Source organism: Falco biarmicus, chromosome 4 (genome assembly GCF_023638135.1).
Source record: "Falco biarmicus isolate bFalBia1 chromosome 4, bFalBia1.pri, whole genome shotgun sequence".
NCBI classification, from domain to species: domain Eukaryota; kingdom Metazoa; phylum Chordata; class Aves; order Falconiformes; family Falconidae; genus Falco; species Falco biarmicus.
The window spans coordinates 76,061,089-76,131,130 of record NC_079291.1 but is presented as its reverse complement, the minus strand read 5'-3'; the positions used below and the strand labels follow the sequence as shown (position 1 = coordinate 76,131,130).

At 56.6% G+C, this 70,042-nt stretch overlaps 1 protein-coding gene across 1 annotated transcript; it reads right to left on the bottom strand.

Annotated features, from left to right (window-relative positions):
- Window positions 1–24,398: 24,398 nt before the first annotated feature.
- On the bottom strand, window positions 24,399–56,345 carry NTN3 (netrin 3). The gene is made up of 7 exons (XM_056336512.1): window positions 56,240–56,345; window positions 46,191–47,186; window positions 38,986–39,174; window positions 33,598–33,747; window positions 32,562–32,615; window positions 26,440–26,514; window positions 24,399–26,165 (listed from the first exon to the last, which is right to left on the bottom strand). The coding sequence occupies exons 2-7, from the start codon at window positions 47,155–47,157 to the stop codon at window positions 25,837–25,839; spliced, it is 1,764 nt and encodes a 587-aa protein (XP_056192487.1). The 5' UTR covers window positions 47,158–47,186; window positions 56,240–56,345; the 3' UTR covers window positions 24,399–25,836.
- Window positions 56,346–70,042: the final 13,697 nt, after the last annotated feature.

Genomic DNA, 70,042 nt, shown 5'->3' with positions numbered 1-70,042 from the left:
ATCACACAGCCGATGTCTGGTGTCAGCAGGGAATCGCACAAAAAGCACATTCAATTCAATGCCTGTTATTAAGCAAACCCAGCTCTGTGGCACGAACAGTCTGTCCTGAAACTGCGGGTCACCGCAGCCAGGCCAGTCCCCCCCCCCGAGGGGTCTACTTGCTGGATTGGGGAGGTTGTGCACCCTCCCCATCACCACCCTCACCCCTGCCATGAGCTCACTGTGAGCTCCTGCCTCCCGCCTGCCTTGTGGGGGTGATTTGGCCAAGGCAGCATTTCCCCTGGGATTCTCCTGCAATAAGCCCACTCCTCTGCTCCAGCAGCATCCCCGCCTCCTGGACCCACCCAGGGGCCAGGGGTCCCAGGAGTGGCTGGGGCTCCCACCATCCCATCAGCTGGCTGCTTGTGGCTCACTGCAGCTGGGCGCTGCCTCGGAGAGGGTAGCTTTGGGGTCTCTGTTGGCACGTGGGATCTGGGAGGATGTGCTAAGGGTCTGTTAGGAAGGAAGATGGGATTCCCCCAGCAGTGTGCACAAACCTTTAAGGTTTTGGGACTCCTCTCCACCATCTGAGTGCTGGGATCCAGGCTTTTAGTGCAGGTGTGGCTCTGATCCAGACCAAAACCCCGAGGGACTGCGGTCCCTTTGGCTTGTTGCAAAGCATCGCCAGAGTCCTAGGTAGGGCAGTTCCTCCCACCAGCTAAGGCTGGGCAACAGCCTGAGGTCTGCAGGGCAGGAAAGCTGCCCCGGAGTCACTTGGGGGTCAGCACTGGCCGGGGCGAGTCATACCCAGCCGTGGGCATAGATGCATTGGCTGCATCCTCCTTGTGATCTGCTCCCCAGTCTCCTTTCTCTGTGATGTAATTTAATGCAGAGTAAGGATGCAAGGCACCTACTGGCTTGAAGCCCACCTGAAAAACCATAAAAAGGAGATAAAAGCCTTTAAATGCTAAGCCTGTCTGAAGAGACAATAAAAGGCAAATGTCTTCCCAGCTTTATGTCTATGCCTTTTTTCTTGATTTATGGAGGTTTTGCTATACTCCGTCATGGCTTGTGACTCTTCAAGCTGTTCAGTCATTGTAAAAGGCCTATGGAAGCAAACTGCATCATCCAGGGGCTTGTCTGGTCTCCAAATACATCCCTCAGCCCTGGCTGGTCCTGCTGCAGGGTCCAGCATGGAGTCTACAATGGTCTTTGCCCAGTGTCCCATGGAGGAGAGCAGCTTGGGGTGAGCCCTGATGCCCCGGGGTCGCATCCACGCCACTGCAGAAGGCACAGGGAGGATTTCATGGCCATGAAGAGGAAGAGGCGAGCAAAGAGAAAGGGCCCAAATGTTTCCATTCAGCCTCTGGGTGAGCGGCAAAACATTTGGGAGCTGGATCTGCAAAGAGGATCCAGATGGGGGGAACCACAGCTGCTCCCTGCGAGCGGAGCCTGGATGGCTTTGGGGACATGGGGTGGAAGGTTGGTGGGGGGCAGCCCCGGGGCTAGGGGGGCTGCGGGAGTGAGGAGCGGGAGGCAGCCACCCTCACACAGCCAGTGTGTGCATATCTGGAGCTAATCAGCCCTGAGACAGGATGCATGCGTGTCTGTTGGGGCAGGGCTATGAAAGCAATTGCTCTCAATAAAACAATGCTTCCCTCCGCCGTTTCGTTTGGAAGTGAAGCTGTGAGCCTGAACGTCCTCAGCTGACTCCCCTGGTCCTCCTGCCTCTGCTGAGAGGGAGGAATTGATCGAAACGTGGGGCTCGGTGCAGCTGAGCGGGAGCCTGTGTGCTTTCACATCACCCGGTGCCAGTGCCCCCAGGCCAAGCTCTGCGGCTCTGCCCACTGTGCCAGTTGCTGGCTGTTGTACTGGGCAGCCGAGCAGGTCTACAGCCAGGGACTCTCAGGAGCCATCATCCCTCTGAGGTGGGGCGGTGAAGACATACCTGCCTTCCTGCATCCCTTCAGTCTTCCCAGACCAGCTCTTGTCGCATGAGGAGCAGCAATAGTGCTTGTGTTGCGGCAAGGGGGAGGGGGTTGCTCTTAGCCGGTGGAAATGTGGGGATGCAGGGATGGGATTGTACCAGGGCCAGATGGGCAGCGCCTCTTGGCTGGGGCATGGCAGTGGTGGGGCACAGCCCCTCCACGTGCCTGCTTCCCTCCCAGAGGTGGGAGTTGTGCCAGTTGGACTGGGAAGGTCTTAGGTGCCCAGTCAGAGGGGAGCAGCTGACTGTGGCTGTCCTGAGGGCAGCTGGGGACGTCCCCACTCTCTCCCTGTAGCCTGTGGCCCTGCTGTCCCCTGCCCTCACTCCTGATGGGCAGCAGCAGCCCTGAGAGCAGGATGTGACTCCTGTGCAGGGACAGCCTGGCCTTGCCCTGCAGCACCCAGGGAAGGGCACACGTGTCACAGCAGGTCCCCCCACCCTGCAGCCTGGACCGCCACCAGCGATGCCCCCAGCCCATCCCCTCCCCAGTGCCACCCTGTGCTGTTGCACCCCAGCCACATTTAATTTTTTTTTCTGCAGTGAGAGAGCAGCAGTGCTTTTTTTGTGCCCATTCCTGAAACCTGCGGGCTCCAGGTCCAACTTCTGCAGCTTCAACTGGTGACTTCGGGTCTCCCCTCCCAATCCAGGTCCACGGCTAGGCTCCCCTGAGACCCCCAGTTTGCCGAGCCCTCCATCACCTCTCATGCTTAGTGCCAGTTTGCAACAAACCCAATGTGGGGGGAGATCTGGGGGTGCTGGGGGGGAGTGGTGAGGGGGAGCAGAATTTGGCCTGTCCTTAAAGATCTTCAAAAATATATATATTCTCGCCTGTAAAAAAATTAGTAATTTTAAACCGCAGGCAAATGCTTCACATTCCTGAGCAATGCTGCCCTCTGTTTACTGCCCTTATTGTTCTCAATGAGCTGGAACCGTGGAAATGAATATTCGCTCCGACCCCATCCTTGCCCTGAGAAAGAAAGGAAGAAAGAAAGAAAAGAGGAAAAAGAACCAAAACTGCCGAAGGAAAACAGAGTCATTCTCCCCATGATTGAGTGAAAGAATAACATGGAACCGTGGAAATAGAGCTGCCAGGGCGCAGCAATTGATTTAAAGCGGGATCTGAATGCCGTCACTGCTGTGGTGTGCAGGGCTCATGCTGCTGGGGGCTGCCGTGGGGGTCCCTGAGCCGTCTCTCCGGTACAGAGAGGGGATGTTGGTCATGGGACAGGGGGGCTCAGGCACTTGGGGGCTTCTGGCAAAGGGCAGCAAGATTTAAAGCTCAGCCTGGGGCTTCCTCTGCTTTGGTTATCCCAGGCTGGGGCATTGCTGCGGACCACACAGGCACATGCCGAAATAATTTTTACTGGTTCCGCAATATAACGGGCAGCACATGGGGCCGGGAGCCGTGCTGTGCTGACAGGCTGCCTCAGCACGCTGGCGCGCCATGGGGCCTGCTGATCTGGGCTGCAGGGGGGACCTGCATCGCGCTGCAGGACATGCATCGGGCTGCAGGGGGGACATGCATCAGGGAGATGTGCCTCGGGCTGCAGGAGGATGTGCATTGGGCTTTGCAACCTTGTCCTCCACCTGGCTGAGGGCTGCCAGGGTGCTGAGGACCAGGGAGCAGGGAGCCAGCCCAGGAGAGGACTCCAAGCCCCCTGCCTGGCTTTCACCTCCCAAGTCATGAACCTGCTGCCCGAGGGCTGGGAGGAGCGGAGAAACCACCTGAGCTTTGGGTTTGGCAGCAAACAGCCCTCTGCCCCGCAGCACCAGGTTTCTGAGCCAGATACGGGGATGCCAGGGAGGGGACATTTATGCTGAGACCCGGGTGCCCCCAACACCCACCTGCAGCCCTGGCTTTGGGGTTTGCTCCAGAGGCAGTGCTGGGTGCTGCAGTACCCAGGGTGGGGGCACCCAGCCGCCCCACATCAGAGGCAAAGGCAGTCGCTGCTGGCAAGGTGAAGTCCTCATCCCTCCTGCGCTCCCTCAGTTAATCATCACGTTGGGTAATTGCACGAGTGGCCGAGCAGGCAGCCCGCGAGGATTTGCCTGCAGGTGTGGGGCGAGCCAGAGGCCCGGCGGCCATGGACGGGTGCAGAAAGCTTTTAACCGGAATAGGGTTACAGCCAGGCAGCCCAGCAATGCCAGGGATGTGAGGAATCCCCTACCTGCTTCAAAAGGACGCTTTCTTTATCAACTAATTAAAAAAGGGCAGCAGTAGGGGGGGACTGGTGTGCACCTGTGCCGTCAAACACCCAGCCAAGAAAGGGGAGAGTGAGGGACCAAGCTGGGAGTGGAGCCCCAGCGAGGAGAGGGTGAAGGGACTGCAGTGGAGGGCAGTGGCAGAAGAGCAAGGACTGGGATCGGTCAGTGCCTCTGGGACCCCATGGCATTGCTGCTGCCAGCTGGTTGTGCCAGGCAGCCCTTGCCTGACGCCCACCGTGGTGATGCAGGGTGCACTGTGCATGCACGTGGCAATGCACCATCACAGCTCCCTGGCAGTGCCCAGCCCAAGTTTCACATTGCTTGGTTCTTGCTCTTCTTTTCATCTTCCTCAGTTATTATTATTAAATGGGAAGAATGTTTTAAAACTGGGGGGTTGGTCAAAATGGCTCCTGCAGTGAATCAACCTCTGCAGCATTGGTGCAGGCAAAATTTCCAGTAGGAAAGAGCAAAGTTTTCTTGGTGCTGGTGGGGGCAAGCACTGACTTGGCAATTTGTGTCTCAAGGCCGTTTTCCCACCTGGCTCCTCTGGTGTCCAGTGAAAGCAGAGCTGGGGATGCAGCATCTCCAACCCTTCCCACAGGCCATGTGGGGATGGAGCATCTCCGAACTCCATCCCTGCATCGACTCCAGTTGAAATTGGCTGGTGCTTTGAAGGTTACAAAGCTGGACAGCGAGACATACCTGCACATACCACGACTGCAGAAACCTTGTTTGCTTTGGAAACAAAGCCAAAAAAAAAAAAAAAAGAGAAAAAAAAAAAAAAAGAATGAAACATAGTGGAAGAAAGCCATTCAAAAGCTGTATGAGCAGTTTGGACAAAGAGCCCAGCACTGATTTAATGAGATCATTTCACACCTTTAATTAAATAGGTGCAACTCTGTGCAGGGAGGAGGCTGTGGGCACTGGGACACCCCAGGGGTTTGCAGGATGGAGGAACAGAGTTGTTGGTGAGGCCACGCTGGCCAGCTCCAGCGCTGGGGAAAGGGATGGAGCCATCACTGAACACATGGAAGAAACCTGGAGGAGTTGTTCATGTGTATGGGACCATTGCATCCCACCTCCACACTGGCATGCCACAGGGATGGACACCCCGCAGTGAGAGCAGGGGACTCCCAGGTCCCAGGGGACGCTGGTGGCACCTGGCTGAGGCCAGGCTGGGATGTATTCCTACCTGTTGAGCCTCAGTTCACCCAGCTGTGAAGCTCAGGCTGTGGCCCCCATGGAGTGCTGGGACGTAGCAGATGGAGGAGCTGAAATCCAGCTGGATGGGAGGTCTGACTCTTCTTATAACCTGCCCTCCCCGCTCCCCCCCCCCCCAAAAAAAAAAAAAAAAAGGAGCTTGGGTTTCCCAGGGGTCCCTAAAGGTTCTGCGGCTCCCCACCCTGCAAGAATGTTGGCAGAGGTGATGGGTGCCACCTTGCTGACATCAGCAGTGGTGAGGGACACGTCCCGCCAGCCACGGTGCCCAGGACAGGTACTCAGGGGGGGTTACCCCCATGGGCCGCATCCTGCAGCATGGCCCATCCCCAGCCTGTGCCCATCCCTTGCAGGGCCAGGGCTGGATCAGGGCAGGAGACACAGGCTGGATGCTGAGACAGCAACGCTTGTTGGGGAGTGCCTGGGCTTGGGAAGGCTCCCGAAGCTCCCAGAAGACTCCCCCTCCTTCCCCCCCAGAACAGAGGGGCTTCGGCACAGCTCCCAAGCCTGAGGCTGCTGCAGCTGGGTGCATCCGCTGCTCTGCCCTGGCCCTGCTCCTAGCCAGCCTGGCCCTGCCAGCATATGGGAAAGGCACAGTCCTCTGGGGACAAGCGGGTGGGAGGAGTAGGACAGGGACGAGGACAGCTAAACCTTGAGCTTCACATGCCTTGCTCTATAGCTTTTGGCTTAGCCTCGCCTCCCCTCCCTGCCTGGCAGCCGGGCTCCGTGTGGACCTGTGCCAGTGGAAAACAAATGCCCTTCCAGCCCCTCACAGGGGGCAGTGGGACGGAGGAGCAGGGCTTGGGGGGCTGTGGGGCTGTGCGGGAGAGGAAGACCTCCTAAAGCCCCCTGCCATGGAGCAGGAGAGGACTCCTCCATCCTTGCTGCAGCAGGTCCTGGGGCAGGGTAGAAGTGCAACCCCGGCCATGGGGGGGCTAAAGGCACCCTAAGGATGTGCAGCAAGGCCCCCTTTCCCTCCATTCCCCTTTCACAGGAGCGGGAGTGGTGGGAAGCGATGCTCAGCCTTGGCAGCAGCATCACAGCGGCATTGCAGGGACATATGGTCCCAGCAGCTCAGTGGGGAGCTGCGGCACAGCCAGGGCCGGAGCTGTGCAGCGAGGGGGGAGCCAGCACAGAGCCCCAGCCTTGCTGGGCCAGGACCGTAGTGACGACAGGCCTTTGCAGGGCTGAACCCTGCACCCTGGTCTGGTTCACAGAGCTGTGCTGTGCTGGCTGTTTCCAGCCCAGGCCCCCAGGGCCAGCAAGGGGACGAGTAGCCTCAGAACTCCCAGCCCTCTTCCCAGAGCAGGGGATGTCCAGGTTGTGTAATGCAGCCTGGGTCGGTGCCGCCTCCAGCCACACTCCCTGTGCTCCTCGGATGTCCAAGAAAGAGCTTGCAAGGACTGTCCCCATGGTGCGATGGACCTGTGCCAGTGGGAGCTGCAGGCAGCTGGGCATCTGCCCGCACAGCCTCCCGCCGGGTAAAATCTGGGATGTGTTTCCAACCTGGAAGATGGAAGTTATTTTAATACCCTAGTTGCTTGGTGAGGCAGTGCATCTCCCAGTTTTCCAGCACATCTTCCCTGGCCAGGGGCCTTGGCATGTCCCTGTCCCCTGACCCTTGTCCCTGCAGTGGGAGGAAAGCCAGTTCCCTGTCCCCTGCCAGCTCTCCCGTGGGACAGCATACTGCTGCTGCCCTGTGCCAGGAATGACACGGTCCTGCCATGAGCCCCCACCTCTCATGGGCAAACACATGCAAATCTGTCCCCAAAGCCGATGTGCCAGCTCCATCCTAAAAACACCTGCTCAGATCCTGCAAACACAGCACATGTGCGAGCTGGCCCCTCAGAACCTCCTGGGACCTGGCTGGTGGCTGCTGGCAGGCAGAGCTGGTGGCAAGGCTGGTACTGCCCTTCCTAAAGCTGTCCCTTTCTGTCCCTCTGCCTCAGGTCATAAATTTTAAAGGAAAAATTCAGGGAGAGGGTGTGGAGCCCAGCAGCTGCTTGAGCAGTTTGAAGCAGAGTACAGAATTTGGCTGGATTTTCCAGTGTGTGTGATGGTTTGCTCAGCAGCTTGCATCTCCTTGCCCTGCAGTGAGGGCCTGTGGCTCAGCACGATGAAGACTAGGGTGAAAATGCCAGATTTGGTTAAAACATCCCTCTGGAACCTCAGCATCGGTAGCAGCTTGGCACAGCTGGTGGTGCCATCGGCTGCTCCTCGCAGCTCCTGCTTGGGTCCCATTGATGAGTTGTGTCCCTGCTCAGCACAGTGGGACTTTCCCCCTGGTCACCGCCTTGAGATGCTGCACCCATCCCTGCTCTGCCGCTGTTAGTGCTGGCCACCACGGTCTCCGCCCTGCCATTCCTGCTCCTGTTACTGCCAGCAACGTGGCCTGCCTGCCTGCAACCCAGCACAGCTGCCTGCCTGCAACCTGCCTCAGCTCCCTGCCTGCAACCCGGCATGGATGCCTGCCTGCAACCCAGCACAGCTGCCTGCCTGCAACCTGCCTCAGCTCCCTGCCTGCAACCCGGCATGGATGCCTGCCTGCAACCTGCCTCCACTGCCTGCCTGCAACCTGCCTCAGCTCCCTGCCTGCAACCCAGCACAGCTGCCTGCCTGCAACCTGCCTCCGCTGCCTGCCTGCAACCCAGCTCAGCTGCCTTCAGCCCAGGCCTCTGATGCAGCGGTGCAGGCGCAGCCCTGCTGCCTGTCACAGCATGGAGAGGAACTCCCCGGCCCGAGATGCAGCTCCATGACATCTTCAGCTTTTCCAGAAGAGCTGAGAAGCTGAGCTGCCCCAGAGGAGAACCCGGGGGTGGGGGGAGCAGTAGAAAGGAGGAGGGGGAGTTTCCCCTCCTAATTTCAATAAACTAAATATAAGGGGTGGAAAATTGGTATTTCATGCAAAACTTGGCGAAGATTAAACCACTTCCAGATGCTGTCTCAGAAGGTTTTGCTCCAACCTGATCTGTTGCAGATAAAGTCGTAGACGCCCCTGCCAGATATTGTATTACATGCCAGCGGAGTTTCCAAATAGTGTCGTGATCCAGGTGGCATTTTGTGCTGTGCTGTCCCACAAAGGGAACAGAAAGGGCTTAGAAATGTCCCTACAGCTGCAAGCCCAGTCTGGGACTGCACTGGGCACTCCTTGGTGTGGACAAGGTGGGGCAGGTCGTTGGGGTGGCCATGCAGTGGTGGCCCCGTGGGGGACCAGGCAGTGGGCAGATGACAACATAAGGGACGCCCTGCCCCTGGCCACCACTGTGGTCATACCCCCTCCCACCAGCCCTGTCCAGCAGGACCACCCTGTGGGCTTCTCCCTCTGCTCCTGGTCTGACTCACTCCCACCCTGTGGGCTCTGCTCCACAGTCCATCGCCCCTGCGGCACCTGGTGTGCAGGTGGACAGGACCTGGCAGGGTGACCAGTGGTGACACAGGGGTTGCCTTCTCCATAATCATGGAGATATCATGGGGGATCCCACAGCATGGGAGACCAGAAGTTCCCTTGGTCACGGCTCTGAGCAAGGTCCAGGGCCGTGCACAGCAAAGCCCTGAAGCTCTCCCCGCCGGCAGCTCGTGCCTGCCCTGGCATCCCCAGGATGGGGCTTGCCACCATGTGTGGCTGATGCGCAGGGTGATTTGAAGTTTGGGGAAACTGAGGCAGGGCCAGGCCAAGACTAGAAAAGGAGTTGCCTGCAGCCCTTGGGCTGCCACGCTCCACGCCTGCCAGTCTGTGCAGAGGAAACAGGGCTCCCATGGCCAAGCTGCAGCTTTGGCATGGGTCGGCAGCGGGTCCGGCACACCTGCCTGGAGCGGGAACATAGCCGGCATTCCTGCCCCCGGAGCCCCCTTCCTGCCCCCCCGCCGGGCGCTGCGCCCCCGCTGCCTTTCGGCCTCCGCTTGTTTTCTTAGCAGGCGGGTCCCGAGCTCGCCGAGCCCAACAATTTCCTGCCCCGGCGAACACATTCCTCTCCCCCATCGCAGGTCCCTCCTGCCACCTTCCCACCTTGCTGCTCCATGCTGCCACTGTCCGCACCACGTACTCCCTCTCCCCTCCTGCCTCCCTGCCTCAGTTTCCCCAGCTGTGACCCCCACACTGCTTCTGGGAAGCAGAGCAAAGCCTAGGGGTGTGGGAAGCTGAGGTTTGCGTGACCCTTCTGCAGTTTTTGGGTGCTAAAGGAGGTGATGTCTGTCCCCATTTGCAGTGTTGGGGGGGCTGGCCAAGCACCTGTGAGGAGGTGGTGATCAGAAGTGGGAGCCAAGGGCACCTAGTCCAGCCTCAGTCTGGGCACCAGCTCAGAAACACCGCTGGCAGCGCGGCTGGCACTGGGAATGTCCCCGGGCTCATTGATGGGAGGTGGTCCAAGGGTCCCCCTGCCCCCCCAGGAGAGTGAGCCTGCGAGCAGGGCAGGCGGAGTGAGGCAATGCTGAGCACTCTTCTGCCCCTCCTCGGGGGCACTGCTCGGGGGGCATTGCCACCACCTTTACAAGCTGGGAAAACCAAAAAGGCAGCAGAGCAGCGGTGAGACAGTGGCCTGGGATGGCCCGGGACAGCCAGGGTGGCACGGGGTGGATGGCAGCATCACCTCAGGGTGCTGAGCCCTGCACTGAGGGAGCTGCTGGGACCGGGGGCGAGCGGGAAGGGAAGCGGTGGGTAGAGTCCATCAGGTCCACCCACCTTGCAGACCACCAGCTCTTGGGGACTGCAGTGCAGGGGCCAGCTGCAGGGGACTGCGGCCTGCGTGACATGGTGGGGTGCGGGCTCTGTGCCAGAGGGAACCCCTTTGCTGGGGCTGGGGCTGCTGGCAGAGGTGGGGGGGCAGCAGGCAGGTGGGCAGGGGCATCGAGCCCGGTGTGGGCAAGGCTGCGGGACGTGCCCTTCCCACGGCCCCCCGCGCTGCCAGCACTCCTACCCACCCGTGGGCCGAAAAGAAAGAAAAAAAAAAAAAAACGGCCCGCCCGTCAGGAAACCTCAAATCAGGGCCAATGTTTTTGAAAGGTTTTTTTCTCATCTCTCCTTTAACACATCTGCCAATATAATCTGACCTTTTCCAAATAAATAAAGCCCGCGCTCTCCGGCTTTGATCCCGCGCTCCAAATTTTCTATTTACTTAATTGGCCCATCCAAGGTCTGAACGAGCCGCGGGCCGGCAGCTGCCGCCGCATTCCTGGGGGCTTATCACCGCCTGCTCACCTGGTTGTCATTACCGCGGCCGCTCCCCGCCCCACGCCCCCGCTGCGGCCACCTGAGCCTGCGCCGCCCCTGCCCCAGGCTGCCGGTGCTCTGGGCCCCGCTCCCACCGGGTACCCCTGGACCGGGGCGGGGGGACGCCCCGTGGGGGTTTCACGGACGATCCTGCTCAGCCGGTGCCCGTCCCCAGGCAGTGTGGGGAGGGATGCTCCTCTCCAAAGGGGACCAGAGCTTGATGCGCTGCTCAGAGATGCTGTCTCCATACAGATCCATCCCGGTAACCCTTCCTGGGATTAAGGGGTGTAAATGTCCCCCCTTGTAGCTGGAGGGAGCATAGAGCTTTGATGCTACATGGGGATGAAGGCTCTGGGCACCCAGAGAAGGGCACCCCCTTCTCCCCTAGACATTCCCTGCTGATGCACCAGGTCAGGGTGAGGACCAAGCCCTCCTGCTGCAGACCTCCAGCAACCGGGACAGCTGAGCCCTCCTCGGCCGGTCCCGCCTCTCCTGGCTGTGGGGAGCCCAGCTGGGACACACAGGGCTCGGACTGGCAGAGGCAGCAAGACCGTGTGTCCACCAGCAGCAGAGCCCGTGCCGGGGCAGTGGGGGCTGTTGGGCCATGGGGAGATGGAAAGCCCCCAAGGCTGGGTGGCTCCTGTGCTCTCGACAGATGCCTTTCAGCTGTTGTATTTTGGTCCAGGAAAAGGAAAGAAGTCCAAGGAAGGCTGCAGACAGACCCACATACACACCTTGAACCTGAATCTTTACTCCACATGCCAGCTAAGGTGATCCCTGTCCCTGTCCTGAAGAGGTAGAAGATGCTCCTTCTGGCTGTGGTTCCTCAGCTTCTTCAGGCGAAACCCAAAGGGTGTGAGTGGGCTTTGGGACCCTGCAGCTAGTGTGGAGAGCAGCACCCAAAGGGACCCCTTGACGAGAAGGAGGGTTTGCCTGGGCGAGGGCACTGCTGGTGGACTTGGAACCTCTGGCAGGCAGGTCCCAGCTGTGGCAGCCTTGTGACACCCACCCCTTGGAGATAACCACATGCAGGCAGGGTTTGGCAATGGGAGGGATAGCTCAGCTGTCCTTTACTTCTCCACCCTTCGTTTTCCAGTTTCGCTGGGGAGGGAGGCAGGTCTCTGCTTAACCTCATCCAGCTCAGTGGCGTGGGAAGACAACGATGGTGCTTTGTGCACCCAGAGTAATCTCTGATGTGTGGGAAGCCCTGGATGAGCCCTGGCCAGCTTGTTCTGGTACTTGGATACTGCTGAGGCATGAGGATAGTTTCCAGCTCCCAAAAAACCCATATAGACCATAAAACCTGTGTTCCTGGCACTCATAATGAAATGGGGGAGCTGAAAGTCACCTACAAAGCCCTAGATGGTGCTTGGGTTTGACTGGCAGCAGGACCGGTTCTTTTTTTTTTTTATCCTCAGGTCGTGTGAACGAAGGGAGGCAGACGGTCCTGGCCATGGTTACTTCCCTGGATGAGCCAAGCCCACGCCCTGGGTTGCAGGAAGCTGAAGAACAGCAGGTTAGAGGCTTGGCCCTAGGGTAACAGCACTGGAAGCTGAGGCCAGAGGTGTAGAAGGGGTGCTCAGGCTCAAGTGGGTGGAACTCAGCCTCTGCAGGGCATCCAGCATGGGGAAGGAGCTGGCCTGGCGTGGTGGGTGCCACCCCGCACAACTCTTGTCCTGGGATGCCAGTCCTCCTCCTGAGGAGCCTATTGGGCTTTTCCTCTGATTAACTCCCAGTTCTGCTTTTTCACATAATGATTTATAATTTATAAACCACTGGTGGGAAGAAGGAGTATTTCACTCCTGAGCGTCCCTGGGAGGTGCTGCTGGATGCGCCGCTGCGATGGATGGGCACCACAGGCTGGCGGGTGATGGATTGTATCTGGCGTGCTGCGGAAGGGCAGCCCCCAAGAGCAGAGGGCTCCGTGGTGCTGGCCCAGGCAGCTGGCAGATGTGCCACATCCAGCCCATGAGGGGTGGCACCTCCAGCGGCTGCTGCTCACTGCTGCTTGCTGCTGCTTCAGGGTGTCAGTACAGTGTGTCTGGTTCAGGATGGATGTCACCCCCTCGGCTTTCGCTGACGTGCACTCCCCGCTCGCCCAGACAGCTCTGAATCCTCAAAGTCCATTTATCCTGACAACAATGACTCAGTATGACTGCTCTGTCCAAGAGCTCCTTTCTCTGGGGGAGTGGCCTCAAGACTGCCAGCGTGCCCGTGCCCTTGCTGGCAGCTGTCTGCTCAGCTGTGTTCACCCAGGGACTGAGAAAGGTCTTGTCTTTGCCTTGCTGGGTAAGCCTTGCTGCCAGAGATGTGAGATGGCTTCACCACCCACACGGTCCTGCTGCAGCCCCATTTCCAGCTCTCTGAAACTGCTTGTAGATGTCTCCTCAGTTGCCTGGCTCTGCGTCATCCAATGCAGGCAGCACCACTGTGAGCTCACCCAGCCTCTCCATATCCCTCTGCTCGGTGAACCAGTTGTTTCCAAGTGACAAGCTCGGCCTGTTGATGCCTCTTGGTGACACTCATCAAGGGCTCAGACAAACCGCCCCTTCCTCTCACTGCCATCCCAAGGGGATGACGCAGGCAGCACAACGAAAGCGGGATGAGGAGAAGGCGAAGAGGGGCAGGGAGGGAGGGGAAGGTGGTGTCGGGTGGGATTTTGACGTCTGACATGTTGACATTTCCCAAATAGAAGCCAGTCACTCAACATCTGGATGAGAATATTGCGTCTTGCTTAAGAGCAACTCCAGATGTTCCCAAGACCTTTTTTTCATTATTTTATTTCTTTCTTTCATTCTTTTATTCTCCCCCCTCCCTCCCAGCCACTCTTGACTCACTAAATCAAGGGAGACAGGCTTTTAACTCTTGGGAAAGAAATAAACGGCTCAATGGTGATATGAAATGAATTCTCTGGAACTGTGCGAGCAGATGTGTGTTGGGGGAGGGATAAGGGGGAGCAAGGTAAGAGAGATCAAGAGAAAAAGGCACATGTGTACCTGGCCATCTCTTTAGCATGAGGTGCCCCAGCTGGATGCACAGCATGATGGCTAGAGGGATGTGCAGTCTGCACCAAACACGCAGGACTGACAAGGGCAGGACTTGTGACTGGAGGGAGAAAGGGGAATGGCCCAGTTCCTGTTTCATGAGGTCAACTGGTGATCTCCTTTCCAGTGTAATTGGGTCCAGTTCTTACCTCCTGGAAGTGGCTCAGAGCCGAGAAGGTCAAAAGAAGGATGAGTCTGGTATGTTGATGACGCTCTTCCGAAGAGGTGATTTATCATCCCTGACGGGAATGGGAGAACAAGCAGCCAAACAGCAAGAAACTTGGGAAAAGAGAAAGTTTGACGGGAGGAAGGGAGAGGTCAAAGGCGAGAGAGATGAATAAGAAGAAGATGGAGGAGGGTGGTGAGAACGTGAAAGGAAAATCCAGAAGTACAGAAATGTGGTGCCTCTGTTGTGTGTCCTTACTACCGCTGAAGATCATCTGTATGCTGGTCAGCCCCACAGTGTCTGTGCCCACTGTGTTCCATACAGACAAAGGCCTCACGTATCTCTGACGCCCTAGAGCTCTCCCATCTGCAATCTCTTCAGGCAGAGAATCTCTAGCACGATGCCTGTCTCCCATTATCTACGCTATCCCCTTCTGAGCCATCACCTCCAGCTCCATCCATTTGTCAGGGCTGCTTCACCTGGGTTTGCATGCTCCCAGCCTCTGGAAATCTCACCCCTTCCCCAGGGGGTTTTGTAGACTCCTTAGATAAAGCTACAGGGCTTAAATCATCTGTTTTCTTCTCTTCTTACATCTGTAATGGTACCCTGAAAAATAGTGCCATGGGGGTAACTCAAGAAAAGCTCTTGTTGCCTTCCCCTTCCTCTTAGAATTAATGAGCCAACAGGACCGCTGCAGTCAGCCTAGAGGAGCAACCTGATGCATCCTGTGGATGACTACCAACAAGCCTGGGAGAGCTTGTCTCAGAGAAGCATGCCATTAAGAGGCAGTTAGGATGACGGAATGGAGCTCTACGTCATTTAACCCATGCCAGAAACCTGTCACTGGCCCCAGAGCACCAAGGAGCCAAGCACCTCCACCAGCACTTCTAACCTGGCTTTCAGTGCGGTGCTGACCTGCTTGTGCCAACACCTCTGCAGGACACGTCCCGTGAGACTTAGCTAAACGCCAGAAATGCAGCAGTAGGTGAGGCTGATTCTTTGGCCTGGTGAAGTCCAAACCTCGAGCATGGGAAGTGGTTCCAGATGCCTGCCTATTAAGCCTCCCTCATGGCAATGACGGAAAGGCTCCTGGCTTTCAAAGACCTGATGCTCAACATCCTCTAATAGCTGGGTCTCCACGAGGTCTGAGGGCTGGAAACGCACACACACACAGCCTCGTTGAGGAATTTTCACTGTACTGTATACACTTGAAACTCACAAGAAACCCTCAGAGACCTTCTGTCTGGCAGTAAGAGCCCTTCAGAAAATGATAGAGGAGGTCTCTTGAGGGCTAGAGAAACCACAAGTACTGTCCAGCTAACCAGTGGCTGCTGACACAACTCTGTAGAGCTGTTCAGATCATTCATGAGCAGGAATTAAGTCCGGAGCTGCGGAGCAGGAGAAGGTCCTGTGGGGTGGCAGCACAGGGTCTGCCACTGATGTGGTTTGTGCAGGGGCTGCTGAGGACAAATAACCCAGTTTCTACACCAGCAGCCAGCGTGCACCAGCCCCCGTGTCTCGTCCCTGGCCAGCACCACGCTTGATGGTCAGGCGGTAGGGCTAGTTAGAAAATTCCCAAATGGTTTTACCTTCTGAAAAAGTGTGTTTTCCTGAACTGAGCCAGCTGATCGGGTCCCTCCTCAGCACCCAGCCCACCCCTGGGATGCTGGACCCCCGCATCCAGAGAGCTCCAGGGAGGCTTGGCTTTGGCTCCAGGTGGGCTCGTGGGGTCCCGCTCCCGGCTCAGCTGCAGGTGGCCTGTGGCTCTGCTGGGCTCCGGTTGAGCTGTGGCTATGAGAGTTTCTAGGCTTCCTGCCCTGGAGCCGGGGTCTTGGCTCTTGGTTCCTGGCTCTGGAGAGCGAGGCCGAGAGGCCATCCTGGCTCTTGGGAGGACCTGTGCTTCAAAATTTTCCAAACAAATCACTTGGATTATTTCTAACTGACATTTTTTGGAGGGCTTTTCTTTCTGCCGGAAGGGAACAACTTGATTTATTAATTTTTCAAAAATTCCTGATCGGAACCCCCTTGATGCTTGGAAGAGGGTGGAGACAGGGCCAGTGAGTTTGGCCAGACCAGGTCCGCCAGCCCCAGCTGAAGCTGACAGGCATGGGGGCTCCAGCTCCTAGCACCTCCTTGCTGCCCCGGGCTTGCATGTGGGCTCCCCCATCCAGCTCTGTGCCTACAGCACCCTGGCACTCATGGGCTAGGGACCAGGGTGCTGCCAGCCCTGCACCCACAGCCCACCAGTGGGATGGAGCCACCAGCTCATCTACGAGCAAAATTTTAATTTTTATGCTTTGGCATCTTTTGCCTTTCCATTTTTGCCTTTCCCTGCAGCTGGGGGAGCCCCAGGAGATTTCCAGGCAGTGGAGGGCACCTGCCCTCAGACAGGGCACAGAGCCATCTCCCTGCCCTAACCATGGGGCCACACCGTCCTCCCACCCTGGGGCTCAGACCCCAGCCTATGCTGGCAGGTCCCCCAGGTCAGGCACTGTGGGAAGGGCATGGGCAAGGCAGGGAGGGGATGCAGCAGGCAAGAACCAGCTGGGCTGCAGCCCCCCTGCCCCCCCTCCACCTACCCAGAGATCCCCTACAGGGGTGAGCACCACAGGGGTATCTCAGCAGCGTGATGAGAAACTGGGACCTCGCAGGGAGGAACAGGGTTCCTGGAGCTGAAAAATCCCCAGCTTTGCTGCACCTGTCTGCCTGCCCTGTCCTGGGGAAGGGTGGCAGAGGGGTGCTTGCACGGGTGATGGGGATGGCCTGGGGGCAGCCTCTGAACATCCCCAGCTCTCCCACCACCCTCCCATTGCCTGGCTGTGGAGCGATGCCCGCCCCCCTGCCAGTGCTGGCTTCAGGGAGGTGGGACCACATCTGACAGGCTTTGCCAAGGCATCTTCTGAAGCGACCTGATGGTGACACCTCTTCCAGGGGCTGCTCTCTGCCTGGAGCAGCTCCTGCCTGTGAGCAGCACCTGGAACTTTGGCTGCTCTTTCCAGCATCAGGGGCTCACCAGCCTCTTCTGCCCCAGGGAAGAGTGCCTGTGGGTAGCAGGTCCTCACTCCCACCCCACACCACAGAGCCCTGGGTGGGTGTGAGGCCATGGAGCAGGAGAAGTTGTGGCACCGTGCTGCCCAGGGACAGGAGCCATGTGGGCTGGGGGACGAGGCGAGCAAAACCCTGAGACACCTGCATCCCTGGGAATACGCACTGTTTGCAGAGGAACAGGGCAGATTTCTCCTCTCCCGAGTGGCTGCGAAATTCAGATGGAAAAAAAAAAAAATTTTCCAACCATTATACTTCACGAAAGGAGCTGCTCATCCACTTAAAATATAGGTGACAAGTACAAAAGGCATTTGGCATTATAAAGCAGGCCAAATCTTCAGGAGATCGAAGATATATGGTACGCAACCAAGTCCCAGCTTCAATCTGCTCCTATACTGTAAATTCCAATTACATCATGCTGCCTTGTTTAAATACCGTGAAACCTGGCTCATGCCCTAAGTATGTTTTATATATTGCCACATCCATTTGAAATAGATGGGCAATGTGTTTTACGGCACATGTGCAAATATCTCTGTATTTTTCCATCTGGGGGTTTATGGGATCTTTCAGAAAATTAATAATGGGGCTCGGAGGAAATGTTCGACTCGGAGGCAGTAGCAGAGATTTATGGCCGTCCCACTGGATGCCAGGGAAAAGTCTGAAAGCACCCGGAGCAGACGAAGGCCCCACGATTTCACCAGGCGCTCCCTGAGAGCTAATTTTGCATAATGGACAAGATGGGGAATTTCCCCATGCAAGCCGGCAGCTTGATGGGAAGGGATTGCTCTTAAAGGCGAGGAGCCAAGTGCTGGAGCGAGGGATGGGGATGGAGGTGGCGACCAATACCCAGGGGGCTGCTGCTGCATGGCTCGGAACTGGGCAGGGCAAGAGGAATGGCTGAGCCTTGCTGGTGGTGGGGACAGCACTGCCTGGCCACTGCACCGGCCACCTTTGGCCACCTTGCCTGGCTCCCAGCTCTAGGTACTGTCTGGCCTTTCCGGAAAAGGGATGGTGTGAAACTCTGTAGGGGTGGTCTGGCCAAAGCCACCCCGATTTCTGGCTCAGGATGCAAGCCAGAGCCTGCCAGGCTCTGCTGGGCTTCCTGATGGATGGGCAAACACCGGCATTGGGTCACAGCATGGAGAGCACCAAGGACTTCTGGGGCACCAACCTGAGCAGCACCAACCCTATCCCAGCTGGGCCCTGGGGCACAGAAATTGCAGCATGGGTGGCCAGCGGCACTGGGAAGGGACACTTAAGAGTCACCACATACCAAAAGCCTCAGTGGCCATGAGGTTGGGTTAGTGACCCATCGCGCAGACCTAGAGCTGCAAGCACTGGAGAAGCTTTGCTCCTGTTGTCCTCTGCCTGGCAGGGCACAGGCGGAGGACAGGCAGGACACAGTGTCTGGCTTTACACTGCTGCTTCAGAGGTCCCTGCGGGGATGCTAATGCCAGAGAGAGACCTGACCCAGGTGTCTTCAGATCACTCAGATGTGCTGAGCTGGTTCCTCTCAGCCCTGTCTCCATCCCCTCTCTCCCTGTGCCGTGAGCAGGATCCTGGTCCCGCTGTAACAAACCCAGAGTTCAGCTGGTGGCTGCATGTGGGGCTGGCTGCTGCTGGCTCTCGACAGGCAACCCCTCCGCGGAGCTCCCCCAGCAGCAGCCGTCTTCTGGGAATGACGCCTCTCCCTGCCTCTCCTGATAAACAAAAGCCAACGATTTCCCATCGCGTGGGTGTATTGGGGCTGGGGCGGGGGGGGGGGGCAGCAGTGGGTGGTGTTTATTTTGACAGGGGAGAGGCCCATTCTCCAAGCTTTTGGGGTAGTGCATCTTGTCCAAAATGAAAACAGAAGTAGTTTATTTGAGTCTTGCAGTGACTGTGTAAATAGAGGGCTTGCTTTAATAGATGCTGGCTGGTGGCTCGGCAGTGAGGACCTGATCCTGCCCTGCATGGAGCTCGCAGCCTGTCATTGATTTAACTGAGATGTAGCATCCCTCTGAAAAAGCAGTCCCACCAGGTCCCATGCTTCTCGGGCTGGGGACATGAATGGCAGAGGATGAAATGGGGGGATGAGGTTGTGGCAGCAGCTGAGCGGTGAAAGTCTGGAAGGAGGTGCAGCGATGCTGAGCCTGAGTCACAGGGGGACGAGCACAGCTCTGCCAGGACAGCACACAGCAGCAGCCCTGGGTGGGATGCTTTTTTTGTGCCATGGTCCCTGTGCCACTGGCAAACCTGGTACAACATCACATTGATGCTTATGGCCGATGCAGTGCAGATGCAGGTCATGGGGTGCAGCAGGGTGCCCCCATCCCCAGGGTGCTGGTGGGGACTGCTTTTCCTTTTTGCCTCGTCCTCTCCATTGCCACTGAGGTGGGAAAGACCCAGCAGGAGGGAATTGACGGGTTTCTCCAGATGGTGCCCTGCTGACCCCAGCTGTTCCCCGTCTTCGGCTCTTCCTTAGGAAAACACGGCGCGGGCCAGCCCATCGATTAATGGTTTCCTCATGTTCCCCCCGCGCAGCCAACGTGGGAAGCTGCCTCCCTGCTCCCCAGGCTCTGCTGAACCAGCCCCTGCTTCCCCGTACCCCAACACAGGTGCTGGGTACCCTGTGCACACGGGGTGCGTGGTGTTCAGCCAGTGAGTCATGCCCTAATAAAGATGAACAAGGAGATAAATAGATTGGATGAAGGAATAAATGAACAAACAAATGAATGACACAATGATTAACTCTGATGTAATAAATGCCCCCAAGGCTTGTAAAAATACACTTGGCATTTTGAAGAATAGCACATTTCTAACAGTTTTGCAAGGATGAGAGTGGCTGGAGCAGCTAAACCCCCTCAACACTTGGCTGACACAGTCGTGAGTGAGAAAAGTACATGCTGCCCAGGAGCCTGGGTGGGTGGAAGAGCCCTGGTTGGGGCTGGGAGGGCAAGAGAGGAGGGCTGGGAAATGCAGAGGCCGAGATTTGCTTAGGAAGCAAAATTTTGGAAGTTAACGAGGCTTTTGGGGTTTGTAAAATGCCGTGCTTGGGTAAGGGGTGATGGACAGAGTGTTGCAGTACCAAGGGCACAGCAGAGCAGGATGGAGGACATGGCACTGAGCGGGGCAGTCAAACAGGTCACCACACCTGAGGGATGGCTGCAGGCCACTATTCCCTAGTACACCGGGTCCACAGGAGGCAGAGTACCACTCTTCCACGTTACTGACCACAGAAGCATGGAAAGGATGGGCTGGCAGGGCCACCGTCACTGCTCTCCAGCAGCTGGATCCCCTACTAAAACCCACATGGATCTGCATCGCAGGACAGAGAGAAATTGCTCTGCATATCAGAGAGCATCAAGGGAGCAAGGAGATTGTATCAAGCCATGACAAGGGGCCAAGCAAGTAGGTCTTGCCTCTCTAAGTAGGTGTTGCCCTTACTTAGAGACAAGCTCCTCAGCAGGCAGGGTGTCCCCAGAGCCCAGCACTGAGCTGTGCCCTGTTGGCCGAGCAAAATGTTCTTTGCTCGACTGTGCTGCACCTAAGGGAGCTGTTTTTCTGTGGGATTCAGGTCTATTTTTATTTATATGGATTTCAGTTACCAAGAACAAAATGATGGGAAATAATCTGTGTGTGCATTCATTGGTCTGCCCATCCACCCATCTGTCTGTCCACTAAGGCTAGGGTTTAGCTGTCCAAACGCCTGTGATCTCTCATGAGTGGAGCTGGCTGGATGACACGGAAAAAGAGCATCGAGTTTTCTGTAGTATTCTCACATTTTGATTCGTTCCTTGGCCAAATTCCGGGTTTCCATGAAAGATGTCCATTGGTGTTTTGAAATAAGAAAAATTTCAACCAGCTGCAAAATTCAGTCCCAAAGCAGGGGGGAACTTGCAAACCTGGCCTCTCTTTCAGCTGCCTTTGAATATCAAACATTTTGCCCCAGCTGAATACTGGGAAAAGGTCTATTTAAAAAAAACCCAAACAACAAACTGATGCAAAATGTGCGTAGTCGTTTTGGCCCTTCCCGTGTGGGGACGAGGCATAAACTGCCTGGAGCAGCCGGTCCCAGCACAGAGTTTCTCGGCACATGCCTGAGCTCAGCCAGCTGCTGCACGGGGCAGGCAAGAGCTGCGCTCTAGGAAATGGGAGCACACCAGAGTGTGTTGAAGTCTTTTCATGTCCTTTGTTAAATTAATATTTTTTTCCTTGAAGAGCTGTTCTGGAAAACATACGTCTTCCTTGTGGCAAGGCGAATTTGCACTGCAGCATCTCTTGCCCTTGCAAAGCCTATGGCTGCTGGCTGTGGCCATCAGGGCTGCATGCCATCCCCTGCTACCACCCAAGTCCCCCTGCCCTGTGTCACCACCGGCTCTGGCAGCACCCCGTGGTGACAAGCACTCCCCAACCACCAAGGGGGTGGCCAGGCCTGGGTGGGTGCAGGCGGACATGGGAGTGCCCCAGAACAGCTTCAGGCTGCCAGAGCTTGTGCCAACCAGCCTCCCATTGCATCGAGGGCGGAAAGGCAACTTCGTGCTTGACTGCTAATTATCCCCTTTTTTCCCCTTTAAATTAGCTTTGAAAGCAGTTAAGCCTACTGGAAGTTTGGCTTGATTGCACTTTCTTTTAACTGTGGCTTTGTTTAAATGTTAGTGTTATGAACAGCAATGAAGTAATTACATAAGCCATTAATGAGTATATAAAAACAATACCTAAATAAAATAAACAGCAAGTAATACCATTAATGTTTCTGGTGTTTCCAGTTACAGCTCTTGGAGAGTCATGATGGGAAGGTGGAAGAGTTTTTTCAGCTATTTAACCTCCATGGCTATAAAGTCCTGCAGGTTTTGGGTAACTCTGGATGCTTGAGGTACCAGAGAAGTGGAGGTGGGTGGTGGCTTGTGGAGAGTCCCCCACTGCCCTGGTAAGTCCAATGAGTACAAGGAAGCCAGCTGGAGGCTGGTGACCCAGTCTTGGTGAGGTGGGAGAGCTCGCTGGGATCTGCTGTCCCGGTTGTACCCAGATGGGTGGACAACTGCAGAGCCAAGCCTGGATCATGATGACCCATGAGCCATCGGTCCCTGGTGCACCAAGGGATGTTCAGAGCCAGCCGCATGGCATGCCCTGAGCCCACCCACATCCAGATACAAAGCTACGGGGAAGCTCCTGCAGTGCTCATGAGACCCTACGGATCAACATAGCCCCAACCTGCAGAGCTGGGGGTGATGGGAGAGAGAAGCGCTTCGGCAAAGCCCTCGGCTTCCCAGCCCACATGCAAACTGAGAGTGCGTGTGAAGAAGATGCAGAATTAGGCAGTAAGTACTTATTAGACTCGTGTTATTAAAAATAAAAATAATAAAATAATAATACCCCCCCAAACATACATATCATATATGTTACACTATAGTCCATAACATTTGCTGGCTTTTCTTTTTACATATTTCACAGAAGCCACCAAGTTGCAGGGCCAGGGTCCCTCTGCAAGGGCACCCTCAGGGTGGTATTTACATGACACATGTCCCAGCATCCAGGCCCAGGGCACCCCAAGAAACACAGCAGAGCCCACCCCCAAAGGTGCTTGCAAAGGGTCCCACCAGCATCCTGGATCTGCTCCGTCCAGTCATACATTTAAAATACAAAGCAGACAGAAAAAGAAGATTAAAAAGACATGTCGATGCATGTGGAGATTCAAATATGTGTCTGGGAGCAGCTGCACATCTAAGTCCCCTGGGCAGCATTGCTTCTCCCCAAAACCCTGCTGCAGCAGGCGTGGGGCATGGTTTGGCAGGCTGAGTTCCCCAACTGGGGTTGTCCCACCTGCACCTGGGGATGCCTCTGGTTGTATCTCCGGTTAAATGTGGACAGAAGCGTCAGAGCGGTGTGGGGTTGTGCAGCGCAGAGCCCCTGCAAGGCTTGCGTGCAGGCTGGGTGCGATGTCGCCAGCCCTCTCTGTGAAGGGCCTCTTTTCCCCAGCAAGCTGCTTGCATGGCAAGTGGGGCATGGAAAGCACAGCCAGACGAGCCAGCTCAGCAGCATCCCTGTGAAGACGGCACAGCAGCCCCTGGTTTTGCAGCCCTCCCTGGAACTGTGCTTGTGGTAGTGTCTGCGCCAAGCCCTTACCCTGAGTTGCAGGGCAGGACAAGCAGCATCTCTGTGCAGCCTCCACCATCATGCTGGGAACCCTGGCACCAGCTCTGGGTGACCCAGCTCCGGTGTTCCAGGGACAGCCAAACCCATGTGTAGGCATTTCCAGCTGGCCGTGCCAGGGAGAGGGAGAGGAAGAAGAAAGACGAATCCTTACTTCGGCCTTTGGGGTTGACACAAGCAGGGGAAGTCAGAAAAACATCTTCCAGGCAGCAGTCCTAGTGAAGGTGCAGAGTGGCCCACTCCAGTTTTTGGCCAGGATTTTAGGACATCCCCCAGCCAAAGGGGGAGAGCTCCTCTCCTCAGTGGCAGCCCAGGGGGTATGTGGTCGTCCTGCCTTGGGGTCTCCAATCTGCCCCAGCAGGGCACCCATGGGCATGAGGACACCAGCTGGGAGCCATCTCTCCTTGTCAGCAGTCCCAGATGGCAGAGCTGAAACAAGAAGGAAGAGCCATCTTGGAGAATAAATCGAGAACTTCAACCATTAACATCAGAGTCCTCAAAGAGTTGTAATTGCCCTGCTTCAGGGGAGGAGAAATCAGGTGCTAAAGGAAATCCTGGAGTCTCCTGCCCTAAGAGGATGTGCAGAGCACTTTTGAGGAGCACATACACTTCGTGCCTTGCTTGGAGAAAGCATGTGCCTTCTGCAGCTCTGCCCTGATAAGCATCCGTGCCCATGGAGCAGTGGTACTAGCCTGCTCCTCTGTGGGGTGTGGCTGCTGAGAAGAGGGGCCAGGGAGCCCACACACCCCATGGGGTGATACTGAGCTGTCCCTGGGGCCGTGGAGATGACCCCAATGGGAGTCCTGGCCATGCACAACCGAAGGATATTCCACCACTAACAGTATGTGGGGTTGGAGTGAGCCTAGGGCAAGGGCAGCAGCTCTGCTTCCTGGGCTCCTGCATGCAAGCAGTCATGGGAGGAAGAGGGGTTGGGTGGCCCACATACTTCAAAGACCATCTCACAGCAGAGGCCAATAGCCTATGACAACCAGAACAAGAGGAACCAGGGATGAGGGGATCCCCTTAGCTCAGCTGGAGGAGGGAAAGTTGGGGTCTAAGTTAAGAGTGTGGCATAGGACCAGCTCATCTAACCCCAACTGGTCCTGCATATGCTTTGCCCTTCAGCTTCTGTTCTCTCTCCAGTTCTGCCTGTGCCCTGTGGACCTGAAAGCTGGCACTGCAGACCCTCCACATCTCTGAAAATCCACTCCCAGCACCTCCAGCAATTTCACCAATGCACTGAGTTCCCCGACTAGGGCACCTATATGTCCACACAGACATCCCCCGGTGCCTAGATCCTCACTTCCCAAATTCCCGGGTGCTGAACACAGACAGTGCTCCACCAGTCTCTTTGGCTTCATCCCACCCTGGGATGCTGGAGCCCAGAAGCACCAGACCACCCATGGGATGGGGAGTCCATGCAAACTGCTGTGGGCTCAAAAGGGCAAAGCATCATCCTAAAGCACTGGAAGACTGTGATGTAGGTTACAATACCTTGCTGAGCCAGTGAACAAGCAAGGCAAGGTTTGTAGGGAAAGGAATATCTATTGTCAGAGCACCTATTATTTCTAATCATATTTATTATGCCAGGACTGCTACAATCTCAACATGGGAAGATACTGATGTCTGTTTGAACTGGAGACTAACACACGGTGAAGAAGATATAAAAGACTAGAGGTGGGTCAATGAAAGCTCTTCTCTCTTCCTGCCAGCTCTGCCTTGTGCACCTCCTTGGACAATCTCGGCCACAGCAATACTTCCCAAGGAGAGCATGCAGTCAGGCCAGCTCTGAAGGATGCACACCAAGGCAGATGGTCACTTGGCGTCAGCTCAACAGAAACAGGTGGAATTCTGTCAGTTGGTAGCAGCTGAGAATATAGGGGCATAGACCTGGGTGAATGGATGATGATAGACGATGGCTCCAGTCAGCCTCTTCACTCCACCCCAGGTCCTGCTGGTGGGGCAGGCTACAGCCTTGGTGGACATGGGAGGGGAAAATGGGTGTCTCCAGGTCTTTCCCGCTGGGTCTCCTGGACTATGCACCAGGATAGGTAATGGCCAGGGGGTTGCAAAGTGTGTTCCTTTCTACCTGGTGGGCACAGAGCCTGGTAGTGGCCACCAACCCACTGCCATGGCCTGACTCCTCCCCGCGGCACTGCAGCATCGCATGGGCCCTGCCCCAGCAGCAGCACTGGTTTATGTGAACCTGAGGTCACCAGAGTATCAGGCCTTGCAAAAGTTCATTTGTTCTTCCTGGCAGAGCTCCTGGGGCCGGTCCCTCTGCAGCGTTGGATTCTACAACCAGCGCTGGCTGGTTTCTACTCAGCCTGCCTGTTGCACATTGGCATGAAGGACAGAAGACTCTGAGCTCCTGTTCCTACTGGGCAAGGAGAAGGGCAGACAGAGGTCTGAGACAGCAGAATGTTTTCAGAAAGCGAGGAAGAGGAAGGCCCTGGACACTGGAGAAAGGAGAACTGTCAACTCAGGTGTCAACGCCACACCGGGCAGAAGACTGTTAAAGGGAAAAGAAAAGCCTAGAAATGCCCGGAGCAGGACACCAATCCCTTTTGAGCTCCTTCAAGTGACAGGCACCCATGGGATCTTGCTCCACTTTGCTCCCCATTAAAGGTTTGTCATTACTGTGTTATTTTTAATACACACTTAGAGAAAAAAACCCACACGCACACCCACACGTGCACACGCACACACAAAGGGAAACCATTGCCAAAATATACACTATAGACAGAAGAGTCCGTTCACACTATATATATGTACAGAGTCTCTGGGCGCAGTCTGGCAGCGCACAGCCGGGCTGGGGCTGAGCACGGGGTGGGATGGGACGTGTGGAAACCCCTCAGGGCTTCACGCACTTCCCCTTCTTCTCCCGCCGCTGCAGTTTCCGAAGGCGGCGTGTCCAGGCATCCCGCCACTGGATGACCAGGCTGTTCTTGTCGGCCATCAGTCCTGGCCGGTCAGTGGAGTTTTCGCTGATCCCCATGACCAAGTACTTCTTGCTGATCTGAATCTTGGGGCATTTGCAGGACAGGTCTTTCAGGTGGATCCACAAGAAGTTGTCGCCGCGCTTGACCCGCTCATCGCGGCACTTGTAGACAGAGAGGATGTTGATGGTAAACTTGGCCCAGTTGGCCACCGTCTCCATTTCCAGGATGTTCACCTGGACCACTGAGTGAAAAGAGGGGGGGAGGCATGGTGATGGGGGATGCTTTGCCTTGCTGTCAGAAGGAAGCTTTGGTGATGGGAACTGCCCGTCCCCAGCAGCCCCACCTGCCTCATCCACCACACCTGGGGTGGCTGATTTGGGGACCCCCCTCCTTGTTGGGTACTCCCCATCCCCTGGGACATCTGCATCTCCCCCACCCACAGCCAGCCTGCAGCCCGCCCTTGGCTGCCTCTGTGGCAAAGCCCAGCGGGGCCTGGAGTGGGAGGAGGTCCTTACCATAGTCCTTCTTGCAGTACTTCTTCATGTTAATCTTGTAGTTGCCCTTGGCTGGCTTGCAGTAGGAGTCACAATCTGTGGAGGAAGAACAGAGGGTTGAGCACTGAGGGGCTTGAGGTACGTAAGGTCCTGTCGCACTGCAAGGTATGAGGGAACAGGGTGGAGGGGACAGCAATGAGACCCAGCCTGGCACAGGGTGGTGGGTACTCCACATCCCAGTACTCTCCAGAAGGCTCCTGAGCCAGGGCCTAGGCTGCTTCTGGGGATGGGGGTTTGGCAAGTCCAGATGCCCCTCTGACAGCTCACAAGAGCTGGGGGCTCAAATCCCAGCATGAACACTGACACCACATCAGCTTGGAGAAGAAATCAAAGGGCCTTGTGCCCACAAAGCGACTGTGTCATGTCCTGTACTGATGGGGATGATGTCCTGCAGAATAAATCAGCATGGAGTGGTGGAGGGAGCCTGGGGACTCTCCTCCAGAGGAGGGGATGGATGGGAGAGATGCAGGTGAGGTGATAGTGGCCACCATGGCGAGCAGGCAGGGCCATGGCCAAGGAGGGTCAACCAGAACAGCTATGGCCCTGCAAACCTGGGTGATGTGGGGAAGAGAGAACTTAGTACCAACCCCACCATCGGACCCAGAGGCCAGAGACCAAAAGGAAGGTCTGATCCCAGACCAAGGAGGCTGTAATCCTCCGGGGTGAAAGCCTTCAGGGGCCAGGGTGGTGGGAAGCATCCTCATGGGGCTGCCCCTCCAGAGACCCACACCTCATCGGTGCCCAGAAGCAGGGAAGGGGACTCGGGCTGGGGGAAGCAGGTGGATGAGGGAAGTGGCTCTGCTCTGCCAGGCCACTCCTGCTGCCCAAGCATCCCCTGCTCAGGCTGCTCCAGAAGGGCTGGAGAGGCCACCAGGCTGTCCACCACTCCACAAAGCATCCCTCCCTGCTGTCCCCCAGCTCCAGACAAGGCTCATGTCCTCAAGGAAGCTTTTTTTCCGTGCATTTCTAAAGACCCCAGATTTGCATCTCAAGCAGAGGGAGGGCAGGGAATGACTTTTTCCTTCTCCCCAAGGCTTTGATCCCAACAATTGCTGAAGCAGCCCTGTTCTCCTTTCTTTCCCCCTGCCATCTTCCTTTGAACATCTCAATTTGTCTCTTTCCAAATGGCATGTTTTTTCTAAGCCCATCTTTCTTCTTTTCTCTCCCCCTCACAGGTTCTCTCTCTGGCTTGGCCCCATGTCCCGGGACAGAGCCAGCAGTCTCTGAAGTTGTCTTTGTTTGCAGGTTGCCACAGCGATCACTGGGGATGGAGGAGAGGGTCGGGGGGAAGGTGGGGGAATAACAGTGCCCTGTGCCAAGGGGAGGAGGAGAAAAGAGGAAAGAAAGAAGCCCAGGACCACAAACTGGCTCTGGGCTCTGCTGCTCTCCTTTTTATCTGGGACTTTGTGCCGCCTGTTCCAAATTTGTCATTGATAGAAGTGGCACAGCATGAACCTAATTCTTGGCAGAGGTGGGTGAGCCCTGATTCTCGGCTCATCCCCCCTGTGCTGCCATGCTACCCCCTCTGCCCAGGCTGGCAGAGCTGCCCTGGCCCCGCTGCATCCCCTGGGACAGAGGTGGTGGCCGTGGAGGGGGCACAGGGCTGCCCCATGCAGCGTGGCTGCCGAGTGCTCTGAAGTGCTCTGCTGTGGCCACTGGAAATTGCCCCCATCTGCTGCATCCCTGGGATGTGTTACAGCCCCGTCCTGGACCCCGCTGCATCCTCTGGGACATGCTATGGGCCCATCCCTGACACTCTGCTCTGTCCTTTCCTGCTACGTGAAGGGGACTCTAAAAGGGAGCTCCCACTTTATTTTGGGGAGCACCCAGCAGGATGGGTGACATTTTCCTCCCCAAGCAGAGCAGAGGAGGATGTCATGTGCCTAAGCAACTACTTTTTGGGGTTGGGTGCAGGTTGTGCCCCTCCCTGCCTGCTGCAGGGGCCAGCCTGGGTCCCAGCCCTGCGCGAGCCTTTGGTGAAGGTGTGGGACCACATGGGTTTGTGGTGCTCATGCTGCTGGAGTTGGAGCTGGGAGCCCTACCACTGCAGCACTTTGCCAGTGCCATGCCGTGCAGGGCCAGGTGGTGAAAGGAGACAGCTGGGGGGCACAGAAACCATCCTGCAGCCGGCCATGAACCAGGGTGGGTGCCACATGGTGCTGAGCCCATGAGTGGTGGGGTGATGGGTGGTGGTACCAGGCTGCAGGGCATCCTTGGCCAGCCTGCCACCCTCCTTGTTCGGTGATGGGGAAGAAAAGCAGAAAGAAAACCAGTAACTGCCCTGAGTTCCTGTTCATTATTAACATCATAAAACTCTGATTCAAAATAACTGAAAATGGTGTTGGGAATTAACAATTTGGGATTATTTTGGGGATTTTTTTAACCTCAGCTTTGTGCTGAGGAACGTTCCTCAAATATAAAAGCAATTCCTGCTCAATTTCTATAAGAAACTTGGGAAGAAAAAAACAAAGACCAAGTAGCTCAAAGCATTTGCCTTCCTTGCCTCTGAGTGTGTGGCTCCATCACCACGCATGGGTGCTGTGGGTGGGGGGTGGCCAGGTGAGGGGTGCCAGGCCTGCCACCCAGCTCATTCTCTGCCAGAGGGGCAGCTGGGTCCTGCCTGCACCTCCACAAACTGCCTCTCCCTGGGCACCCCATCCAGTTCCTGCAAGGTTCCCCTGCAGCAGGGCTCTGCTGGGGGTCTCCGCCCCCAGCCCTCATCACAACATGGCTGTGGACCACAGCTGCAGCCTCCCATGCCCACTGGGATGCCACATGCCAGGGGATGGCTGTTCCCCCAGGCAGAGCCCAAGGAGCCTGGCAGCAGCTCTTCCCACCCTGCTAGCTCAGCAGGGCAGCACGCTCCGTCCATCCCTAAAATCGTCTGGCAGGCCATCTGAATGGCCATCGGAGAAGCCGCTTTATGAGCGCCTCTCCCCTGGCAGCCCCCAGAGCAACTCCCCACTTTCCCAGCTCCTTTTTAAACTTCCCAGTTGCTGCATTACACATCCTGCAGGGCAGTGGAAAGAAGATCAAGTTTAGCCCCCACCTGCAGCCACCCTCCTGCCCACCCCTCCCACCGTGCCCACACAGCCTGGTGGGGCAGCTGAGCCCCATGGAGGTGCTGGGGGATGGCAGAGACCTGCCACAACCTGAGGCTGGGAGAGTGCACCCACAAACCCCGAGATGCTGCTGCATTCCCAGGATATGCCACAGCCCGGTCCTAGACACTTGGTGCACCCCTGGGATAGCTACAGCCCTGTCCTACGCTCAGTCCCCTTCATGTCCCAGGCAGTGGCACCCCACGGACAGGCAACGTCTCCGCTGGCAGTGGGGAGCTGGCACGTGGGACGGATGGACAGAGCAGAGCAAGCACCAGGCGATGCCACACACACGTGGGAGGAGATAGATGGTGACCAGTGAGCCACCAGCCTGGCATGGGCATCCCCCATCGCTGAGGGGGAGCATGTGCAAGAGGCAGTGATTTTGCACATCTGGTTTACTTCTCCTCACCTTGAAAAAAAAGAATATTTTGTTTTAAGAGAGATGTAACTTAATTAGGTGTTATGGCTGCAAAACTTTTACTGCTGACTTTGAATTCTTTTAAAGCCCTGTTTTGTGCTCCATGAATTTTGTTAATTCTGCTAACAGGGAACAAGGATATTTTTTTTCCACTAAGTGGAAAATATTTTAAGATAATAATAATAAAAATTATGAGAAGTGGACCTACGACGTTTTACTGCTGAGCCAGTCGGCTGCTCAGGCAGAGAGATCAAAGCCGGACCTCAAAGGCTGCAGAGGGTTGGAAAGGCAGGAGAAAGCTGGGAAGATCGATGCAGAGGATGGCAACATCCGTGAAAAGCCCAGATGCACAGGGGGACAGGGAGGAGGATGGGGAGAGGGGGGGAAGCCCAGCACCTGAGTGCGGCAGCCCTGAACAATGTGCCCCTGTTCCTGCAGCCCGGCACCTGCTGCCCGAGGCAGGGAGAGAGGTGGGGAACCGGGGAGAGAGGGGGCTCAGAGGCTGCCTAGGGTGGGACGACTGTGGGCACTGAGGGGGTGAGTGCCCTGCTCACAGGGGAGCCTGGGGGCTCCTGGGGCAGAAGGATGCAGGCAGAGGGGCACCAGTGTGCAGGCAGCAAGCAGGGTGCAGGCAGCAGGCAGGGTGCAGGCAGCAGGCAGGGTGCATTGCTGTGGCCAGCCCTGCCCATGGCACAAGCACATGGCAGGCAGGGTAACCCAGGCAGAGTTGGGCAGGGCAGCACCACCTACTCCATCCATCTCTGATCCCCTGCCTCAGCAAAGGGGGCAGCAGGACCCCAGCTGGGCGCCCTGCTCCCCCCAGTGCAGACTCTGGGCAGAGGCGAGCTACTTTGCATTAAAGATATTCAAGCTAGAAGCCAGAAATCTTAAAACAACAAACCCACAGATAAAACTAGAGGCAGTTTAAGGCAGACCTGCTCCGCTAAAACAAAGTAAACACCCGGGTCTCCAGAAAGTGCCATTTATTTTTACGCAGCTGAAAAGATCAGACATCACTCTAAGACTGTTCCTATTTATAAAGCACTAGAGGGGAGTCACCTTGATTAACTCTGTTCCATGTGTCGCTCTCTGTTTGCAATGAAACCGTCCAAATCCCCCTTTCCCTCCCAACCACTTTTTTCCCTTTCCCAAAGCCTGGTGTTCCCAACTCCTGCCCGCTGTGTGGGCAGGGCAGGCAGAGAGGCAGGAGCAGGGGTGGTGCTGGTCTGCCCCATCCCATGCAGCCTCCCCAGCAGCGTTACCATCACTGACAGCTCAGCCTTTATGGTCACCCCATCGGGCAAGATGCTGCCAGAGCGTGGAGTGAAACCTCTGCAGGACTCACATAGGGCGGCTCGACTCACGACCTGATAACCCTCCTGTTTTCTGGAGCCTCTGCGGAGCAGGGCTGGAAGGGCTGAGATGTGTCTGTGGGTGCTGGGTGGGCGCTGGGCTGTGCAGAACTCCCGGTCTTTCATTGATACGTGGGATCCGCACACATGCAGGGCCAACGTCGCTCTGCAAGCAGCTGAGCTACCAGCCTCCTTCTGTCCATCTCCCCTCTCCATCCCCATCCGCACGCTTTTGTCCTGCCGTAGATCCACACCTTTGACACCCCTTGTCCCTGTCCCCCTCCCATGGTCACTGAGTGCGTGCATGTGGCTGCAGGGGTCATGCTAGATGTTCCCAAAAGGCTGGGGAGTACATCCTAAGCACATGTCCGCCAGGGAAGAGGCTGTTGGCATTTTCCATCCCCAAGGCAAGGTGGCTGCAGGAAGGAGAGCTGGGGAGAAGGATGCACATAGGGCACAGGCTGTGTATTACCCCACACTGGCATGCGGGAGAAGACCAAGATCCTGAGGACAGCAGGGTGAAGGGTGGCCTGAGGAGGAAAGGGACTGCTTCTTTCCCTAGCTTCTCCCCCTTGACCTGGCTCAGGATCCCCACAGAGGGATAGAAACAGGATAGCTATGAACAGTTACGCTACCATACTGACAGGACTGCGGAAGGAGAGGAGGGGAGAGAGAAAAGCCCTGCTGCAGCCCCCTCCCATGCATGGCCATGCATGCATCTCAAGACCTGGCCCAGCATCAGCACAGCCCATCCATTGCTCCCACTGTTGGTGACCACCACGTAGGGCACAGGGGTGCCAGGATGAAGTGAGATGGTGGGGGTGGCTGATAGAAGAGGGGCGGTCAGGGAGGAGGTGCAAAGCGGCTGCTTTGCCCTGCAAGGCCACATCCTGCAGCAGTGGGGAGGGCTGAGCATGGTGCTGCCAAGGGGTGGTGAGGAGCTGGTGGGCTGCACCCCTGCTTTCCTCCTTGGAGGGGATGGAGAAAACTTTTCCCTGAGAAAGCCTCATCAAGCTTTGTCAGTTCCTTCCAAGAAATTAACATGATTTCAAATCTCAGTTATTTTTTTCACCAACATTTTTCACTATTAACCTTTTTGCCAAAGGGCTTGGCAGGGCTCAGCCCTCGATGTGCAGGGGATAGGGGAGGTGGGAGGGTCTCTGCATAGGGCTGGGGCCACAGGCTCGGCCTGGGACGTGGAGCACTTACCTGCGGGTGCCTCTGTGCTGGTGACCAGGGAGGTGGGGTTGATGGCAGGGATCTCTGGAAGAGGAAGGGAAAGATGTCTTAAGGAAAGGGATCATCAGCTCTGGGGCTAACACCTGAGCAAAAGCCCCCTTGCAGGCGGGGTGTAGAGGGGGTTTTGTGGGTCATCTCCAGTGACTCACTAAAAAAGACAATGGGATGAGTCTGACCTGAGTATTGCAGGCTATTAAACAGATCCAGAGATGCCCAGACTGAGCTCAGTAAATTCGGCCAGGCTGAGATGCTGCAACCTCCAAGAGCCCTAAGCTGCCGCTGTGGAGGACACATGCTCCAGGGACGGACGCTCCCTGGATGCTCAGCTCACCTGGACTCAGTTTGGGCATCGGATGGGTGCTTGGCTGATCTGAGTATGTTCAAGGCTGCACAGTACAGGGTAAGTGTAGGCAAGCCCCCACTTTCTCAGGATACCTGGTGACAAAACCTGAGGGAAGTTCGGTCCTAACCCCAAATGTGGGGAAGAACAGAAGGAGAGGAGCCAGCCCTGCCAGCTCACCCCCACTGCCACCGCTCCAGCAGTGCCAGCGGATGCTACAAGGTGGGAAGCTGTTCCTCTGCCACTTGGGTCAAATTCAGACATACTGCAACAATAAACACAGTTTTACACTGACCACAGGATCTGGCCTTGCCCCAGACCTGACCATGCTCAGGGCTCAGCCAGGTGAGGAGGGCACCTTGCTCCAGCCAAAGATGTGACCCAGCAGGGCTGTTTCAGCCAGCTGGAAAAACTAACCCAAGGGGTCTTTCAGAGCCTCTTGCGTGGGGAGATGTGAAGCATGGGTGCCCACAGAAGGTGACCAAACCACCCAAACTCAACCACCTCCTGGAGGACGTCCATAAGGGTGGCCACTCTCTCGTCTCAGCTTCTCTCCCACCACATGTGGTGGGGGACTGAGAGGCACCCACTGGAACCAGCCCAAGGAGAGAATCCCCCAGCACTGGCGGGGGTCCTGAGCACAGGGCAGGGCACGGCAGCACTCACTGATGCAGGGGGCCACTGGCGAGCGGCTCTGCTGGTAGCCCTTGGCACAGCGGTTGCAGGTGAGGCCGGTCACACCATCCTTGCATGGGCACTGCCCCGTTGTCTGGTTGCAAGTCTTGCCGGCTGCACCAACAGGATGGCAGTCACAAGCTGCGTGGGAGAGAGAGAAAAGGTTACATGGGAGGTGGTTGCACAACACAACCCCCAAATCAGACCCAGCGTACCACCCCCACAGAGTCGAGGAGGAGGTAGCCCTTCCAGCACACTGGTGGAAAGCAGCTGCTGGGGCCAGCACAGCCAAGACCCAGGGGTCCAGGCTGCGGCCCCATGTGTGCTGTGAGCAGCATGGGCAGGAGGGCGAGTGGACGAAGGACTTGGCCAGGGTATGGCCTCCACTGACAAGGATGGTTTAGGATGAGCCCCTGGAGACCCCACAGCTCACGTGGGCACCTGCAGACACCAACTCGCATTGAAGGACACAGTTTCTCCCCTCTGGCTTTGCAGGCAGCGGCGCTGGGAGAGCCCGGCACGCATGCAGGCAGGAGCAGGGACTTCCACGGGCAGCCCTGCACTGCTGCCAGCCGTGCCCTGTGCAAGCAAAGGGAGAGGGGCTCACAGGGGGCTACGCAAACCTTGTTCACGGTCAGGGTGGGACTGGGGGCACTACCAGGACAGAAAGCAGACAGAAGGTCTGCTCTTTCCTCACCTCAACCCCAGGGTGATGGTCCTTTTGCAGCAGTAAAAAGCATTTTCTCCACTTGCTCACCCACCTCTGAGCTTTTCAGTCCATGGAGGTAAACCAACACCGAGCTTTTACACAAACCTTGGACTTGTCTTGATTTTAGGATGGTCTAAAGTGCATCTTCTCAATGCTTGCCAAGCTCATGAGCCTCAGTACCCATCCTAGCTCCTGGAGACTCCAGCCAAAGGATGCCCCCCTTCCTTTCTAACACAGCATCCCCAGGGACAGACCACACCTAAGGTAGGTGAAAGTTGGGTCTTCACCCCGAGAACAGACCCAAAGCGGCTCTCCATCACACCACACTAGATGATAGACCCACCAAAGACTGTCTACATGGAGGGATGTGGGAAGGAGATGCTCGCTCAGGAGACGACCTCCCCATCTGCCAGCCCAGGGCTGGGCTGGCTATGAGCTGAAGAAGGTTATCTCAGCCTCCATCAGTGTAAGAGTTGAACGTGATTCCAAGGCAAAACAAAAACAACACCACCACCACCCCGCAGCCCCCGATGGTATAGTTTCCCTAATTTTCACCAGATGGGATTGGTGGGAGCACCATGGAGCTGCTCCTCAGCCCCCCTCTCGCACAGCCAGAAACCAGAGCGAGCAGCCTCTAATCAGGACCAGATGCTTTGTCCTTATCAGATCTTGGCTGGGACTGGAAGCGGACGTCTTTCTGACAAGGATATTTTGGGGGCTCAGCTGTGATAACAAATGGCAGTGAGAGAGCGAGTCTTGGCATGACGCAGGGCTGTCAGAAACATGGGGTCTTTCTTGGGCCCCAGCGGTGTATTCCTGGTGTAAAGTTTAAGAACGGACATAAATCTCAGCACAATCAGGATCCAAGTCATCTAAAGCGGATCTCTCCTCATGCCATGGAAGAAGGCTTTCAATGAGTCTTGATGTTTTACCTGGATCGGCAACTAAGGCAGCTTTGCTCAGAGTGTCTTTTGGAGATGACCTTGGTCTCTGCCAGACCAATCTCTGGCCCCTCGCCCTGTCATGGTGGGATTTCCCACAGTCCCACAAAATCCATTGCTCCTTCCCGCTCCAATGGGAAAAACATCTGAGGCAACACCCAGTGCTTGCCCCGACCAGTCCCATGTCCCATTGTGGCCGCATCCCACTGCTCTGGCTCTAGCATCTCCATCCCTCCTCATCCTGACAGAACTCACAGTGGGGCGCATGGCTCAGGGACCCCATCCTGGCACCAGGGAATGCAGGTGCTGGGGGAACAGCACAGCTCCATGCCGGCTGCCCACACACCGAGCCCTGCTGCTCACAGCCCTGCTGGTTGCCAGGATCTGGCCCACAGTGCTTGAATGGTGGATTAAGTCACTAGCTTGGAGCTTAACTCATCGAGCTGTGCTTGCCAGAAAGCATGTCTTGCACCTAATATTGAGGGTATTTTTGCATCTTAAGGCTTAGCTGCTACTGCTTCACCAGTTTTCATTGGAGAAAGCTCACGGTTTACAGCTTTGTTTAAATTACAGGGATTAATGCACAGCCATTCTTTATTTGACTTTTCAATTACCACCATTGAATTAATCCTGCAGGTTGTTCTGCCTTTTCCATCCTCCCAGCTTTTCCGTCTAGCAGGGTCCAGCAGTGACAGCAGCTGCTGGTGGGCCAGCGGCTGGAGGGAAGAGCTCGCCTCCCCACTTGCTGGACAGTGGCTGAGGGCTCCGCTCAGTTGCTGGCAGGAGATGCAGGCTTGTGCAATCTGCAGTTGATATTTTTGTGCTTATTGTGAAGACACTGCATCCCAGCAGAGACAAACCATGATCTGATGGTTTGGTTGGATAGTTATTTAGTAACATGTGCTGGGGTTTGTTTAAATAAAATGTAATAGTCCCTAGCCTCTGGGCTAGTATTTCACCTCCTGAATATGAACTGAGCTTCATTCCCAGAGCCTGCAACACCCAGCTTTGCTGGGATGCTCAGCTTCTGCCCTACACCAGCACTGCAGTAGGAGCAGAAACCTTTGTTCATAACTGCAGCCCCCAGTTCACAGCAGCTTTTAACATCTACTGTCCTGAGCCCTGTTTTTCCTTTTATTTTTTTCTTGCAGGAGCGTAGATGCCCAAGCCATAGGTACAGGACGCACCCTTGGAGAAACAAAGCCCAAACTGTTTTGTCCTCTCTCTGTGCGTGTATAGATCTCTCTGGCAGCACCAGCTCCCATTCATGGCACTAGGCAGGCAGGCTCCCAGGTGCTCCCAAGGAGCTCCCAATCTCAACCAGTCCACCACTGGCTAAGTATAAGAAAGGGTGGAAACGCTCTCTGCTTTACTGAAGGAGGGGCAGCCAAAAGGGAAGCATCAGGGATTTTATTATTAATTCTGTTCCCTGAGGCAGAGCTAAGAACTGGCTCCCAGGACCCAGGGTACTGCCTTTACTGCCAGATCCTCCTCAACATATGCACCGTAGCGGGGGACAGCCCTTGTGCACATGTTCATCTGGCCAGGCTGATCCGTGCAGCATTCCCAACCCACGGGCAGACCCTGCCAGCCCTCCGGAAGTGGCACCCTCCAGGTCAGGCTGGCAGAGACCTGCCTGTGGCCTGGCACGGGGACAGACAAGGGCGGGGGGGTTGTCTGCAAGGGGGGACCTGCTGCAGCCCCCCACTCCTCTGCTCCAGCCTGGGCACTGGTCACTGGCATTTCTCCTGCACAGTGGCATCAGCCCTCGCCCCATCCCACCAGCTCCTGAGCACGCTACGATGCTCTGCCCACCCCATCCCTTCCAGAGGAGTCACTTTGAATCCAAGATGCTTTCCATCACCTTGACACTCCACAATTACTGCCCTGTGAGGATGGTGGAGCAGGACTTGCCTTGACAGACCGCAGGCTGATGCCTGCATGAGGCAGGCACAGGCAGACTGAGGCAGCCAGGGCCCCTCTGCTTCCTCCATCCTCAGCTCTGAAAACAGAGGGACCTGAGCCACAGGCCCAGGCAGGAAACACTGCGCCCACAGTGCCCCTGGTCCCACAGACCCGTACCATATTCAGTTACCCTCCTCTCTGCTTCCGGCACTTAGCCAAATGCTGCTTGATTTATTTGGTTGGTTTTATTTTAAATTTTTTTTTTGGGGGGTGGGGGGGTGGGGAAGTGTTCTCTTCCCTGGCATGAGCCCTGTCAATGGGAAATCCTTGCTGCTGCTGGGAGGCTGCCATGCCCCCAGCCATAGCTGTGACATGGGCTGGCCAAGGCCATGGCTCTGGGAGGCAGCGTGTGGTCCCCTGGGGCCATGGTCTGCCGAGGTGGGACCTGTCAAATCAACTGCTCAGGTTATTAAAAAATGATTAGTTCACTGTTTGCTAACGCACTGGGTGCGAGCAGGGGTCCCCCTGCCAGTGCCCCCTCAGCCATGTTGCTGCTGCTGCCACAACATCAGTCAAATGTAGGAAATTTCTCCCTTTGCTCCATCCTTGCAGCACTCCCGTGGGAACAAGGATGCGGTGAGGCAGGGGTGGCTGATGCAGCACAGGCAGCGGAGGGATTTTACCTATTACATCTGGGCCCCAAGAGCCATACCTACAAACAATACTAATGCACCCAAGAAGGGAACCCCAAAGCCAAATCCTTCAGTTTAGCTCTGTGGACACATTAATGGTCTGAAATCTGCTTCAGCAGTTCCTGTAGCCCCTACATAAACATGCCAGCATCATGTCCTCACAGCAGTGAAGGTGCCTCGTGCTCTTGTGGCTGCACAATGCACTCGAGAGGGATGATGCGCTCCTTTCTGGGAGGTACTTGCAATCTAAGCTGGAAAAAGATGAATCAGGGATGAATTCCCAGCCTCAGAGCAGCTGCGGCCATCTCAGCCTCTTTAGTGAAACTATTGTTTTGAGGCTTCACAAAGGAAGATGGCTCCACAGAGGGGGCTGAACAGGGAGAGATAAGACAAACCAGACAGGCTTTGCCAGGAGCTAGTGGGAGAGGAGAGGTGCAGGTTTTGTGATGTTTGGCACAGGCTGGAGACCTTGTGAGGTCAAGCTGTGGCTTGATGGCTTGGAGCCAGTGCGGCTCCTGGCCAGCCTGGGGACAAACTACCCTGCCTGCAGGCACTGGGAGACATGTTGCACAGCATCTCCCAAAAAAGAGGTCCCAAGTGCCACCCCGCAGCTGAAATACACACTGTGGGGTCCTGCACTACAGCCTAGGAGGGAGAGGAAAACCTGCATCAGCACCCCCAGCCCTCCAAGGCAGGGAAGCCATCACGGGTCATTTTGTGAAGCAGCTTGAATGCATGTCTATGGCCCAGACGCTGTCAGCATCACAGATGTTTAGTCACATGCCTTATTCAGCACTTGCCCAGCATCTCTCCAAACACTGACTGCACTGCACAGCAGGTACTGCCACACCAGGACCTTCCCAGGGCTCCTGGGACTCTGGTTGCTCCCTGCCCATCATCATCGTCCCCATCCCTGAAGGAGACCGTGGGCTCAAAACGATGTCCCTGTCTGTTGCCCTTAGTGTGGCAGAGGTGACCAGCGTGATAGAGCCTGGAGGTGACCTGCAGCTGCTGAAGGGAGAAGCTGGGATTTGAGCAGAGGGATGCCCCAAGCATGGAAGGGAAGAGCAAGGAATCCAGAAGAGATTATATCACCTATGCTACCGCCCACACGGAGACACCCCCAGCTTACCTTTGCAGGCCTTACGGTCTGTGATGGACTTGCTGAGGTCCCGGTAGAAGCCCTCCTTGCAGTAGTGGCAGTGCCGCCCCGCTGTGTTGTGCCGGCAGTTGAGGCAGACACCGCCGCTCTTCCTGCCCGAGAGCTTGTACAGCTCCATGTTGAAGCGGCAGCGTCGGGCATGCAGGTTGCAGTTGCAGGCTGCAAGGGAAAGGGAGAAGGTGAGGACAAGAGGCAAAGCCTGGAATCCCCCCTGGGTGGGCTGGATCTGCCCCGGTGCCACCCGCTGCTGCTGAGGGCCAGGGCTGCCTGCACCGGGGGAGTGGGATGGGCAGGGCATGGCACAGCACAGCTGGCCCCCATGTGCCGGCCAGATGTGCAGTATCTGCCGCCCCATGGGGCCGGTCCTGGGAGGTCAGGGCAGACGAGAAAGGGCACATGTAGGGACAGGGCACTGCTTGGCTGAAGGCAGACGAGTGTGCGATGGAGGGGTGCAACTGGGGGGTTCAGAGGGCCAGCTGGGTACCTGCAGCCCTGCCGTCCCCCCTGCCCCTTCACCAACAGCTGGCTCTGGTGACAGAGCCCACCCAGCCTTTCTGCAGGACCACCTGTCTCGTGCCAGGGGGTGTGATGGCATTGTCCTTGCTGCCTCACAGGGTACCATCCTCAGCGTCAGCCACAGAGGCCCCACATTCCTTATATTTAAGGCTTGACCCTGCATGCATGTGGATGCACACAAAGAAGCCCCAATAGCAATCCATGCATGCGTGTGCACACACAAACACCCACAGGCACACTCACAAGCTCATATGCACACAAACACATACACACGAACGTGGGCACACAAATATGCCCCTAAATATCCACAAATCATTACATGTGCACACAAGCACGTATGTGTGCACATGCATGCACACAGAAATATCTACATACCATTACACATGCACACACAGATGTGTACACAAACCTGCACGCTTACACGTGCAGGCATGCACATTCATACACATGCTCATGTGTATGCATGCATAAACATGCACGAATATGCATGCACAGATGCCAGCACATGCACACACACATATGCATGACCCGGCAAACGCACACTATTTTTTCATTAGCCACAGGAACCGCGCAGCCCCCCCGCCCGATTCCACGTGTGCGAGATAAAAAGGCAAAGCAATGCCCATTCCTGCTTAACACCCTCGCAAAAAGATAATGGGAACAAGATTTCCTTCGGCAAAATGCGGCGCCCTCCTCCCCCAGCCCTGGCCCCCTCCCCGCGCCGGTAAATTGAGGTTGGGTGAGAGTTTTTCCAGGCGTACTGTGAAATTCATTAACGTGTCAGCCCAGATTTAACTGCTTAGGCCTGGCTTGGCAGTCGTGTGAAGTTGCCTCCCCCCCAGCCAGCAGCGCTGGTGGGAGCTTCAGCCCGGGCAGATCAAACGCTCCCTCGCCTGCCTTGCTCTGGCCTCGGAGATGCTCGGGGAAGAAAACCGGAGCAAACCCCAGACCTAAAAAAGAGCCTTTTTGGAGGCTTAAATGAATTGAGTGAAAGGTTGTTGCCAGCCTTGGTGCTGCCGTCACCATGCACTCAAAACTCAGCTCCCCTGGGAGCTGCCCCGGGTTACGAGATTAGTGTAAAAATCACATGGCAGGCATCAAAATAACACTCTGGTGTAGTGGTAGGTGCCTTTGGAGGCTTGAACCTTTTGAGCTCTTCCCCATCCCCCCCCCGTCCCCCCAGTGCCAGTGAAAAATAGGGACTTCTGAGGCCAATTCTGACATGGGGCTAGGCACTGGGACAAAGCTCCTGGAGGGAGAGCAGCAAATACTGCCCATGGTCCTGAGCAGCGTAGGATAATGCTGTGCCAGGGATGCTGACACTTGGCCAGGCTTTGCCAGGGCCAGGAGAGATGCAGTGAAGTATCTCAACATCCAGGCTGCTCTTGCACTCACGAGACAATGGCACAGGGACAAGTTGGGGTGGTCTATGCCACTGAACTGAGGCAGCCACGCATAAGTGCAGCAAAGGAACAACTTTTTTGGGGTAGAGCTGCCTTGTTATTCCCTTACGTCACCAAAAGACCAGTTAGGTCACCCCCAAAGGCAGCTTCACTGTCCCGCTGGGAATGCTCGGGGCCACTCCTGTGAGCCCCCGGCATCCTCTCTGGACGGAAAGGGGACAGCAGCCCAGAGGGGAGGCGATGGGCGACGGAGGAGAAAGGTCAGGTAAATGATTCGCTGCCCTTGGCGCGGGTCCCTCTCTGCCTCCAGTTTAATCAGTGAGAGAGTAACTGGCCAGGACCTTTTCACGGCATCACCGACCCTGCCGCAGGCTGGGGCCCCTCCTGGCTGGCATGTCTCCATCAGTCCCGGGGCCACCTTTCCCTGGGAACATGCTGCAGATCCTCCCAGGAGCCAGCTTTTGGGAAGAAACTTCCTCTGGCTGCCCAGCATCGGGTCCCCTCTGCCTGCATGCAGCAATGCTGCCCACGCTGGGCTGCTGCTCCCAGCCCCGGCTGGGCATCAGCAAACTGCCGCCGGCTTAGCAGGAACCAAGCCGGGATTTTGGCGTGATCCCGACCAGCCAACATGGGTACCTGGCTGGGCTTGGCCATGCAGGAAGGGGTGGCTGTCCCCTGCTTGGGGACAGGGTCACACCAGCACGCGTGACTGTCCCCTCACCCCCCCCGGCGCAGCCATCCAGCACTAATCAGAGCAGACGGGTCCCCACTCTTACCCAGCTAAATACTTGCACTGTTCCTCAGTGCCGACTTGGTTGCAAGCTCTGTCTGTCTCCCGTTAATCACTAATTAAAGGCTTGAATGTTCCCTGCTGTTTGGGGTATTAATAAGAATTTAATTGCACAGTTTGGGGCTAATTACGTGGTAGCTCACTTCCGCCCTTGTACAGTATGCCAATTAAACAATCATATGATCAATTAAACAATCACAAGATCTAATAATTTGCTATAATAGACTAATTAAACGTCAACACCTTGCAATGGAACAACCTTATGTTCCTCTTTTGATGGTGTTTGAACCCCTGCCCAGGCCCTGGCCACCCTACAACCTCTTCTCCTCTGGGCTGCTGCACATGGAAGAGCTCAGAGCAATGGCACGAGGGGCTTTGGGGCAGGGACCCTGGATCAGGACAGGCAGCACCATGTGCCGGGGCACATGGGTGCAGGCCACGGAGCCCGCGGGGCAGAAGCAGGGCTCGCCGCCCCTGCAAGCTCCCTGGGAATAATTAGCAAAGGCAGCCGGCTCAGCGAAACCCTAGACCGGCCACTGCTGCCAACCCGCAGCGGATTTGAGCTACGCCCCTGCTTTGGCTGGAGGAGAGCCCAGCTGGGACGGCAGGGCAGGATGGGGCTGCACCTCCGCCCTGGGGATGGGAACAGAGACCAGAAAAGCCCCTTCAATCCCATCCGCACTGCCCCTCCATCATGGGGAAGGTGTTTAGAGAAAGGGGCCTGGGCTCCTGCCTCTACCACTAAGAAGCAAGAGGGGAAATAGAAGTGAAGAGTCCTCCCTGAGGGGCTGTGAGCTGAGGATAGGTGTGCGAGGGACAAGACTGAGCTGCTCCAGCCCCATCCTCAGAGGAACAGGACTCAGGATGGTCAGACAAGAGTTAATCCCCTTCACCACAGTGGTGGCTGCCTCCCCAGATCATCTGGGATGCTGCACCCCGCGGGGAGCAGGTGCCCAGGCAGGGGTGGCAGGGGGGATTCTGCCCACCTGCCCACCTCCAAAAGCCATCACCTACCCTGCACCACTCCCCCCGCTTTCTCTGGGAAGAGCTGGGGCCAGTGCTACTGGGAACACACTGGTTCCCAGCACACCTGGGAGAGGCTGGGGAGCACCCCACCGTGGGGCACGCGGCAAGGGAAGGGGCTGCAGATGCGACTGCCAACAGGCCACCGGCAGCACGGATCCTGCTCCGCAGGGTAAAAGAGCCCAGGCCAGGTCACTGGGGCATTTCTGAGATAGTTTTTGCCTGGGAAGTGCTGAGACAGAGAAAGCAAGCATGCATGTACAGGAAGGGGCAGAGGACATGGGGGAAGCACATGGGATCCACTAAATCACATCACCCCTCCAGGGATTTGTGTTTTCAGGCACTGGCATCTCGGATCGATTGCCACAGCCCCCCAGCCCAAAGCGAAGGGAGCAGCAGGCAGCAAAGTCTTCCCAGGAGAGCGCAGCCCCTTCCCCGCCGAGCCCCCCGATCAAAGCGAGCCCCGTGCATTATCCCGGTGCTCCCGGGAGCGCTCCCGCCGCGGCCACCACAAAGGGAACAAGAGCTCCCGCATTACCAGCGAGTGCATCAATTACTTCCAGTGGCTGCCTTGTGCTAATCCAATTCCCCCCCTTCCCCAGGCCGGGGGTTTGGGGGGCAGCCTGCCGAGGGGGAGACCAGGCTGCCCCAAGCAGCTCAGTGTGTGCAGGCAGGGACCAGCAGCGGGAAGGAAGAGGTGTGAGTCTGCAAGAATAAAGCTGATGCATCACACAGTTGGGGCTTGGGATTTTGGTGATCCTGCTCCCGCTGGCCGCTCTGCTGGGATTATGCTTCGCTGAGCCTGACCCAGGCTAAAAGCTGGGGACACACATGGATGGGGACACGTGTCTCTCCTTCCTGACCCTCTCTCTCTCTCTCTCGTTTTGGGCAGCGCACAGCAGAGGGTACACAGAGCATTCCAGTATTGGCGGAACAAGCTCCCCACAGGACACACAGCCCTTTTGGGGTATTGGGAAGCCCCCTGTACCCACAGACCAATGGCACTGCTCTCTAACCACCAGGCACAGGGCCACGCACCCTGCGGCATGGAGCTGGCACTGTGCCCTCTTGCCAAGCCAGCAGCATGGCAAATCCACTGTCACCATCCTGGCTGCAACATCCCCAAACCTGCCTGCTTGCCAAAGTCACGCTGTGGCACAGTGATGTCCCTGCGAATGCCACGGCCACCCTATGGCAGCCATGGCGAGGTCATGACCCGTGCGTATGCTCAGACCCCAGGCATCACAGGGCTGTTTCACCCCTGCATTTCCCCACACCAGCCAGAGGCAGAAATTCATGTGAAGTAAGAAAAGTTTGCCCTCACCTTCAGCTGCCTGAATGGATGTCCCAGCTCCGTGATACGGTGCAGGACATGAATTTATCCCCATGCCTGAGCAGGCAGAGACACCCATGCACTGAAGGGGGACAAACCCCCATGCAGGGTGCTGGAGAGCACAGAGACAAGAGGTGACATCCCAACACGACCTGATGCTGTGCCAGCCCTATGGCTCCATCTGGACCCACTGCCGGGGTGCTGCAGCCCCCCCAACCCTGCCCCTCAGCCAGCACTGGGCTGACAAGCTCCTGCATCCATCCACCTTCCTCCTGCTCACTCCTCTCCAGCCACGCGTGACCATCCACCACAAGCCTGCATCAGTGATGCCCGGCCAGAGGAGAGAGCCCGAAACCCCGCAGCCCCCAGGCTGAGCAAAGGGAACTTCCCGGGCGGCCTCTCCTTTTAATTGGTGCTAATTGCTGCGTCTGTTCGTGCTGGCTGGGGAGATGTCATTGTTGAAAGGCACAGAGGGGAAGGCTCGGGGAGCTAATCCAGCTTTCAGCCGCTAAGCCCTTCGGAGGCGGGTGATGGAGAAGCTCTTTCAGGTCCCTTCAGAGAGGGCACAAAGCCCGATAGGGGAAAGGGAGAAAGAAGGGGAGAGAATCAACAGGAAAAACTACTTTCACACGCAGCTCGGGGAAAGGTCTTTGTGCGCGGGGCTTGTTGGGGGGAGCTTGAAGGGACCGCGCTGTGCCCCCACCTCCTCTTCTCTCCCTCATTTATCTTTTCAGCCCCATCTGCCAACAGGGTGACGCAGCTGGGGACAGGGATGCTCAGGAGCACGGCCCTGCAGCACCAGACCCTCACCCCACAATGGGCACGACGCACAGGAGATCTGCAGATGCTCCCCCAAAATGAGCCTCCTCTGGTTTAACTGCTTTTGTGCCAGCAGAGCCACCATGCTGCTTTACTGGAGGATTCAGTGGTGAGGCAGATGCAGTGTGGGGTGCTACAAGGGAGGCAGACATCGGGTCAGGGTCCTCCTTTTGTCCCAGGTGGCCTCCATGGGTTCACCCACCAGCCGGAGCCCTCCCCTGCCCGACCTGCCGGCAACTGGAGGCAGCAGCCCTGTGCAGGGTGCAAAGTTGAGGGTGGGGTTTTTTCCCTGAATTTTGATCCAAAACTCATCTTTCTGAGACAAGTGAGAAAAAGCAAGGGCTGGCACATTCTTACAGGGTGTGAGGTGCTTTAAAGCATCATCTCCAGCACTTGCTTGAAATCCACTGCCTTTTTAGCCATTCCTAAAAGAAATCCACTGTAATATATATATATACACACACACACATAAAGCCAACAGCTGGGATCTCAACAAGACACTGATCACAAATACTAACAGGTCCCTCTGACCTCCGGCACATCCACTGAGCCTTTCAGGGGCTGATTAATGGTATGCCTTTCCCTTGTCTCCATCCTCCTGCCACCCCCTGGGACCTGGGCTCCAGTCCAGCAGGAGCAAGAGGCTCTTCCTCCCTCTCCCAGACCTTCACAGGGCTCTGGCATCCCCCAACCCCATCCCAAATCAGGACAAAAGGCAAAAACCTCCACTAAAATCTCACAAAGATTCACAAGCGGGACAGCCAAGCAACGCCAGTTTGACGCTTCAGAAACGTTTCATTTCAATGATGGTATTTTTAACTCATGGAAGCCTTTGCAAGGACCGAAAAGCTAAAAGCACCATGGAAAGCACCGTGCCAGACTGAACACAGATGATGAAATGTTGAATGGAGATATCTCGAGTATTTCCCTAATCTCTGCCAGGTTTTGCTGCCTGCTCCCTGCCTCAAAGCACATCTCGCAGGGGCCTGCCATGATTGCCCCTCCTGGCACAGGCACTGCTGGTTTACTGCCCGAGGGAAACACCTCCTGCAGGGCATCCCACACCGAGGTTTACTGACACCAGTGGTTTTTTGGAGGGTGAGCACCTGCAGCAGAGACCAGGTAGATGTTTGAGCCTTTCCCAGCCCTCCAGCAAGGGGGATGCTCCTCAGCACTTCCAGACAAGCACGCTCCATCACTTCAGCTCAGCACCCACCAGTTCCTCCGCCAGTAACCCATTTTAGGGTTTCAGCCCCAGAAAAAAAATAATAAAAAATTAAAAAGCACTTACCCAGACACTCGTTGGCCTCCCGGGCGCTCGCCCGCTGCCAGGGCCGGTCATAGTGGAAGGGCTTGCAGCGGTCACACTCCGGACCCTCAGTGTTGTGCTTGCAGTCACACACCAGCTTCTGCTCCTTGTCCTTCACGCAGCGTGCTGCATGTCCATTGCACTTGCAACGCCCACCAACCTGCAGCTCCCCCACTGCATAGTAATAGGGGGTCGAGCCAGTACCTCCCTCCTCCTCACCAGCATCCCGGCTGCCCAGGTCACGGAAAAGATGTGGGCGGCTGAAGACCACACGGATGTCGGTGGCCGTCACCCAGTCCTGGAGCACGGGGCTGCTGTCAAAGTCCTGGGCAGAGGGTCGCCCATCAAGAGTGCTGAAGGCAATGAGCCCACCAGTGAGGGGGTAGAGGTCAGTGAGGCCATCAGTGCAGAGAGCCTCTTGCTCGTTCTGCTTGGTGACAGTGGCTTTGCTGGGCTTGCCGTAGATCTTACGGCACTGGGAGGAGTAGTACTGGTATGGCACCCAGGTCTTGCCATAGTCCATGGACTTCAGGATGGCAGTTGACTCGGGACGGGGCGAGCAGAACTGGAGGCTGACATAGACCACCTCAAACTTCTTGCCGAGGGAAAGGGTGAGGGTGACATTCTGGGGCGAGTGGTGGAGGGTCTCTGAGCGCCAGCATGTCATGTTGGATGCAGTGTTGAGGTCAGTCAGATAGGCGGGTGGGTGGGCTCGGCGGGGGTCTGAGGCATTGCAGTGCCGTGTCGGGGGCTTCCCACATGTGCTAGAGGCTTGAACCTCTTTCCCAAAGGCAGCGTTGACAAATTCAGGGATGCAGCGGCGAGGAGCACCGCTCTCATCATAGCAAGGGTCTGGTGGAGTCTGTTGGGCCATGAAGGGGTTCACTGTCTGGGAGAGGCCCAGCATGGCGGTGGTGAGGAGCAGACGCAGGAGCTGCAGGACCTCCATCCTCCCAGGGTGAGGGAAAAGGCTCCTCCCTAGGGCAAGAGCAGAAAGAGCAAATGGCACTGGCAGCCCTGCCAGGAGCCACACGGCCGTGGCACTGCCCATGCAGGGTGGCTAGTAAGGGATGGGGAACACCCCCATGCCTGGCCCTCAACCCGTGTCCACCTTCCCACCCCACATCTACTGATGCAGCACCCTGGGAGCGGGGCAGGGAGGCAATTTGCACTGCCTTATCCACACCCATCCTTCACCGCTCATCAGCGAGAGTGAAATACCACGGGAAATGGCAAAAGGAGCTTAGCTTTGGAAGGAGGAGATTGAAATTAGGGTCCAGCCCTCCCCCAGCCTCTTATAAACTCTCAGGGGTGACAAGACTGTTCACATCTGCCACCAGCCCCAGCTGTCACGCGGTTGCCAAGGACTGGTGGCAGGGAAGAGCTAGGGAGACCTTTCAGCTGCAACAGTAGCTGCGAGCTCTGGGTTATCCAACTGCGGTCTGAAACAGCTCCTGCCAGTGCAGGAGAAAGGAGCAGCAGCAAAAACAACTTACAGGGACATTTTGCAACAGGCAGGAGCTTTCCAGGATGAAGCCCCAGGGCTCCTGGGTCCAGCATGACTTTCCCTGCTGTGCCACAGCCCCAGCAGCATCCTGCTAACCATGGACATGGTGGCTTCTCCAAGCTGGGACTGGGTCCCCTCCAGATCCCACTGCCACACTACCTGAGCATTCCCAGTGGCAAAGGGAGGTGACTCTGGCCTCACCCCCAAGAAACCCAGGTTTGGGTCTGGCCTGTCTGTTAATGGAGGGAAAGGCAAGGACCAAATGCAGGGTTTGGCTGAGCTCCTCTCCCAGCAGCTGCAGCATAGGGTAAGGGGTGCTGGGTGGCTCCCAGGGGACACGGCCCATCTCCCATATCATCGCTGGCTTGGAGGGTGGAAGAGGAGCTGGAGTTCATGTCCCCTCCCACCAACTCCAGCTGCAGCAGGAGCATCCCACAAGATACAGATCGGCCATGCCACATCCTTAGCATCATGCAAACTGCCATTCCTCACAGATTCACTTGAGAATGGCCCCAAACACTGCAGCTGGCGGCAGAGACCTGAGCTGCCTGGCTGAGCTGATGGATGGCATCAGACCTGCCATCCCACATTTGGCTGGAGGGGCCACACTGTCCACCCCAGCCACCAAGCCAGGTTCTCTGGCCTCTGCCAGCCTGTGGCACAGGCAGGGCAGGTGGAGGGGATCCTCTCATTGTCCCTTCTCCCACTAGTGAATCCTTACAGAGTTTTGCACTTCACTCTCAGGAACAAAGGCCTGTGCCGGCAGCATGACCCAGCATAGCAGATGCTGCGCTTCCCATCTACAGCCCCCAGCACCACTCCTGCCGGTCCAGCTGCCCACACTGGCCAAAGGAGGCCGGCAGGGAACAGCCCATTTCAAATGATCTGGGTTTTTTTGTTTGGTTGGGGTTTTTTTTCCCCTTTTACCAAAAATAAAAAAAAAAAAAAAGGAAAGGAGCATGGCTGTGGAAGAAAGCTGCCTGTTTCTGAGCTGCCAAACCGCAAATGGGGGGAAGCTCCTCCCTTCCAAGCCATGCTCAGCTGCTCAGCCAGTGCTAGAGCCTGTGCCCGCCGAGGCAGGAGTGAGGACGGGGGTCTCAGCCCATCCCTGGGCATCTCCTCCAGGACGAATCCTGGCCCTGCCACCTCTGTGCCAGTTTCTCACTGCTTAATCCTCTGCTGATGGAAAAGGAGATGCTCAGTGCTGAAAAACTGGTGGCTGCCTTGGTGGTCTCTGCATCACCCCAGCAGTGAGTCCCCCGCTATCCGGCAGTGCTGTGGAGCCTTTTGGGGACACCAGCCTATGGCGCGGTGGCTGGGCAGCCAGCAGGCAACAAGATGAGGGATGCTGTCCCTGGAGCACCTGGATTACCGAGAACCCCCTACTCGAGGAGCAGGCTGCAGGCAAGGGCTGCAGGAGTAGAAGGGTGAGCTGCAAGGATGGAGCAATCAACACAGCAAAGGAAGCACCTTGCCACAAGCACCAGGCAGTGAAGAGCATTCCCTGCTGCAGGAAGCCCACCAGGCTCTGTCGGGAGCCCCAGCCCCACTGCAGGCAGCTGCCTCCTGGGCAGGAGGCAAAGCCACAGCTGCTGCAAGCTCCCCAGTGTCTGCCTGTCTGGGAACCTGAGTGAAGACAGCACCTGGCTGACCCTGCTAATGCAATCCTGACGGGACCATCCCCAGCACCTGCCTGGCGCAGAGCAGCAAGCCAGAGCCCTGCTTCTGTACTCACATCCAGCACAGCAGCCTGCAAAAAGCTGACCTATCCCCCTGCAATGCCCGACAAGACCTGGCCATGTATGTACCTGCAGAGACCAGCACAACCCCTTCAGTCCTGTGATGCTGCCAGCTTCTCCTTCATCCCCATCCCACGGTGCACCCCACAGAAAGGGACCCAGCCAGGTGCAGCCACCACTACCTCCCATCCCACCAGCCCCAAGGCAGTACATAGCATGAGGACAACCCCATGGGAAGACCTTTGCGCTGGGAGGAGCTAGGAGAAACCCCTGGGGATGCCTCAGCAGCTGCATCCATCCACCCCAGGGGGACTCAGGGAGTATTGGACAAAGTACCCACTAAACCCTGCTAAGGAGGATCTTCTCCACCTCCTCTCTGCTACATGGCAGCAATGGGACAGGATTAGGGCCATGCTCAAATGTGCCACCTGCAAATACCTTTTAATTCCCTGTTTGGTAACACACAAAGGTAAGGGGAAACCCTGCCCAGGGGAGAGAGACAGAACCAGCAACAGTAATGGCAAGGGGAGAGCCCAGAGGTGAAGGTGTTACAAGCAGGGGTGGGGGCAGCAGCTCCAGGACCCAGGCTAGGGTTACCACTGCTTTTGGGGCACATGGGGAGCACCAGCATCTCCTGCCCATTCTCCCTGCCCCGCTGGCAAACTCCATCCCTCCTGCCAGCCAGACCAAAGCAAAAGCTCCAGAGATTCAGTACCCAACTTTTGGGGTCTCTGCTCCTGCTGAGGAGCAGCCGCCGGGGAGCCAATGCTCACCCAGCAGTGCATCGGCGCTGCAGAGGCAGGGCATGAATGGAAATCATTATCATCTGCAAGACCACACACAGGCACGCACGCTCCGCGCTCGGCTCACCCCATTATCCCGCTGAAAGAGAGCCGGGGCCGGTGGTCTCTGCAGACCTCACCTCCGTATCAGAGAGGAGGGCAATCTGCTCCCTTGTATGCATATTCAGAGTGACCCCGGGACTGTCGGCAAACTGCCAGAGGCCTGGGAGTGGGTATTTCTCCTCCCGGCCCCCATATGCCCCCCCTTTCCACTTCCCATCTTCACTGCCCCTGGATCAGATCAAATGGAGACACTGCTGACTAAGCAGGGAGAAAGGAGATGAGCCCCTCGGCGCTGAATCCAGCCCAGCACCCGCTTGGATCCAGCACAAGGAGGAACATAAGCAATGGGGTGCATCTCCCAGGGACAACATCCCAAAGGTGTCCCCAGCAAGGCTCTCGGGTGGCCGCCAGCTCCTGGCCACCAGCAGCACCCGAGGAAGCAGCCACCCTCCCAGCTCCTCCCCAGAAGTGGCTGCATTTTTGAGGTGGGCGATTTCCTCACTCCTCCGCTCGGGGAATGCTAACAGCCGTGCGGTTTGGAAGGAAGTCATGCCGCCATAGCGCTTCAGAAGTGTTTTAAAAAAAAATTAGCTACCGCATCCAGCACCTCCACACCCCTTCTCCCTACAGCAACACGCTTCCCAAAGCAGCCGGCAGCATTTCCCTGCCTTGTGGGAGGCTTGTCGGGGTGATGCTCCAGCCCACTGTGGGTTCCCTTTTCCATCACTTTCTCGGGAGGCAGTGCTGCTGAGAGCAATGCTGGGCACAGATGCATGCCCAGAGCTCAAGGTCTCCCGGTGCCAAGCCACCAGGTGGGTGCTTGGTCCCCAAAACTGAGGCAAGTGCAGCAGGTGAGCCAGGGCAAAGAGAACAAACTTTCCCAAATACAGACGCTGGTGCCTACAGCAGGCCCAGGGTCACCACCCAGTAGACTAGGGGCAGCAACAGCTTTGCAGAGGTAATTACAGGATTAAGTGGAACAACACAGGGCGGGAAGGGAAGGGGGTTATTAGCCAGATTTGATCCCAGGACCTCTGTGGCACGGGAGCAGCCTTCTCTAATTAAAGCTGAGGGGGGAGGCGTGAGCAGCCTGAGTGGTGCTCCACCAGCCACTGCAGCCCTGCTACCAAAAAATGTGGGCTTAGAGGACAGGAGATGGCTAAAGCTGAGCAGCCAGCACTGCCTGGTAGGGGAAGGGGAAAGCCCCAAGGGATGGCAGGGGAATGGTGCCCTCCTGCCAGGGACCTGTGCTGCTCCCCTGGGTCCTCTGCGATGCTGCTGGCATGGTGCAGTGGGCTGGGTTTCTCCTCCAGGCCAGGGCAGCACAGTGCGTGGGGTGCTCGCATCACCTTAGGAAAGCACATGGCCTCACTTGCAAATGGTTGAGATGGGGATGCCTGCTTTCCACAAGGTGCTGCATCACCCTGTGCACAGGGATGAACTCCTAAGTGCCAGCACTGGGCAACGACAGAGCCACCCACCCACACAGGGCACCAAAAGGCCCCTCATGGCACAACATAGCCATGAAGCAGTGGGTAGAGAAACCCCAGGCAAGGACCAAAGGACCCGGCTGCTTGAGTGGACCCAGCAAATAGATCCAAAGTGCTCAAATAGGGCTGATCCATGAGGATTGCTCTTCCGTGAGCTGTGCCACCCCCAGTAAAGCCTGCCAGCAGCTCTGGTGTCCTCTGTGCAGGAGGGCACTGGTGAGATGGGAGGGGAGGAGACTCAAAGCAGAAGAGGAGCAGCGTGCTGAGAAGCTGCAGCCGGGCACAAATGGCCAACATGTCCCTTAATAAGGATGTATAAGCTTTTAGACCTTGCACATTCCTACCTCATTAGGGCCTTCCAAGGGCATCACCTCTCCCTTGCCACTTGTGCTGTGGGAGCAACCCACTACAGATCTGCTCCAGCCCCATAAATAGCACCCATCCTGGGGAGCTGCCAGGGTCCCCAGGTCCCTCTGCCCCCCTCCCCTCCATGAGCACCAGTCCCTCAGCCACCGTGCCAGCTGGCAGATGTTGAGTGGGGGGATGCAGCAAGCAGAACACGTCAGGACCAAACTGTGCTCCGGCCATGGATAAATCATTCCATGTGTCGCTGTGACAAAAAAACACAACTGAGAAGTATTTAAAATGAAAGGAAAAACCCCACGCAGCCAAGGCACTGGGACCAGGCTCGGCTTCCTGGCAGGAGGGAGTGCGCACGGTGGGGAGAGGCCAGAGGGACACAGCAAGGCGGGCAGTACTAATTGCCTCCCAGCCACTAATGGAGCAACGGGTGCCCACTTGGGACGCAGCTAATGGCACCAAGGAGATGCCTTGCTTTTCTTTACAATCTCCCTCCTCTCTTCTGATATTTAAATCAGAAGCTTCCAAGCACTATGGATCCATGGAACCAAGTGCTCTGGGCAGCCCCTCAAGCTTTCCAACCCTGCTCCCCAAAGTATGTGCAGCTCACATGGGCAATTACACGGCAGTGCCTTCCTGCAGCAGGCACTCCTGGCGATAGATACTGCAATGCACTCTGGCAGGCCGGAGCCAGAATTACACAAGCCATACGATACCCCAGCAGTGCCAGGAGACGCATACAAATTACACTGCACGCAGGAAAGGATGGGCCAGATTCTGACCTCAGCCCGTTTGGCATCAGCCAGAAGTAACTCCATTCAGATCGGGCCAAACCAAGACGTAAGCGACTCCATTCAAATTTACACTGGCATACCTGTGGTCAGAATCTGGCCTGGCTTGAATTAGTTGCTGCCTGACGTTACAAAAGGCAGAAATGGAGCCCAGATTTCCTAGGTTATCGAAAACAACTAAAAAAAAAAAGGGGGGGGGGTGGGGGGGGTGGCAGGGGGAAGAAAGAAATCCACTACAAAACAAACAGTCCCTGGGCTACCCAACCATGTGCACAGAGCTGTGAGAGGCTGGAATGCCCAGATGCGTCCCTGCTCACCCGTTTTGGTAATTCATAAGTCACAATGATTTAAGCATGTTATCACCCACATGCTGTGGAGCTGAATCTGTTTTGCTACAACACTCTCGCATCCCCTGGCCAGCGCAAGCCAGAGATCTCCTCCTCACACTCCCAATGCAACAGCAGCTCAAGGAGACATCTGGAGCCTCCGGCCTTGCAGGAGCAGAAAGCATGCCTGCCTTGATGCTACCCTATTTATTAACCTCTACTACTGCTTGACTTGTTGCTTTGCCCCACTCTAATCCCACCCCACCTCCCTGAACCCCTTTCCACACTCCTGCCACGCTGCTCAGCTCTGCCACATGCTCCCAGAGCATCCCTCAAGGTGCAGAGGGCTTTCTTCCTGCTGCTCCCAGCAGATGCATGGGACTTGCGTGGTCCCAGCCCAGAAGTCCTCATCACTTCAACCCCTTTCCACTCCATATGGGAATAAAGTGATCTGGTTTCCATAACGTCCCTCGTTGCCTTTTCACAACATGCCGGGCACAGATGTTGAAAATAGTCTGGATGAATATTTAAAATGGTATTCAGAGATGACAACATTTGGCCAGCTTTGAAAGATCTCTCACATCGGGTAGAGGATGGCTCACAACAACGGGGCCGGAAACATGCTGCACTTTGACATCTCATTTTTTTTCTTCCCCGCCTCCCCCTCGCCTCGCCCCGGCTATTGGTACGATATTTCATGCCCCTGGTGTCACACAGCCTGTTATTGCTTGAGTGCCAGCCAAGTCTGCAGCATTTGGAAGAGGCCGTCACGTACGTTTTTAAACATCACGGGGCAAAGCGGAATATGGAAAATCTGTCGCGTTTCCATACTGAGCACAAGTGTCCTGCGCAGGCTCAGGGAGGGGCTCATGGGGGCACAAAATAATTGCTTCCTTATGGAGCAGGGCCTGACTAACAGGGTGGGGGAACAGGAGGCAGAGGTGCCGTGGGCACCCTCAGCATGGCGGGCTGCTTCCCTGCAGAAGGAAGACCAAGCTGTCTCAGCACATGCCCCAGGGTCTGCACCAACACTCACCTCCTTCAGGGCTGGGAAACCCTGCTCAGATCCACACCTCTGCCAGCTGCCACCCAATGTGGGACCTCTGTTCCAACCAGCCCAGGCTGAAGACATGTTCTGGCACCCAAGGAGCAACAGCAATGCTCCTCAGCCTAGATTCCCATCAGCTTGCATTTCTAGTGGGCTCCTCGCTTCAGGCCACAGCTGCATCCCTGTGTCTGGCTTCTTTCTTCCCCAGACTCCAGACTTACCTCTGCTTCTTCTCAACCCCGTGTTACACCTGCTCTCTTCTCTGCAGCAATGCTACTCGCCTTCCTCCTTCCACACACAGGTGGAGGAGGAAGGGCTGTTTGGACCCCCGCAGCCCACTCTGCGTTTGGACCGCTGGACCTCCTGTCCCCTCACCAGCTTGCTCCAACCAGGTGATCAGAAAAGCACAGCAGCTCCCTCTGTTTTATAAATGGAATATTGCAGAAAAAAAAAAAAAAGTTGCCCTCCATCCATCCAAACACCTTGGAGGGTGTTTTCAAAGCATGTCTCAAGCCACAGCCCGGCTACACAAGTTACAGGGAGCTCCAGCCTCTCCTGGCTTTGAGAGCAGGCACCAGCAAACTTGACCAGGGGAGAAGGATCTGTGTCATTTCCAGCCATCCGGGGTTTGCACATCCAGGTCTACACTCAGTATCATTTCAGCCCGACTACAGGTTCGACACTAACAGCATGGATGGAGACAGGGATGCTCAGCCTGGTTTACATCCCGTATGATCATGGGGTGAGGTCATCTGAGAGAGGAGAATCCACGCACAAGTGCTGCCTGGCTGAACGGCAATCAGGCAGGACCGCTGCACTGCCGGAAGAGCTCCTGCTGCTGCCCACGGGGCCTTCCTCACCCAACACTGCTCAGCGAGAGCCAAGCAAGGCAGCAGACTGCTGAGCGCCACGTCCCCCATCATGCCAGTTATTCCTTATCCCAAGAAAGGTATTTCCATCCACCCACTCTCCAGTGGGCCAGGGAAGCTGCCAGAGGGACAGCGTTTTGAAGAAACAAGGGTTCAGCAGCCCTGAGGCAGAAAAGCAGAAACAAACCCACCAAACACAGCCTAGCTTCCACTCTGCCTGTGCCACCACCCACTCACCCATGCCCCAGCCAGAACTGCCAGCCTCACCCCAGCTGTCATTTGGGGCAGGGTGCTGGGGAGTCTCACCCAGCCTGGCCCCAGGACTGCAACACAGCTGAGGACATGGTGTGGGAGTGATTTCCAGAGGGACCCCCCCACCAAGCTGCCTCACAGCGGGGGTGTCTCTCAGACAGCTGTGCTGGGCAGGGACCAGCAGCAGCCTCACGCATGGGTTGGTGGTGAGGGCAAAGCCACCCCGTCAAAGTGCCCAGTGGCTTTGTGGTGGTGGAGACCTGAGCAGAGAAAGGCCAGCGGAGACCTGAGCGGAGGAAGGCCAGGCAGGAGCTGCAGGCAGGGAGCACGTGTGTGCCCGGCCAGCCGGGGCTGGCACTGCGGGCAGCAGCCAGGCAGCGCTCCCGTCGCCGGTGGGTGCCAGGGCTCAGCGCCTCGGCGGGCTCCGGTCCCCCCAGCAGCTCCGCGCAAAGGCGGGGGGGTGGGGGGGGGCCTGCGACACTGCGAGGCTTCGCCCAGCGCCGAGCACCCCCGCGTCCCCCCCGCCGGGGCGGTGGCAGCGAGCCGGGCCGGGACAAAGCGCGGAGCGGTCGGGGCTGCGCGGGGCCGGCAGCGGGGCTCGGCTGCGGACGGGCGGCACCCCCGGCCCCGCTGCGGGGAGGTCCCGGTTTCGGCGGTGAAAGGATGGAAAGGGGAATAAAGGGAGGGTGGGGGGAGTGGGAAGAGGGAGGAATAAAAGGCAACGAGGGAGGGGGCGGCGGGGAGGAGAGCAGGGAGCTGCTCGGCCAGGGCCGCCGGCGCCGGGAAGTTGGAAGCGCAGCTTACCGCGGCCGCGCAGGTAGCGGGGTCGGTCCGGGCAGCAGGTCCGGGGGGCAGGCGGCGAGAGGAGCCGGGGCCGCCGCAGCAGCCGCAGGGCGGGCGTGGGGGCAGGTCCCCCTTCCCTTGGCTGATCGCAACACACACACACCAAAAAAAAAAAAAAAAAAAAAGCGTAATAGTAACAAATTGCCAGGGAAGAGGGGCCGGGGGGGGGGTTAGAAAAGAAAGCAGAATAAGGCGAAATAGTGCAAAGCGGGAGTGCCGCTCCCGGCGGTGCGGGCGGGTCCCCAGCGCCGTGCCCGCAGCCGGCCGTGCTCCCGCCCGCTCCGCCGCACCGCCCGCGGCTGCTCCGGCTGCGAGAGGGAGGGAGGGAAGGGAGAAAAGGAGAGAAAAGGGAAAAACAAAACAAAAAAAAAAAAAAAAAAGAAAAAGAAAAAGCAAGAAGTGGAGAAACTGAGCCCCGACCGCTGCCTGGAAGCGGAGTAAAAAGGCTCCAATAAATCCCGGGTTGAAAAGACGGGAAAAGTCACCTCCCCGAGGAAATCAGAAGCAGATTTCGAGCCATTTAATCACATGCAGGGAGGTGTGTGTGCGTGTGTGCGCCGCCCGCCGCGGCGCTGCCAGCCCTGCCTCCACCCTCCCGCCGCCGCGGCCGCCCCGCCGGGAGCGGAGCGGGAAGGGGCCGGGAGCCGGGAGGGCCGGGAGGGGAGGAAGGGGCCGCCCCGCCGGCGGACAGCCCTCCCCATCGGGGCGCTGCCGCGGGGGTCCCGGCGGCCGCGAACTCCCACCTGCCGCCCGGCCAGCCCCACCGCGCCCCCGGGAACTGGTTTTGCCCGAAGCGGGTCCATCACCCCGGGCGCACCGGTAGCTCCGGAGCGACAGCCCAGCGCGCCGAGAGTTCAGCCGGTACCGCAAGGCAGGCGGCTGATAATCCTCCCCCGGCTTCCCAAAGCAGAAGAAATGAGGGATTTACCAGGCGGGAAGCAGCCTCCTCTTATGGAGGAGGATAGAGTCTCTGCTCCATCCCGTGATGCGGGGGCTTTTCACGTGCTGCGGCACCGGGGCTGGCCTTGGCCTCTGATTTCTGGTCGGGGGTGGGGGAGAAAAATGGGGGCATTTCCAATTTCTGCTGTGAGAGGCTGCCCGGCACAGCTGCCTCCGGGCTTCCCCAGGAGGGTCTGCACCTACCCCCCCTCCCCCGCCCGCGGCCACCTGCGTGCGGGGCAGGAAAAAGGTGAAACTAATTTAATCAGCATTTGTGTGAGGCGCTGGAGGAGAGCAGAAAACCTGGACCTGGATCCCCTTGCTCACTGGGGTCACGTTCGCAGCCCTGCAGCCCCCACACCTTCCAGCATGGCCTGGGGAACGTCCTTCTGTTGATGCCCTTGCAATGGATGCAAGGACTCGGGAGGGTACTGGAGGTGGGGAGAAGGGCAAGATGCTGGTGCTGTGCTCACCCGTTACCTCCCAGGCTCCAGGCCAGCATCACCCCGCTCCCAGAGGATCCCTGGTTACCCACATCCTGTTGCTCCAGGGCAGCAGGTTGCAGAAGCACTCTCCCCAGCCGGCTGGCAGATGCTTGCTGAGGGAGAAGACCCCAGCTGGCCACAAGTCCCAGGGGAAACACAGTTTGCTGCTCTCAGCCTTGTCGCACAAAAAGCATTCTCCACTTATTCCAGCAGCAGGGACGTGGATAAGGAAGGGTAAAGCTTCACTGAGTGATGGGGCAGGGGAACCTCAAGGGTCTATAAGCCCAATGCCATGGGTGTTCTGTATCTTCTGTCTCTCTCTGTGACACTTGTGCATTCAGAAAGCCAGGAGGCCAAGCCACAAAGTCCCAGCAGCCCAGATGCAGATCACAGAGAAGCAAGTGCAGGGCCAGCATTTGCTTTTCGTGGGGCTAGATCAGAGTGTGGGACAGAGTGAGGTCAGCGATTGTCAGGAAAGTGAGGGACTGTATGCATGGGGCTGGGAACAGGCTGGGATGACCATGGGGCGAAAGAGGGTATGGTTTGAAGATCCTGAGGTGACGTAAAACAGGAATTGTGGCAGGGATGGACCTGAAGGTGTTTTCCTCACCAGAAAGCACAAGGACTACCATGAACATGAGCCGTGATGCTAAGCCTGGCTGTTCCAGGGTGGTGCTGAGCCGGGGGACTGTGTCACCACAAACTCAGTGCTGCTGTTTTCACACTCATCAGACATCCCTGCCTTGGGACTCAAACATTATGTTAGAGGTGCTGGCCACCATACGAGGAAGTCCTGGGACTGGTGTCTGCAGACTTCACATCAGTGAAAACCCAGCTGAGAAGGACAGAAGCTGTTTCCTGGTTCCCCATTTCCGCTGTTCCCTGCACACTCCCTCTTTGCAGGATGAAGAGTCTGAGAAAAAAACATGAATCTGGGTTTGGCAAACAGGGGATGCTGAGGATATCAGCAGGGATGGAGCACAAGCTGTAGTAGGAATCGGACTGCTGAGACCCTGCTGGGTGTCCCTCTGCACACCAACATTACCATGAACTGGGTACCCAGTGCTCACTGCATTCCTGGACAGATTTCCAAGGGCTGGGAGGAGGAGAAGGCAAATGCACTTGGTGGTTTCTGCATCCTTGGTGTCTGCAGGAAGCTCTGCCCCCTGCAAGCTTCTGTTCTGCATGTGCATCCATTCCTGCTCCTCATGCCATGTGAAGGCATGACATCTGGTGCCAGCCAGGCTTCTCATTTAACAAAGGATTGCTGGAAGGATACGGACATCCGTAAGCTGTTGGAGCAAAAGCTGTGGCTCCAGCACCAAGTCAGCTGGGGCAGATATAGAATCACAGAATGGTCTGGGTTGAAGGGACCTTTAAAGACCGTCTAGTCCAACCCCACCACAGGGCCTTCTGTTGTTAGACCAGGTCACTCAAAGCCCCATCCAGCCTGACCTCAAACACTTCCAATGATGGGGCATCCACAACTTCTCTGGGCAACCTGTTCCGCTGTCTCACCACCCTCAGGGTAAAGAGTTTTTTTCCTTATGTCCAATCCAAACCTACCCTCTGTCGATTTAAAACCACTGCCCCTTTTCCTGTCACTACAGGCCTCGGTAAAAAGTCTCACTCCGTCTTTCTTATATATGTCCAAGGGCTGCAGTAGATGTCCCCGCAGCCTTCTGTCATCCAGGCTGAGCAACCCCAGCTCCCGCACCCTCTCTGCAATCAGTACCGCACATCCCCCCGCCACACACGCTCACAGTCGGTCCAGCCGTGCAGGGGACGTGCGTGGCCTTTGCCCTCGGCCTGCGATGAGCTCTGCCCCCCGACAGCCGCCCGCCCCGCGGCAGCCCGGGCTGTGAACGCCGCCGGCAGCCCCCGCTCGGGCGATGCGCGGCCTTCGCTTGCCCTCTGCTGGGCTGGCGGGGACGCGGCGAGCGGTGCGGGCCAGCCACGGGCCACCCCGGCCAGCCACGGGGCCACCCCGGCAGCCGGGGTCACCCCCTGCCCTCCCGCTCAGCTGCGGCTGGGGGCGGCGGCAGGGGGGGCCGGAGCGGGGGCGGGGAGGGACGGCGGTGCGAGGGCCGGGCACCCCAAGGTGGCACCCCTGCCAGACCCACAGCAGGACGGCCACAGCCCCCAGCCCCACTGGAGAGAGGAGGATGCGTGGGCACCAGCAGCTCCAGCACCCTGCTGCCTCTGCATCCCGCCGTTTAGGAAAGGAGAGGTGGAGGTTCCCATTCCCAGGCGGGCTCCTGCCGTCCTGCTAGGCAGGCAGGGAAGAGACCCTATTTACCAACTTCCCCAAGTCCTTCTTTAATCTCTTCACTGGAGAAGGAAGAGGTTTGCTGCCAGAAGGGAGGACTCTTTCCTTTGGCTGGTCCCACAGGCCCCTGCCCAGTGCAGTAAGATAAGAGACCCCCATTTTAGCCACTGGGTCGTCTTCAAGGTGATTCCATAATTCTCACATTTCCCCTTCTTTCTGTGCCATTTACTCTTCAAAGGCCACCTACACTGCCTCCTTTGCTGGGCTGCCAGTCCCCCGGCAGACCCATCTCCCTTCCCATGCTGTGTTTAGAGCCTGTCACCATAACTGGCTTCTTCTGGAGTGCAGGTCTCCCCAACTATCCCCAGGAACTGAGACACGGTCTTGCCAGGGCATGCAGTGAGGTACGAACACCCTGCCTCATGGGGTGTGCTTTGCTCAAGGTATCCTGCCACAGCTCCATCATGCCAGTGGCTTGGGATTCCCCTGCAGCTCACGAGCCCTTGGGGGACCATGCCCTCCAGCCCTGAGCCTCCTGCTCACTACCAGCCTTCCTGCAGGCACAGCACACCCACGGTGCGGTAAGTCTTTCCTCTCAGTCTGCACTGGCTGGAGAACAGAGACGTCCTAGGCTGCCTGCCCACCCTGGGGTCCAGGTGCAGGCAGCACCCAGGGTCTGAGTACAGTGGGGGTATAGGGGCAGCCCAAATGGGCGTTTCCTGGGGACCAACAGCACTGCTCTGTGCCATAGTAACTCTTCTCTGCCACCCGGGAGGGTCAATGGGGACAGCTCGCAATGAAGTTTTCAGGTCTGGGTGCCCCTACGAGCCTGTGTAAAATCAGCATAACATTGCCACAGACAAAAACACAGACAGGCACACACCTTTGCCTCCGCCTGCCATCTCCCAGGGGAAAGCTGAGCATCTGGGGCTCGAGTCTCATTTATACACGAGCCATTTCACCGCTGACATAGATACGTGCTTCCAAGCATAAGCAGACATGAGCACCAGACTCCGGTGGGGATAGGGATTGTCAGTCGAAAGATGTGCAATGAACCTGGCTTGGGAAAAAGAAACAAGGTACAACATCGCTGCAACATCCAGCATGTAACACCTCTGCATAGTGATGCTACATGTATTTTTCCCTGCCCTGACCCTGCTCACTCCACTCAGAGGAGGCTGTACAATAACATGGCACGGGCCAGGCACGGAGCCAGAGCTTTAGCTAAAAGCACAAAACCAAGCTGGGGCAGACCAAGGGCTAGCCTGCCCTGCAGCCTCCCTCCCCAGCAGGACCGAGCCAGGGGGAGGCTGGAGGGGTGCTGAACCTGCAAGCAGTCTGTGCTGAGGCCACGTGCCAGTGCTGTCACCTTTCCCAGCCTTGGGCTGGGGGGATGCTGCAGGAGGAGGGTGAAGAAGCCAGGAAGTACGTGCAACACCTCCCCAGACACCCTCTGTGACCCCAGCAAGCTGCAGCTCTGCAGGCACCTCAGGTCCTGCTCTTCCAGCTCTGCGTTACCCCCTGTGGCTGCCCTCGCCCCAGGACTGGTATCTCCCTGTGGCTGTGGCTGCCCTCGCCCCAGGACGAAGGGACTGGCATGTTCCTGCTCTGCTGACTGCCGAGGTGCAGGCATGCCCTGGGCAATGCTGAATTCCTGGAGCTGCTTAACTGCAGGCCGCCAGGCCCAGCAAGCAGCTGTTCGCGGGGTTCAGGAGGGGGTTTCGTGCCTCTTTCTGCCCCCGGCAGCTTTCTGAGCTGCAAGCCCCGCGCCTGGCCCTGCCCAGCCACCCTGCGGTTCGTTTTTAACTGCCCCCGTTGCGCTGCCGCGGCTGCGGGTCGCTCCAGAATTTCGCCACCCCAGCCCACCTTACCAGCCTGCCTGCGGCCACCCCCTGCGCTGCGGCCACTGCAGTCCCTTCCCCACGGCAAGCAAAGGGACACGCGTGTCCCCAGGCGCAGCAGCAGCGGCTGCGGGCGCCGGCCAGGCAAGCCCCGGCGCCGGGAGCGGCGGTGCGGCGCGGCGAGCCCCGGTGCGGGCCCGCTGGCAGCGCAGCCCCGGCCGGGAGCCGCGAGGTGGTGCCGTTTCCCCGCCGCTGCGGGCTGGCCCCCGGGCTTGCGCGGGGAGGGGCGGCGGCAGCCTGCAGCGGGTGGCTCCGTACGGTGGGAGCGGGGAAACCCGTCCCCCGCGGCATTTGCGGCTAAATTTGTGTTTTCATCAGCGGGAGGATGCGGGGCGGTGTCTCGCACGCCTGCACTTGTGATGGGGGAGCCCTCGGCACGCTCCCTGCGTGGCGGGGTCTCTCGGCAAGCAGGGCTACCTGCCAGCAGCATCTCTGCTGAGCAGGGTTATGTGGATGCGGGGCAAGGGTTTCTCCTGGAAAACATCTCACCCGACCTTTCAGAACTGCCTTTCAGGCCCCCAAAAGCTGCTCACAGGCCTGAGGTCAGCAGCAAACCTAAGCTTTAGCACAAGGAGCTCTGTTAATTAACCTCATCAGGTACCTCAGTATCTTTGGGTGCTAGGGACCCTATTCCTGCCTGCCCTCACTTCCCAGCTCCAGTCAGGTGCCGAACAACCTTGGGCTACCTGCAGGGATCTGGAGAAGCTGGGCAATGTCCTCGTGCACTGGAGGAATCTGGCTGACGGAGAGCACCTCGTCCGCAGCGTTGGAGAAGCAGGCGTTCACCACAGAAAGCAGCTGCTGATGTTGCAATCGGAGCGCCGCATGCTCCTGGTGCCGCAGGGGTGTTCCCAGCCAGACACTGAGGGAAGAAGCCCACAAACCTGCCTGGCAGATGGAGGCTGTCCTGTACAAGCTGGGAGCAGCTCGCTAGGCTGGCTTTAGCATGGCTGGAGTTGAGGTTTGGCTTGTGTCTTGTTTGCTTCAAACCGATTCAGCCTTCAGCGGGCAGATTTGGGCTGGGATTCCAGAAAGCCTCAGCAGCTCAGGCCATGCCTCTGCCACTCAGGCGGGCATGGTGCAGCGTGTCTTTGTTTTGCTCCCAGGCTGCTGCTGGGCCCACGAGTTGCAGCACAGAGATGCCGGCCCAGGAGCCCAAAGCAGCAGGACCTGCTGCTGCTAAGACTTGCCTCGAGCTGTACCCTGCAGGCTCTGCTAGCAGCCTGCGCTCTGGAGCCCACTGACTTGCGAGCAGCAGCACCTGGCATGATGTAAAAAAATCCCTGTTTTTTGAAGTGCTGGTGGATTTAAGTGCCTTGCCCTCTTTGGGAGTGCTGGCACATGGAAAGGCCCGTAGGGATGAAGGTAATTCCCAGGAGGCAGCAGAAGCACTGTGAGCACCTGGGCAAATTGATGTGCCTGCAGGACCAGCTGTCTGTTACCACTGCCAGCGTTATTGAACTCGCTGCGGAGCACATCCCTGCTCCCAGCAGTGCTGGAGCCAAGCATGACAGTGCCCTGAGCCAGAGTGTGCAAATGGGGTGTGCAGGTGTTTCCCAAGCATGGCCGCTGCCATATTGTCAAAGCCCCTTGTTGTGGCACCCCACACGGGCCAGCATGCCCCCAGCCTCAGCCCCCAGTGGCACTTGCTATGGCTACAGATGGCCGCAGATTTCATGGTGGGGTTGGGGCTGCTCTTCTGTGGCCACACTCCTCCAGCCCCAGCTACTGCTCGGGAAGGTCACCTCTCCAGCCAGCCTCCGCTGACAGTCCTGGGGCCCAGCTCCCACCAGGGGAGAGCCCAGGGGTGCCCTGGAGTGGCCGTGTCACACCAAGCAGGCAGTATGGGCCCTGTTGTATCATCTAAAGGTCTTTATCTGAAGCTGTCCTGGGAATGAGTCTGTCTGGAAAGTGGTGGGGCTACCTGGCTGGCAGCCACAGGGAGGGCTGGAGGGAGCAGGGATCCACGGGGAAGGGCTAGGGCAACAGGTTAGGAAGGAGGGACCAGGATGAAGAAGGAGAGAAGGCAGGAAGGGGAGAGGGAAGGTGGGAGGGAAAGGAGGGGCAAGAAGCTCATAGGAAAGCAGAACATGAAGGGGGAAGAGAAGAAAGACGGGTTGGGGGGAAGAGAGACACAGAGAGTTTTGTAACAACTTAAATTCATTCCAGACAATGTCCAAGGAGCCCTGGCAGCACGGGTTGAAACAAACCCTGCCTTTGATTTTATGAGTTCATTATATGTTGTTTGGGACAGTGATTCACGCGTCTTGGCTGCTTCACATTTTCCCTTGTGTCACAAATGAAGAGGGGACCACGGGATGGATTCTTTGGGTGGAAAATATTCCCTCAATTGTTAGGTAAACGTCTCTGTGCCATGCAGAGGTCCCAGGAGAGTGGTCTCCTGGGCTGCCCCAGCTCCCCGCACAGCATACACAACCTCTGTGCCTTGTGTCTCGCTCCCTCTTAAAGGGAAAGCACTGGGGCTGGCCGGGCGAGGTCCAAAGGAGGTGAGAAGATGCCTGGTGGTGACCACACATATTCTGCACTGGCCCTTCATTGCAAAACATGGGACAGGCCAGAGGACGGCCACTTGGGAGACCTCATGCTCAACTGGGGAGGAGATGCAGCCACCAAGGATGGTGCTGTGAGAACAGTGTCCCAGAGCCTATGTCTCCTGAGGGTGAGGGAGGGTGATGTCAGAGCTGCAGCCCCAGGCTTGGGGACCATGCTGTGGTCATACCGCAGCACTGCTGTTAGTGTTCCTCACCTCTGTCCCCATCCTAAGAGCACCCCTGTGCTTACCGCTTGTTGCTGCCTGAAGGTGAGGGGTGCTGGACAAGGTCCAGGTAAAACCATTCAGGAATGGCTTGGTGGCTTTCCTAGACCATTTTGATTGGACATATTCACAATCCTAACACAGGACCTGGTCACAAAAAATAACAAAACCTGCCTGAGCCAACACCAAAGTTTGCATTGGAGCTGATTGAAAAACACCAATGACTTGGTTGGGTATTGTTACTATTTTTAGCTTCCTGTGTCATTTCAGGTTTTCCAGCGAAAGGAAGAAAAAAGTGCACTGATTTTTAAAACATGTTGTTGGTAGAGAAAATAAGGCCTCATAAACCGAACACCAAAAGCTTTTTGCCTGACATGTTCTGGTTTTGATTTATAAATCCTCTTCCAAACCCAGACAAAGTTCAGCAAAATTTTTCATTTTGACCAGAAAGCTAGTTTTTGGTGCTGTCAGTTCCAGCCTGAGCCCTGGGAATGACAGCGCTTCTACCCTAACCAGCCATGACCCATCCAACCTGAGCAGTCACAACCCATCCAACCTGACCAGCCATGACCCATCCAACCTGAACAGCCACAACACATCCAACCTGATCAGCCACGACCCATCCAACATGAACAGCCACGACCCATCCAACCTGAACAGCCATGACCCATTCAACATGAACCACATCACAGCCTGCAGAGCTGCTCACGCTGCTGTGTCTTACACCAACCAGTGTGAATGTGCTACCAAGATCCACACGTTCCTCATCAGGGCATGGAAACTTTTGCATGGATCTGGATTAGCTTGTAAGGAGAGCTGAGACTTGCTTCCATGCTCATGCCAGTGCCACATGAGCTTCGTGCTGACCCCCGGGTAGCAACGCCATGCAGAAGCTCACCTTGAGGTGGGCTGTGGCAAACGGGACAAGGAGCGCTGCAGTGGGGCTGCTGAAAGCTCGTAGGCCAGTAAGGGAGGACCGATAGCCCAGCCCTGCAAACACAGAGATGCCCTGCTCTTGCTGAGTCCCAGAGAGCTGGTTGCCCCATGCCCCCTTCTTCCTTCAGGCCTGGGCTAAGGCGCTGCCAGTCCTGCGGGGAGTCTCTTCTGAGGATAGAGTGCAGTCTTTATTCTGCTGGCATTGCCGGCCAGCATCTTCCCCCAGCACAAGCTTCACTTCAGGAAAATGAGGGTTTTTTTAGTTTGAATGTTGTTGTTTTTAAAAAGAATTCTTAGGAAAAACACTCGCTGAGACGGAGCAGCTCATTTTCAAAGTTATCCTGGGGCAAGAGACAGAGGGTGTGGGCTGCGATGCACACCCACATCTGTACAATAAGGAAGGCAACAGTGCAAAGCAAAAACAATTGCATGAAAAGCTTTCCAACAACAAAGTTTGCAAACCCGCAGAGCCCAGGCTATTTCTTGTGGTCGGTGGGTAAGAGTTCCCAGATAATGGGGCCTGACAATGGAACAATGGGGGCCAAAAGACGCAGCTCATGATTAGGAGTTATATAACAGCGGCTGGCATTTATTAATAACACTCGTGTTGTGCTTTATTTTCTTAGTTAGCACTTTTCAGGTTCAGAGCACTTTATAACCCCTGGCTATTCCACATTTGATGCTCGGCATGAGGTGACTAGGAGGAAATGTTGGCCTTAAGCAGTAGGAACGTGCTTCACACCTGCTTCTGTCGTAGACCTTAAAGGGGAGAAGGGGCAGTGCTAAGCGATGGGCTTGCACTGACTGTGTGGGACCTCTCCTGCTCCCCACAGCCTTACAACTGGTGTTAAGACCACAAAGAAGCATCATCTGGGAAAACAGTGTTTTCAGGAGATGAATTACAGAACCTTAATGTTTTCAAAGTGCTCCTTTTCCTGGAGAACAAGCAAAGCTTGGACTTTCGTTGGGATGCAGGAGTACAGTTGGGTGCGATCCCAAATGGGAACGAGCCCTGGAGAAGCAGTCCACAGCCAGCCTGCAGCGATGGCATCTGCCTCTTGGCTCAGCTTTGAAAGTAGGAGCGAAACGTCCCTCTGGAACAAAGACAACCCTGATGGCTGTCTACCACATCCCTGGGACGTCCCAATCGAAGCAGTAACCATGGCTCCTCTTGGAGGACCCACTTGGTGCAGTCTGGGCCAGGCCAGTGGCTTGCTTTCCCCAGCACGCATGAGACCTTGACGCAGAGCAATAGTCACTCCGCCCAGCGCAGGGGATGAGCGGTCCCGTCTGAACAGGTTGTCTCCTTCTGGTCTGGGTAGGCTATTTATTGCTCCTCTGACTGTTGCTCGTGGTATGTGCTGACCGCTCAGCCTGCTCATGAAAAACAAGAGGATTCCCATCCAAGCTCCAGTGCCAAGCAGGCAGCGACGGTTTTCTTCTGAGCAGGCCTGGGAACCTCTTCTCAGTCCTGGGCGGCAGATGTCTCAAAAGCAGCTCAGACCTGGGAGAGCTGTAGCCCAGGGACCAGGCTTTTGGACTCAGACACCCAAACAGCTCATCAGACAGTCCCTTGGCTCACCCAGAAGTAGAACTAGCACAGACAGGAGCGAAACCTGCCCATGTGCATGCAGGTGAAAGCAAAGGAGTCCTCACAGCCCTGCAGCTCTACTCCTAACCAGGAGGCACGGGGAAGCTGCAGACACCACCCCCCCCAGCAGGACACCCTGCAATGAGAAAGAAGCGGGTTTTGCAGCTAGAGCAAGGGATGTGACCCTGTGCTTTTCTCCCACTGGTGCTTGGAGTGCACGTGCTCCAGTAAGCAGTCCTGAGGCATGGAAATTCACACTTCCAGTATTTTCTCTCCTAGGAAAGGCCTGGGGATGCTAAACAAAGCCAAGGGCAGAAAGCCACCCTAGGGAGAGCTCTATGGCAAGTCCAGGGAGTCGTGGGCAGGTGCCCATGCAAGTCTTGGCTGCAGTTCTTAGATCGCTGACTGAAGGCACAGGGCTATGATGCTGAAGTGCGATTCCCAGAGCGTGTTGAGCAGTAGCCAAGATGATGCATCCTGTGAGGAGGAAATCTTGTTTGTTAGTGTGATTTAAATCATTCACATCTGCCCAGACATGCCCACCTACACAGGAGAGATCTTGAGGTAACAGATACTATGACCCTGCTTTTGTTTCACCTGGTGTCTCAGGGGTGCTGGCAGCATCAGGAATATTTTCTGCAGTTGTGATCCACCTCCCCATTCTGGGGAAAAATCACACACACTGTCAGCTAGTGCTCTTTGGTGGAGAGAATATTGCCTGCTGCACTCTAAGTGCCAGAAGCAGACTGCAGGGATTCTGCTCAGTGGCAGCCACCTGCCAGCTGGTGGCTCATCATCTGTTCTTAGTGTCTGAAAAGGCAACGGCAAGGTAACCCCCCCAGACCAGTCGCTGCACATCTTCTCACCTTTTTGTTGTCTGCATGCCAAACAGCACGTGAGACAGAGACAGCAGGATGCCAGCTGCTCGGTGTCCTCCGTGATGTAGCCAAGGGGATAAGGACAGGCAGGGCTGGTACCAAGCGTCACTGGTGACACAAGGGGACCACAGAGAGTGGGCTGGGGTTGGCTTGCTCTCAGGTCTTTGGCTACAGAATGGATTGCTGGCAGTGGTGGAGAAACAAGGGCATCTCCTGTGGTTCCTCTCTCGTCATGGATCTGGCTCAGCCTCAGGAAAGAGTTGGTCCTGGGGGGCCCCTTCCTGCCCCGTGTGCCTTCCTGCGCAGCTGGGATGGATGCAACCAGGCTGGGTCAGGCCTGGGGAGACTTCACAGCTGCACAGCTGTGCTACATGACAGGGGTACTAACAGGGGGAATAGTGCCCCTTGAGCACCCACCTCCGGACATCTGGCCCCAATGATCTCACCCAGGGGCTGACCGGGCTGGCCGTGCGGATGGGATCCAGCTGCCTGTGCCTGACTCCAGGTGAGGCAGGGTGAGGTGAGACTGGCTGGATGAGACAAGGAGTCAGAGGAGATGATGAGAGTCACTTCAGACCTTTTAAATCAAGACTTACATGTACCGTTTGTTGCTGAGATTGAAATCGGGACAGTCCCAGCTCCAAAGATGGTGGGCATAAAAGGTCAGATTTTTGTTCTGTATCTCCAACCTGAGTGCTATAGCTAGCAAAGTCTAACAGCACACCACTTCCAGGCAGGAAAATCCTTTTTGTTATGCACCCTGAAATGCTGCATAGAAAAGGTTTAGCTACAAAGCATTTTCTCTGGGGAAGAAAAGCATACTGACCCAGGCAAGTTGATGAAGAAAAAAGCATTCTCCTTGCACGTACTGGAAAAGGATCACATCCACCATCCAGCCTGAAAGAACCTTTTGGTTGCTTTTTTGCCTTGTGCCACTGTGACCACACACACCAGCAGCACAGTCTGAATGTGCAGAGTCAGGGGGTTCCAACTAGATGAAAAGAAGCCTCTAGAATACCCCATCATGACTTTTTTTGCTACAATTTAATTTGATGGGAAATTGCACAGATAGACAAATAACATGGTTCAAGGTAAGGTCTGAAAAAGTTTCCTGCCAATAGCAAATCCATTTCCTGGGGCTGTTCCTTTCCAGCATGGGTCTCAGATGGCCTTTCTTAGGCAGATGTGCCGCATAGTGCTTGCCAGCGGTTTTTGATGAAAAATGGCAACAAAATACGACATTTTGATGAAGAACAGAGGAAAAAACCTGACTGAATTTTCACAATTCCTTTCCTGACTCCTGGCTTGCTTCAGAGTTGGTTGAATGTTTCTAAATTCAGCCACGCTTCAAAATTTTTGACCAAAAAACACAAGGATTTTTTTTTTAGAAAAATGTTTCTCAGTTTTTCCCTTCTGGTTTGGCCATGTGTCCTACTGACTGAGAGGAGACTCCAGTTGGATTTTCTGACTAGAACCATGTTTTAAAGAGCGCAGCCATTCCCTTAATTTGGGCTGATAAATCTTGCAGCCATAGATGAAGATAAATCACATTTTGAGCCTGGAGTACAAATTCTCAGGGTTTAAACATTTGTGTGGTATTTGTTAAGCAATTTGAAGGCTTATTGAAGTAACTGAGCTGGACAACAGGGCTGGACCTGGACCAGGACAACAACTGTGTACAGACACTCGGCGCGTAGGCAGCAGAGATGGAGGAGCCTAGATGAATCCCACTTCACTCAGCACGTTCACGGGGGATATCTCCTTTCTTCTATGCAGGGTATCTTTGGTTGTGCTTCTTCTACTGCTCCCTTCGGGAGGACGGAGGGCTGCTTTGTCAGTCCCCATGGGAAGCCTTTATATTCAAGGCACGCTAAAGCTCCTCGTGAAGAATAAATGGCCAGAGGAAAGTCGTGGAGGGCTTTGGACTTCTTGGGGCTGTTTTCTGGCCAGGGGCTGCCACTGCTGCTGCAGCTGCCAGAGGAAAAGAGG

Coding starts and splice junctions, on each gene's coding strand:
- NTN3 (XM_056336512.1), bottom strand. CDS start 47,157: ATGGAGGTCCTGCAGCTCCTGCGTCTGCTCCTCACCACCGCCATGCTG. Junction 39,175..46,190: donor GGAGGCCAACGAGTGTCTGG/GTAAGTGCTTTT, acceptor TTTCCCTTGCAG/CCTGCAACTGCAACCTGCAT. Junction 26,166..26,439: donor GTACTGCAAGAAGGACTATG/GTAAGGACCTCC, acceptor CTTTTCACTCAG/TGGTCCAGGTGAACATCCTG.